Source organism: Oreochromis aureus, linkage group 7, assembly GCF_013358895.1.
Source record: "Oreochromis aureus strain Israel breed Guangdong linkage group 7, ZZ_aureus, whole genome shotgun sequence".
In the NCBI taxonomy this organism is placed as follows: Eukaryota; Metazoa; Chordata; class Actinopteri; order Cichliformes; family Cichlidae; genus Oreochromis; species Oreochromis aureus.
In genome coordinates, this window is record NC_052948.1 from 62,030,040 (window position 1) to 62,102,128 (window position 72,089).

The following is a 72,089-nucleotide window of genomic DNA, read 5'->3' on the forward strand; positions in this document are numbered from 1 at the left end:
CCTGAACTTGGTAATAGTAGTCATGAGTTGGGTCCAGTGTGACATTATCCCGTCACTGATGAGGCAGAAGCCCTTCTCCCAGCACGCATGCGCGCAGGTTGACCGCATCTTTCTGAGAGTGTGGGCACTAAAATCACAGTGATGAGAACAACAATCAAGATTTATCTGATGAAACAGTGAAGAAGCAAAGATGATGGGTGTGGTCTGTGTTATCATAATCTCTCATTGCCCAAAACAAATGTCTATTTGAGACAGACAATAAAGCCTCATCTTATCTTAATTGAACAATAGATTAGAAATTAGAAAAGGTATTTCCTGCATTTTTACTCAGTTCACTGATTCTTATGGAAAGATGTCACACCTATGGCCTTGACTACAACAGAGTCAATACCTTAATCTCGCAGATGCCAGTTCCATGACAGTCACAAGTGACTATCCCATCAGGAGGACCCCATGTATGGCCACTTGGGGTTCAGCCAGAGACCGCTGTCCATACATGAGAAGCCTGCATGCTCCTGGCTCATAAGCTTCTCATATGCTCCTCTGGCTTGTGCTTCATGTTTGCATCCATAACTATAAACAGTACACATGCCAAACATGAAAAGGAAATTATTACTTAGTATTGGATGTGTAAAACAGTAAAGTGATGTATTATACAATATGCCATTACCTAAACTATACTTAGTTCTTACCCTGTATAACCCTAGCCGTATAAGCCTATAACTAACCTCCATCTTCATAACACTTTTTAGTTACAGTTATGGACAGTTTCATACCCCAAATCTTAACTCTGCCTTACCCTACATCAAACCCTAAATACCTTGTAGCAGCTGTGGTGAACCTATATGCCTCTGGATAGCATATGGCCTTGATCAAGCTCTTTGATGGTTGCTGGGGTTGGTCTTAAGAACTTGTTTCAGCTTAGAGGCAGTTACGGCGTCCAGCTCTTTGCCTAAACCAAATACTGCTTGCACTCTGACTTCGAGTCGCCCTCTCTACAGCCTGGACTTGGGACAGGGTGAGCTCTTCAAGCTGGAAGTCCAGGCATAGCTCTTCAAGGTCTTTGGGGGGGAGCTGCAGTGTCTCTGGTGTTCTGTACTCAGGCACAGTTTTAGGAAGCATGCTAGACTGGGGGACAAATTCTTTGTGGTAAGGTTCCCTAGACATCAGTGCTGCACTCCTTGGACAGTTTTTGCTTAAACTCTCAAAAACCTACAGTATGTCTCTGAATCTCTCTGCACTCTTGGGCATGGAAGTGATTTCCCAACCTTTTGTGTACTTGTGCAGCCATCAATGGAACACTCAAGCTTTCGTTTTTTTGACTTTGCTGAAGAGAAGTCAATCAGAGTTACTGGGCAAGCAGGAATCTGGAAAAATTAAGCCAAAGAAGATCATTAAAATTTAAAAAGCTCTTTTCCAAAACGCTATATATTCGTTTCCAAAAATATTCGAAATTGAACAGTGATGGCAGTGGAGTGAGTATGTGTGTTTTAGGCTGGGTATAGTGGTTGGTTGGCAGTGAAGTGTGTGTGTGTATGTTGGGTGGGGATGGAGGTGCCATGTGCTGGGTATAAAAGGAGTGGAAAGTAAGCAGTTCCATGTTGATGAAAATGTGGTGTGAGGAGTTGTGAGTATTGAGGAATGCATGAGAAATGTGAATATATAAAGTGCTGCAGTCAGGTGTGTGTGTGCGCAGAAAACAAGTGCTAGGGTGTTGAGGCATGCATGAGAAGGGTGTGATATACAGTATACGGTTCTGCAGTCATGGTTATGTTAGTCATGAAAAAGGAAATGGCTTTTAAATGCTGTTATAGCGTTTTGGAATAGAACTCTTCATTTATTAAAGTACTGCCTTTTGTCTGACCCTCACCTGCAACCTGCCCGGCTTGATTAGATCTACCAGGAGCTTGAAGCCCCCGCCGGTATAGCCTACAGGGTCATTGAGGCACTCAAGCTTCCCCACCACGACAAGGTAGCAGTATAGGGGAAGATATTTTATCCTACTGTCACATGAAGTCCCAATATAACATTCTTTATCCTTCATTTTGCTTTTTGGCTTACCTTTTTAACATGAGATGGCATCAGCCACTTGCACTGCTCTGATGTGCATGTCGCTCTCATTTTCACCCCAGCTTCAACTGCAAAAAGAACAGCTCCAACGTGCGAGCATGATTCTGATAGTCTGGAAATAGAGCACATAATCTTTTTAACATGAAATGCAATATTTACAGTACATTTTGATGATGCATAGCTTACTAATACTAATGTGCAATGGCACTTTATTTGAAGTAACATGTTTATTCATTAACTCTTTCTCAACAGCCTATAGAGAAATCATTATCTAGGTGATGACATGACTGAATAGTTCTACCCTCTATCTGAAAAATGCATCTGAGTGTCATGAGGGATCTAAGGCAATCACACAAATTCTTAGCTGATGAATTCTTAGCTAAAAGAAAACACTCTCTCCCCACTACTACTGAAGTACACCTGCAAAATGCTAGCAGTGCCCTATGCGTATATATGTGTGTGTGTGTGTGTGTATGTGTGTGTTCTCATTGCAATAACATCCTACTTAATTAGGCTACTAACCCTGCCATACAATTGCAATGAGCTGCAATCACTTCTCCATCCTCCTTTGCAATTACCCAAGTCTTCAGAGGTGTCTCGTTAGACCTCTGGGAATGGTTTACCTTGAAACAAACAACTGTCACTCTAACGAAGTCCTAAGGATGTGGCATGTTTGTTGACGTTAAAGCCGCTACCGCTAACTGTTAGCGTGTTTAAGATAAAGCAATATAAGAACAAACACTCACCCTTGCAAACACCAAACTGTATCCATCACGGAGACGTTTTGTTCCAAGGTTGTGGACCCACCCGCTGACAAAAAAAATTGTACGCCTCCAGACTCTTGAAAGCTTTCATTTGCTGCCTAGTGTAGTAAGAAGTCTGGAGGACCAAGTAGTTGGTGATATCCACAGCCTCGATAGTAGGCAAATCCTTTACTTCTGTGGTGTATTCGGACATTTTCAAAGAATACGGATCACGTCCGATATATTTTTTAACTATCTGTTTATATCTCTCCCGAGAAACGGGGTCTAAAGTTGCACAATAGCTGCTCTCCTGACTCTCCACAGTGTCCTCCATGTTTACTTCCGCCCTCCACTCAAAAATCGCGCTGCCTCCGCACGTCATCAGAACCACGTGACCGCAACCCAACTATTCATCTCATGTAAACAATAACGTGGCGCACAGCGTGACGTGAAAAGAGGCACATACCTTTGACGTTGCGTGACGAACTCTGTAATCCTCGTCCACACGTAAACGCAAAAAAGGAGTTTTAAATAATCTCCGTTTTCGGTGAATTGCAACGCCGTTTACGTGTTGACGAAAAGCCCAAACGCATAGAAACAGCTGAGTTTTCAAAAATACCCGTGTAGGTGTGGACCATTGACTGTAGAAAACATGGACGACGCGACTCCACCTCCTACCATTGTGCAAAAATGAAGCCAAAATATCCCGCTTGTGGAGGCTGCCATCTTGCAAATTTGGAGCCAGAGTCTGCGCAGTAGTGACTTGAGGTGGAGCGACTGTGTAACTCTCCCGCCCACACACCCGCTGGACGTGACCGCAAACACGCCCCCCTACACTTTTTACGTAGCCCGGCTGCTCGAGTTTTTTTGCTGGTTTACCGCGACTGACGACTCTTTAATTAAGGTAAATACAACCATGTCACTGTTATAAAAAAAAGACGCACAGCTTATCATCTTATAGTTCTAAAATCACTTTGTTGTTAATTCGTTTGCTAGATTAGCCGCTAGCATACGCACTGTGTTGGAGGCTTGTTGTTAGCTAGTTAGCGATGCTACACACCTAATACTCTAATAGTCTGTGTTATTGAAGGATTCAGCACTTCTTATGTTTGTTATCCATTTTTAGACAGCGATGAGATCAGCTGCACACTCTACAGAAGCCCAGAGTTACTGTTAATATCAAAAATATAATGCTGTCCTTTGAGATTTTAACATAAGACTGTGAGTGTAATGGATCTAAAACGGTTTAAATCTTCAGAGCCCTCTACATCCTGGTAACATGGAAACATCAGCAGAACGTTTCAGTAGTGTAGTCTAATTTGTTCTTTTCATTTAATAATAGAGTCCATATTATATCAACAGCTACATTCACCCTGGAGAGAAACTAGTGAGGGAGACCATCAGGACCAAGCTGGGTTTCCTGGGTCCAGAGGTTTGGAGAAACTTCTTCCTTTTCTTTCATCACAGCTGTCCTGTGCCAAAGGTGCTGTTGACCTACTGAAAGAGGCTTCATTTAAGAAACACCAGGAAGACTGAAGCTCATCGCATTGATCAAGCAGGACTCATGATCTTCACCAGCAGCTCCCTCACAGGGAAATCTTCAGCACTCCTCCGTAGGCCCGATCCAGGAGATGGATAAACCCAGCATTTCATGAACACTGTGATGGAGACCTTTTGGTTTGTATAATGTTATAAATACTCGGATACTCCCCAGAGGCTCCAGACTTTTACATAAAGATATTATATTCAGTCCTGTAGAATGTTATATATTTAAAAATATATGATCCTCTCTGGTTACTCTGCTATGAATAACTCTGAATCACTTTATGGTAAATAACACACTATCTGCAAAAAACTGTGAAAGAATTCCAGATGACAAGTTTGTAGTTCAACATACAAGTGACGACCTTTGACCTTCATCAGGTTTTATTTAATTGTGCCAGAGAAAATCTCATATGCTCTTCATACAGCTGAGTACATCAAGTGTTTAAAACGGAAGCTGTGCAGGTCTGAGATACAAACTGAGGTCCTGTTAATGCTGATATATAGTGACACAGTTACATGAGTGATTAATCCTTTTGTTTTTTTGTCTTTAACTTTATCAATAAAGCTGCAGCTTTCACTACAACACGTGTGGTACTTTAACCTTTGTACTGTTTTCATCAGTTCATTTTGCAGTTAACATGTTGGATGATCTGTCTGCTGTCACTGGGTGGTGCTGAGGTCTGAATCTGAGGGCAGCTCCTGTAATCACAAAGAGAACAGAACCATCAAACTCAAATATAAATTTTATCCCTCAAAATTGAAATAAAGCTGATTCTTCTGTCCTCACACACTCAGGATCCGAAGTTCTTCTCTTACATTTTTTCAGTATTACAGTACACTACAGTACTTTAATCCATAGTTCCTGATTAATGAGGAGTTACTGAAGTACAAGCTTTTAAAAAAGATGTTACTATCTTTACAGATGTGGCAAGAGACTGAAAACATGCTGTTGTTTGCACATATTTAATATTCAGTTCTGCACAGGAGCTGCAGCAGAGTGCAGCCTGTTGCTTTTACAGTATAATACTTGTAATAAAAGTACAGTAATTAGTGACTGATTAGCCCGGAACGTTTCTCTTGATGACTTTAGTAAATTCATTCACCTGCACAGATTAGCTAAACGAACCCTGACAGCCGAGTGCTCATTTTAGCTAGCTAGGTCTCGGGACATAGCTAAGGACGGTAGTTACGGATTAGCTTACAAACACGATTAACTTACCGAAAAAGTGCAGCCGGGCCTCGGGTCCTTCTGTCGGGTAGTCCAGTTTACTGAAGAACACCTCAGGCTGTCAGGTTAAAACACTCGGTCGCGTGTTTTCAGTAGCGTAAACGCTGGCCCTCCTCTCAGAGCCTACGCTCTATCTGCTATTCCCGAACAGAGATACGCAAGTTTCTCCGTGACTGCAGCTGTCAGTCAAAGCTGCTATGATGACGTTTCACCCCAATTTAACATCACCACGGTAGGAATTAGAATCAAACTTATGGGAAAGGAGACCCCTTGGACATCAGTGAGCATGATGAGAACTATTGATAACAAAAGAAAGAATCTTTGGAAAAAAATTATCTAAGGAGAATAAATTTATTTTAGTCTGACCCCAGTCCCATCCGCTAACATGGAGGAGGCGGGGTTTATGAGCTATACTGCAGCCAGACACCAGGGGGCGATAGAGACGTTTTGGCTTCATTTTTGGGGAGCTGTGGCGTCGTCCATGTTTTCTACAGTCAATGGTGTGGACGTAGCAGAGGTGTGGACTCGAGTCACATGACTTGGACTCGAGTCAGACTCGAGTCATTAATTTTATGACTTTAGACTTGACTTGAAAAAAGGTTGTAAGACTTGTGACTTGACTTGGACTTTTACACCAGTGACCTGGGACTTGAATTGGACTTGAACCTGTTTACTTGAAAAGACTTGATATTTTACCCAAATCTAAAATTTAACATACATATTATATAAAAAGTGCGGACCATTAATTCACTTTATTCGTTCATTCATTCTTACCACACTCCGTATGTATGTGAGCGTGGGCTGTAGCACAGCCAATCAAATTAACCAGATTTGAAAAAAACAAGAACAAAAACGCTCGAGCCAAAAATGCTTCCAAGAGTAATTTCTTTTCGGGTACATAAACTACTTAAGTAGTCAACAAAAACGAAATGCAATATGCAAAACATGCAAGAAGAGAATCACAGACGGAGATGGAACAACTTCCAACTTTGTCCGACATTTGAAGTTGCATAAAGAACGGTAGGTGGTGCTTTTTTTTTTCTTCTTTTTTTTTTTTTGCTACAACGAGACAGCTGACTTAGCTAACTTCATCTTATTAGCAAATGTTCTTCGGGCTACGTTGATGATACTGTTTGGCTTTAACAGGTATGATATGTTTGTCATGCTATTTTAAATCCGGTCCTACAAGCGCATCCAAGAATAACATGCAACTTGTTAGCTCAGAATTGTCGGTGAATGGTGAGCAGGGTCCGTTTCAGAAAGTGGGTTCTGTAGCTGTACTCAGTCTCTCTCCGTCTTCTCCCCATCATTAACCCGTAGATTTAACCCAGTTTAGACTGACAAATATTTATTTTACCATCACATCACAATTCAAAATCACTGTGTTTAATTTGCAATTAGTGTATGGTCGTGTTTAACTTTTGCATGTCTGAGCCAGGGAAAAAATTTTTTTGGTTAGAAAATCTGGCCCACCTTAGTGTGTAATTGAGTAGTCCTGCTATACATGGCCTTTTTTTCTTCTGTCATTTATGTCAATACATCAAATAAAATACTTTGATCTTATATTATTAGCTGTTGTTTATTTGCAAAGGTTATTCTCAACAGGGATGCTAGACAAAAACGGCGTTTTCTACAGACAGCCTAGCATACGCTCTCCACTTGCGAGTGAAAAAAGAAAAAGAAAAAACACCCCTTCCCTATTGGTGTTAGAGTTTACCATGTCAGCCAATCAAAAAAAATGATAAGGCAACATGTGACATTTGGTTGTTTAGGGAGAAGGGGAAGTTTTTAGGAGTGACACCCGCGACGGAAAGCGGGCGAGCGAAAGAAAGAGAGAGAGAGAGAGTTTTCATATGTGAGACATTAGTGACGTTTAGCGTGTTTGGAGGCTATAGTTAGTTTGTTGTGTAGTTATTGTTTTGTATTGTGTGTCGGTTAGACTGCTGAATTTCATATTTGATCTAAAAAAGCTGTCAAAGGCAGATTCCAGTGTAAACGCTGTCTCCACATAGAAAACTGGACTGTTGCACCTCCAGTTGTCAGACCTGCAGGGTTTAGGCCTGTGGTGTTCTCCTCTGTCTTATACTGAACACAAACTACATTTTTTGGACTGGCACAAATAATTTGTGTGCCTTCTTATTTGATGCAGCACACCTGATTGTTCTGTAAATAGATTTAAATGGTTATATAAAAAACGCCTGAGGCCTTGGCTGCATTTTTAGGTAAATAGTACCATATAACTTTGTTGTTTGCAAAACTTGTGCATAATTTTAGAAATGTACAATTTCTATTTGCATTTCAAGTTATGAAAATGATTCGTTAAACATGTAAAAAATATAACTTTTTTCTACTCGGATTCTGAATTTTTGTCTGAATTTAGATCAACTGTGCTAATATAGTATACCAAAATGAAAAAATAACTCAAATTTCAGATATTTGAGGTTGTGCTGTAAATAATGATACCAAACAAGGCAAGAAAAACATATTTTAAAAGTGAAATATAGAGGTAAAATCAAAAGTAGTCAAGAACGGCCAATTATACCCGGGACCCCAGAGGGTTAAAAAAAAGACTTGAAAGGACTTGAAATTCAAAGTTTCGGACTTGGGACTTGACTTGAAAGTTGTCTGTCTTGACTTGCGACTTGACTCTGACTTGCTTGACTTAACTTGAGACTTGACTTGTGACTTGAGGATAAAGACTTGGGACTTACTTGAGACTTGCAAAACAATGACTTGGTCCCACCTCTGGGACGTAGCGTAAAAGAGTTAGTAGTATATTTTATTACTACCTGTAATTTATTGCCGTTTACTTGTATTTGCTTAATTGTTTACTAAATGTTTGAGGTGTGAAATAAACCGCAATGGAGTTTGTAAACAAAATATGGGTGTGTGTGTTTGGAGGATGTGTTTGTGCGGGGGTAGGTGGTGGGGGAGCGCGAACATTTTTCTTGTAAAAAAGGGGGGCCTGGCAAAAAAAAGTTTGGGAACCACTGCCTTAGGGGAAGTGAGGTAAGTGGGAGGTGACACAATTTTGCTGAAGTCATGAATGAAGTGATGATAGAAATTTGCAAACCCCAAAAAACGTTGAAGCTGCGGTTTGGGGGTGTGGGCCATTACAAAGCCGCTTTGACCTTCTCAGGATCCGGCCTCAAGTTCCCCTGCTCAATTATGAAACCAAGGAAGGAAACAGTGTTTACATGAAACTCACACTTCTCTGCTTTGACAAAAAGGTGGTTTTCCAACAATCTTCGTAATACCAGTTTGACATGTCTTTCATGTTCTGCCACTGACCTGGAGAAGATGAGTATATTGTCTAGGTAGATGAAAACGAAGTGGTTGATGAAGTCTCTGAAGATGTCATTCACGAGAGCTTGGAAGACTGCCGGGCAGAGAGGAAAGAGCCAGAAGTACAAAACCATTTTGCAGGTTCACAGTTTGGGCAGCCGTTGATCCCTCTGGCTTCTCTGCTGTAATTTTCCACTGTTATCTCTTTAAAACCAATCTTCTGAACTGCTCATCTGATTATATTTCCTTTTTATTAGAAAGAGGCACAATACATATCAATTAGCATTTTAACACATGTAAATATGACACATTATAGCCTTGGGCTAATTTCCATCTGTAGACCCTCTGGCAAGCTGGGGTTAAAAACAAGTTAATAACAACATACAGAGACACTATTTATAGACCATGTATATAGAGACAAGCACAAAAAACAGTGATCACATCATATTAGGACAAACAATGAAAACAAGAATGGACAACAGAGGACATTACACTAATAGTTGTTTTCCCTTTTTGTAATACACTAACTCTGTTTCATGTCCAATAGATAATCATGATTAATTAATTATGATCACATTGTGTGTCTCTCAGCCACCCTTTTAAGTGACTCCTAAAAATAGGGAGACTTGTACTTTCCTCACTGACAGTGGAAGACTATTGCAGAAGCTCACTCCCTGATATGACAGAGCATTCTGTGAAAAGGTTGTCCGTCAAAATGCCAATTCACAATCACCTCTCACAGTGGCTCGAGTCAATCGAGCCCCGGCAACACTGCTAGACTTTTGTTTAACAAGCTCACTCACTGGTGAAGGCGCCAGACCATGCATAACTTTGTAGATTAGACAGGCAGATTCAAATAATTTGAAATTAGTAAAATTTAAAAACTTGCATTTATATAAAATATGACAATGGTGATTTCTCAAAGAAGACAAAAGGAAAGAACCCCATATCACTTTTCAGCTCACTTTTATACCTGTTCACTCTTTCTTATCCCCTCTCTCACTGGACGTCATATCTTCTAAAAAAGGTCTGGATCATGTACACACACAAAATTCAGACATCAGAATATTCATTTTCACTATTCAAAGTACATTTCTCATTTATATATTGATGAAACTAATATTTTTAATTTATCTTTGATAGAAAATAAAGATGATTTATAAAAGTAAAACTTTCAGATTTAAATTTGACTCCAAGAAAAGAAACTGAACACATATAATCCCTTTTTTGGCTCACACAGTCACCTCAGGCATTTTATTTTCTAAAGGTAAAGAACATCTAAAACCCTTTGTTCTGTGCATCAGCTTCATGACAGCAAAGAGAAAATGTGAGAAATGTTGTAAGACTAGGGTGGGCACCTGCTACAACCAGTTTCACGTACATACCAGAGGAAATGATGTAAAAACATTGAGGTGTCATTGTGAGGATCTGGGGCTGGAGAGCTTTCAGTGTGTGTCATTGAACGTGTTTTGATAATACTTGCAACATGATAGTTTGTACTATGACTACTGCAGTTTGGCCTCTGTACACCACCACGGTTAATTTTAATCAAACTATTGGGATGTGAGATGACATCTAACCGCACTCCTGGGAACATCCACTCACATTATTAACATCTAATCACCTGATCTCCATCGACACCTTATCATGCTCTCTCTATCTGCCTGACTTACAGGATTTAACTGAAGGTTTAAACCTTAAAATCACTTCATTACATTTTCTTTGTTATTCTTAACATAGAAAGTTCCATCACATTTAAATATTCAATCACACATGGATATAGTCCCTTTGTCTTTCATTCAGTTTATTAATTCTGCTTTAGTTTGATTTGTCTTTAGCAAGTTCTCACAAAATCTTAATTTTGACATAATTTCTTTTTATTAAATCATACATTTTATAAGTCAGACAGATTAGTGGCTGCTCAGTGACTGTCACTCCATCCTGTAGCGCGTACATCAAGTTCAAACTGTCAGTGTGAGACCTGTCTTTATAATCCTTTCATGCCATTTCATAATGGATTGGTGACAGAGTTCTTATCTTTTTGCATTCCTGCAGTCAAACGGATGAGCGCCAAGGTCAAAGCTGGATCATGTACACACACAAAATCAGAACATCAGAAAATTCATTTTCACTACTCAAATTACATTTCTTTTTTATATATTGATCAAAGTACTATTGTGATTTGTATTTGACCAAAAATAAGGATGATTTACTACAAGCAGATAGGGAAAAACTCCATGGACTTTGCAGTTCTTAAAAAAAAAAACACATGATGGGTGCCAAGAGTGGAACTGTGGTGCTCTATGAGAAAGTCGGGAGTGGCAGAGAAGTGAGTGAAACTCCAGCAGCTGGGTGGCAACGCAGGTCCATCTGTTTGAGCCAGTTTGGCTAGCTACAGCACGTCAGTGAAAGACACAAAAGTCTTTTCTAAAAGGAGGCACTGAGCTAGATATTTATACTCTTCACACACAGTTAACCCTCATATGTTTATTTTGTCTATTTTTTATTTTACCCCCCCATATGCACTCTTCTCCCTCCTTCCATCTGGCAGATTGTTTCGCAGCATCAAAACCATAACGACCAGACACTACAAGAACTTTCCCCCCCAAGCAATCAGAGCCCTCAACTCACTACCACCAAAGTACTGATATACACATACACCTTTACGAACACATCACAATACAATACAATACAAATTTATTTATGTAGCACGTTTAAAACCAGGGGTCCACAAAGTGCTTCACAAAGCAATAGACGATAAATGAAAAATTAAAATACAATATTCACCAAAAGACTCAAAACAACACAAACCTCCACAAATCCACTGCAAACTGGACCTGGGAACAGTATGCTTATTTGCACACCTCAGTCACATGGTTACTGAACACACATCTAAATGATACTATATTTGCACATTTTGCATATGTCTTCGTCCTGTCTTGTCTACAATATCCTGACCCAGAACTTGAACCTGGTACTCAATATCTACTGCACAGTCATCTCACTTTACTGCAATTGCACATGACCACTTTGTATCGTCTCTGTCCGGTGTTTATTGTACGTAAATATAATTAGTAATAGTACATTTTTAGCTTATAATTTGACCCAACTTTAGCGAGTTATTATTTATTTGTAATTTCTAGTTTTATGTCTCTTGGAGATATATTTTTTTATTCTCTTATAAATGCACCATGGGGGTTTCGGGTGAGACGGCATTTCGGTACGCTGTATAATGTGTGTATTGTTGTACTGATAATAAAGAATCTTGAATCTTGAATAAAAGTATCCATAAAAACATTTTATTCTGCATATGCATACAAATCATTTATACCAGCCACAAGTAAAATTAATATTTATGTACAATTCAAAGAATCCAGTATTAATTGAGCTACATATTTCTCATACAGTCAAGTGGCATATAACCTGATGACGACGATAGGTCGACATTTTTGAAAAAAACCAACAACAAAAAAACACATCGGGTTGAGTGCAAGATTCTCCAGAGGAAAAAAAGTAATGCTTTCTGTACTAATGTCTGAGAGCCAACGGACCTCGACTGGGTTGCCAAAACTCATTGCTGCCCCGACATCATGCCAGCGCAAGCACTGATCGGTTTTCTATCGCCCATTTGCTGGGAGTAACGGCGCCCTACTTTTGCGAGGTGCGCCTGCTGCTTGCTGCACAGGGCTGGAGCGGCAGCTACTAACAAAATATAATAAAATAAAAAACAAATTCTAAATTCTATCACACACAAATAAGCGAAAAGTGAGCGCGAGGCCCCTTGGTGCGGCTTGCCGCTGCTGCTCACACACAACCATTTATGTTGTAAATCCAAGCCCATTATGTATTAATTATTTTTCTCTACTGGGTTGTGCGAAATCCCAGAATCTACAAACCGAATCTGTGCACTAAGGTGTAGGTGTGCTAGGTTAAGGTGTGGGGGATGGGTGTTGATACTGAGTGCAAAATTAACACCAACGGAAGATGAACAAGAAAACGTCAAAGCCATCAGGTGCTCAGTTTAGAAAAAGAAAAAAGAGGAGAAACGAGCAAAAGATAAATGTAAACAGATGAGTCACTGGATAACAGCAGGTGTCATGTATGGCATGTATCCCGAAACAAGATAACATTCATCAGTAGGGATAGTGAAAATTTCTGTTTACCTTTGTTAGCCACTTGGCTATGATAGTTAACAGTAGACACTGATGTGGTTTATTGTGTCCAGCACAATATTAATTAGACATTAATGTGAAAAGCTGACACATTTGTTGAGATTTGGGACAAATGGAAACATTACATTTTGTCAAGGCCTCCCAAATTTGTTTGAACCTCTGTAATCCAGCATCGTGTACTTTGTTAACTAGTAGGTACACCACTTGCCTTTTTTTTCTTATTCTTGTTTATACATGTTGTGTTTTATTTTATGTTCCCTTGTTTTTTAAAACTATGTATATTTTCGTTTTGGGTAAATTCTAAATGATAAAAAAAAGAAAAGAAAAATATGGAAGAGCTGTATTGTTGATTTGTCTCCTATTCTCATCTATGAACTATTAGAAGGGCTCATTTTCTGTCTCTCTCTCTCTCTATGTCTGACAACAATTTTTACAATAGAGGATGTTAATGTACAATCCTTAATATGTTTTGTCTCTGTGTGTGTGTGTGTGTGTGTGTGTGTGTGTCTGAGGGGGTTGCCGAGGGAGTGTTTGTGTTTGTTTGAGGGAGCAGCGGAAGCATAGAAGCTGTAGGACTGGTCACAGGTGTGGAGGTGTGGGAGGAAGTTCAGGATGTAGGGGGAGTGCTGCTGTAGCAGGAGGAAGCATAGGGGGTGTGAGACTAGTATTAGCCATCATACTGGAAACCTCTTCCTCAGTATTATGTCTTGAAACAGCTGCATACACCTGTTGCAGCATGTTGGTCTGCTCAATCTGCAGAGCACTAGAAAGGACCTGCATGTTCTCTGTGAGCGTTTGATTTACCCTGTTTAACTTTCTTTCAATGCTGCCAGAACTAAAGAAGCGCTTAATAGCCTTAATTCTAGATTTAGATTTAAAGATTTTTTCTATCAGATCATTGGCAGAAATCAAGCTGGTGTAGAGTTCCTCCACAGTTTCAGTTACAGCATCAGAGATTTGGCTTGGATCACTCTGTCTGATGGTTAAAACAAGTCTTTCCACAGCTTTGACTCTGTCTGCAATCCGTCTGCAGCTGTCCTTATTGGACTTCACAGTGTCAACCATCTTTTTGATGGTTGAGGTAAGGGTCAAGATACGTCCAATGTGGTCCATGATCAGCTACAGGGAAAGAGAAACAGTTAACGTGATTGTAAACTTTAACACACTGAACTAAACTCATTTAAACCTGAAATTTCCCAAAAGAATAATGTTTCTATGTGTACACAACAAAACTCAGCTCTCACGATAAGATGGATTGTGCCTATGTTAAGCCAGTTTATCAAATTAAAGTCAGAAATCTTCCAGTCGGACGTATGAAGGTGTGTTCAGACTGAATGTGACAGCTTATATGCAAAGTAACTGGAAGGATATGCGACGTTTTCCACTTTTGTCTGAGAAATCCCCCAAATTTCTTAGAAAAATACAATGTGTGGTATCATGAAGTAAGAAACTGCCTATAAAAACAAAAAATCCTACCTTTTTAAAATTTGATTTATCTTCAAGGTCGTCTCCTTCTGCACTTCTGCACTCCTTCTAGTCTGCTATTTTTAGATCACTCCGTTGAAGTCCCGGAAGAGAAATCTGGTGGATCATAAGAGGATAACAGTTATTTATTTTGTCACCACCCAGAGCTTGTGAGTAAGGGTTAGCTAAAGCTAAAACTGTAAATAATAGTGTTAAAAAATGTGGCACAATGTAACAAGTGAGAGGATTTTCCTACTACACACTTATAAGGAAATACTTTTTCCCCAGCTTCAAGCACTACATGCTTTCATTTATTTATTTGTATATGTCTGATACAGACCGCATCCATGTCGACATTCCACTCAGCGCCTGGCCAAAATCACATTTCAAGCCCACCTGTATCCTTTGAAAAATATTAGTTGTTTGGGACAAACTTTACACAAAGTTTCAGGCATTTAAATTTTCACTGCTTGTTAAATTGTCTCATTTGTTGTGTTTTCTTTTCTTTACCATTTACTTAAAACTATTTATATGGAACATTTTCTTTCTCTTTTGCTTTAAAACCATCAGTTGTCACTTCATTGTTCTACTTGAGCTTTTCTTTAAACATTATGAGGAACTTGTAAGTTATCTAAGGTATTCAAAACTGAACCCTGAGGCTGTTTTTCGAGACATCCTGGCATCTTGTTAATTCTCTTTTGGGTGTTCATATTTCATCACATTTCACATGTTTTCTTGTCTTTGTTCTCCCGGTTTTTCCTGTTTGTCAGATTGATTTTCTGTCCTTGTTTTCTGGCATCGACTCTTTTTGTACATCTCTGGTGTTTTTTCTTCCTTTTTTTGTCCTTTATGATCGTCTTCAATGCTGTATACACTCCTAACTCTTCACTTGTCGGCTGTCAGTTCATCAGTTTGCTATTTGTCCTGTTTTGTTTTTAGTCTTTTATACTTCTGCATCTCAGGTGTTTTTATATTAGCCATTAAAATTTAACATTTTGTTCTTTAAGCACTTCTGTGTGCTGCATTTGTGCTGTCTTTTCTGCAAATACTTGATTGCTTTTCGAATACTTTTTAGAATTTTTGGCTGCCAAATATGTGTTGAATAGTTTTTGCTCTCTTGACAGAGCTTTTTACCTCAGTGCGGTTGCTTGATCAAAGTCATATTTATATTATCTTTTCATGTTTTGGATATAATTAAATTCAACAGCTGCTGGGATTTTTCCCATCTTGTGAACAATCAATATCACAAGCTTTGATCTCAGACACATCATTTAATCAAAGCATTCGCTAGAATCGGCTCTTCGGTCTGTCTGTGAGGACTGCCTTTAAGATAAGGTGGTTTTTTTGCATGAAAACCGCAAACTCTCACCTGTCAACAGCTGCACATTTTTTATTTTTCATACTTTTTAAAGCTTCAACAATAACCCACAGTGTAAGACATCTTACTCCCAAAACAACAGTGTGAGATGTCAAAGGAAAAATGGGTGCAGCTTCAGTCATAAATTATATTTTTCTTTTATTACAGCAGATCACAGAATCACTGAACATTCACTTGCACATCCTTTTATAACTGACTAGCACAACTGTTCTTTGTCTTTAGAATTCAAACAGCACATCTAGAGCCAGAGAGAAATTTCCATCCTGTGCAACAGCATCCTGTATTCAAAAAAAGACTTCAAGGCTTGGTTCAAATAAAACGTGAAACTATGTTGTGAAAGTTGTGTTTGCGATGGACACCAAAAACTCCTTTTGCAATAAAAGACATGATCTGCAGGCCTTGTACTATCAACAAGTGATCTATTTTCCCTCTTCATGTGTGGAGATAAAAAGAGAATTTGGTGGTAAAAAGACAAACTTCATAAGACACCTTCTTGATTTGTTTTTGTCTCTGATTGTTAAAATGACAGCTACTTAATTATGCTGTCAGGGCCAAGACTGGTGTAAGAGTAAAAGGAATACATTATTATTAAGGCATTAAAGATTCAAATCTGTGGAGGGAGATGACACAGTAAATAAAAATGTGAAGAATTTAATGGCAAGTTTTAGAAAATAATATCTAGAATTTAACTGTAAAGCTGTATCAAGGCAAATGCATACACGTGTTTCTCTTTGCCCATTATAGTCTCATCTCTCAGTCTGCTTAGTGCACTGCCTCAGTACACCCAGCTAGAACCTGGCAGGCCAAAACTGACTAAAAATGGACAAAATTAAAGTTAATGAAGGGCAGGATTTAGCTTCTTTAACAAAAATAAATACAATATAAAATCTAATGACATACAGGAGAAGATTAATACCATGCAGAAGATTAAAGATTGAGTTTGGTTCTTTACCGGTCAGTGGATGTCGTCAGCCTTCCTGCTCAGGTGTTGAGGAAAGTGCCAGTCACTTTCATTCTTGCAGGTTTTGAAGTGATGCCTCTGAAACATTTCTGGCATCTGTGTTATGTCCGTCTACAGTGACAGACTTGACTGTAATAAACCTGTTTATCCTGTAAAAACCAATATTTGTAAACTTGTGTTCAGCATTCACAGGTAACGTGAGCAACAGCACTACTGCAAATAAACACAACTTACCAAAGGAGTATGCAGTAAATAGGTTTTGCACTGACTATGAGGTTGAATCATCTGCACTGAAATAATCTCTGCTGGGAGGACGCATTTTATGTGTGCAAGCTGTTAAGTTTGGGAACAGCTGCCACAAACTGTATATAAGAGACAGACAACCATCAACTGGTTTTAGACACTGTATTAGCAGCCACCTTGTTGGTTTTTTGAATTTTGATGGGACCATATTTACTTGAAAGGAGATCAAAAAGGTGCTCCATAAAGAAAGGAACAGAAAAAGATCTTGCAAGAAGCTAACATACAGTGTGTGAATGTGTGTGTGAATGGGTGGATGACTGAATGTGTAAAGCGCTTTTGGGTCCTTAGGGACTAGTAAAGCACTATACAAATACAGGCCATTTACCATTTAGCATACTTCAGATATCCAAAATACCAAAGTGCATTACTGTATCACTCATCATGTTTTATGATGTTAGATTGATATACACAGTAGGAAACACAGGGAGACTTCAAAACACGAGGAACAATGTAACACAGGACAAAGACACACACACACACAAACACACACACTGGTCGAAAATTGTTTCAATTTCGTCACATACAATTGGCTTGACTGTAATAAACCTGTTTATCTTGTGGAAACCAACATGGTTTTCAGCATTCACTGGTAACGTGAGCAATGGTACTGAAAATAAACACAACCTACCAAAGCAGTATGCACTACATTTACTATGAACAGTGTTAAGAGAAGAAAGGTTTTGCACTGACTATAAGGTTCCAGCTGCATTTTATGTAGCTGGAAACTCAAAGTTGTGAGTCAAATATTGTGCTTTCATCAGAATATGATATTATTCTATATTAAAACTCACTAAACTTTGTCTAACAACAACTTTGACCTCAAATAATGCCTGATCCCATAAACTCATCTGAGAGTGTTTGTAGAGGTCAAGTCTGAGGTCCGTTTCATCGGTCTATTCACCGATATCCTACTGTTACTGTTGGTCCATGATCAAAATAACAATGGTGGTGCAGGAACAATATTGCATCTGACCAATCACATTGTTATGATGTCATAGCTTTGAGACTTAGAAAAAAACCTGCCAAAGTCCACACAACATTGATCACTTGCTATATTGAACCAATCTTAGTTTTTTGTTGAACCAGAAATCAGACAGAAGTGTTTTTCCAACATGCTCTCTGCTGGCCATTATTAGAAATGCAGTATAGGATTAGAAGTATTTGCTTTACTTTTGAGACCTGAGGGGTGGACTGTGCTAAGGGTTCTCGTGTCAAAAAATGACTCCACTTCTACCTGGCTAAATCACCATGGTAACTCAGGCTGAACACATCACCTGGTAAGGAGTAGGTTATGTTTACAGTTCTGGTATGAAACCAACTGTAATCACCACATTTTCACAGATTCTTTCATTAGCATGTTTTAAGTAGAGATGGACCGATCCGATATTACGTATCGGTATCGGTCCGATACTGACGTAAATTACTGGATCGGATATCGGAGAGAAATAAAAAATGTAATCCGATCCATTAAATATCAAAAAAGCACCTCACAAAACTTGTGACACGGCGTAACGCGGCTCATAACCGTAGCACGTCGGAGCAGTGTGCTCACGTTATAGAGCGGCTGCGTGTATTTGTAGCCTCACTACCAAACCAGCATTTCATCTCCGAGGAAGTTATCCCAGAGAGAAGTAAAGCAAGTGTGTAAGTTCATCTCTGAATGTTTGTAAAGCGTTCCCACGTTAAGCTTAACAACCGAGCGACTGCCTCTCTCTCCCTCCCTCTCCTGCGGCTACATCAATCGTGAAACTTATTAATGATCAGCTGATCGGCTTTTCTGTTGAGTGTGTCTCTCTTCTTTGTTTTTGGCCCACTTTGCACCAGAAAGAGGAAACCAGCGGCTGAACAACAGCAGCACGTTTAACCTTGATAAGCTGTTGTTAGAATTTATTTAATATTACTTCTACACCAGGATCCTTTTCTACGTAGCTGACGGCTGGTAACTGTGCAGGGGCGGATCTAGCAAAGTTTAGCCAGGGGGGCCGATAGGGCATGAACAGGGAAAAGGGAGCACAAAGACATACTTTTCTTTCTTATTCTCATTTAAAATATGTAGCTTTTAATAAATAATTATCTGAATCTTACACCCGAAGTTTTAATCTTATGTAAAATGTATAGAAGTCCATTACTATATATAGTAACTCTTAAGTCTATATACCCTAGTAAGCTATAGTACTTTTTCCTTTGGGAAAGTACCATCTGTGAATTCTGCAATTCTGTTGAAGAAAGATGTTGAATCTATTTAATTATTCTTGAAAAATAATTTATTTCTGTGCATTTTTTTTCACCCTGCATCAAATTAAAGTTGATTACGTCGATTAAGCATCATGAGGTGGAGGGTGGGTGGTGGTGGTTCCCTATTTTTTTTTTTTTTTTTGCTGGGAGTTTGCAACCCTATTAGTTAGGTTGCTTAATATTTCTGCTAAGTACTCTTTCAAATACCAGAATAGGGAGGATGGAGTAGGTTTAAGTTTATTAGATTGATCAGTGTTGCTGAACTATGAAATATTTTGGGTGCAGTGTATTTTTTACATACAGGTATAACAGAATAGCTTTAGTGTTGTTGTTTATTTAAACTTAAGTATGAACTTATACAAAATGCAGCAAGATATTTTAAAAAAAAAAACAGTTTTATTGATTAAAAAACACTATATCAGATTCATATCGGTATCGGCAGATATCCAAATTTATGATATCGGTATCAGTATTGGACATAAAAAAGAGGTATTGTGCCATCTCTAGTTTTAAGTGCAGTAAATAATCTCTGCTGGGAGGATGCATTGTCACACCGGGGCAGCAGTCGTGTGGTGTATTGAGAAAAGGATCCAAAATGCAGGCTAGATGCAGGTGAGCATTTATTTACAAAGGGTGAAAATAACAAAGGTGAGGGCAGAACTGAACATGAACCTAAACTGGGAAAAACTAATAAACCTGGAACACGTAACATAACTACACAAGGAAATCTGACAACCAATAGCTAAACGTAGCAACCTAGGAACAAAATGCTAAACTAACAAGGTGGACCACCGTTACCTTCACCCTCCACATCCTCTCGAGCTCTTCTCTGAGCCCTTGGTATTTCTCCAGCTTCTCGTGTTCCTTCTTTCTAATGTTACTGTCATTTGGAACCGCTAAAAAAACCTGTCATTGCTGTATATCCTGGTAGTGTGGATCAGTCTTGTTCACTCTTGGCATACAGCTTGATGTCGTGTGTGTGTGTGTGTGTGTGTGTGTGTGTGTGTGTGTGTGTCTGTCTGTCTGTCTTCCTGCAGGGGTTGGTGGTAGACTATAGACTGAGACTGGTCCCTCAGCTGCAGATCCAGTGTGCAGCAGACACTTGAAGCTCTCCACTTTCACTCTGACACACATACACACACACACAGTTTCATGCACATCACTGATTAGTTGGTTTGTTCTTCCAGTCTCAACATCCTAATTCAGGTTTTCTCTTTCTATCACAGCAAATTAGTTTCTGTTCTGTATCTGCTGATTTTTAAATTCTCCAAATCAGCTGACATTCACTGTGATGTGGTCTTGTGTCCAGCAGGAGGCGCCAGCTGCTTTTTAATAAATTGCTGTACAGCTAGCGGTGGTAGTTTAGCTTCTACCTGATAATGGATTTTCCTAAGACCTTTAGTAGTATTGTGAAATTTAACTACATACCATTTGGAAGTATTTTTATTATTGTGTACTCAAAAATGGAAGTTTGCAGGAGTGCTGGACTTTTTTTCATGATTTATCCAGCCAATTATCACAACTTACAAACTGTTTAATATATCTGTTACAAACAGTTTTTCTTTACAAGAATTTTGGGGCACAACGGGCTGCGAGAAACAGGTTTGAGCTGTGAAACATGGAAAGTGGAATGAATCCTCATGGAAGCGGGCAGTTATATTCTGACACATAGAGGATTAATGATGCGTTGAATAGTGAAAGGACCCAGAAAACGGGGTGCCAGCTTCCTAGACATACACTTCAAAGGAACAGTTGCAGATGACGGCCACACCTTCTGTCCCATGGAGTATAGAGGAGCAGGAGACCTTCTCCGATCCGCCGTACAGCGAGCTCATGTCACAGCCCGAAGCAACGCTGCCCTGGTCTGACGCCAAATCCTTCTACTGCGGCGCAGGTGGTCCTGCACCGCTGGGACCGCAACCACCTCCTCCTGAGAGGGAAACAGTGGGGGCTGATAACCCAAACAAACCTCAACCGGGAAGAAACCGGTGGCAGAAGAGGTGAGAGAGTTATGTGCATATTCCACCCAGGAGAGATGAGAGCTCCAGGAAGCAGGATTAGCCGAAACCACACAGCGGAGTCCATTAGACTGCAGGTGATAGCCCAAGGAAAGGCTCGCCCCCACCCCCAAGGCTGCACAAAACCCCTTCCAAACACGTGACATGAACTGAGGTCCCCTGTCAGACACAATGTCCTGGGGAATCCCATGCAGCCGAAAAACATGAACAACAACAAGGGCGGAAGGGAGTTTAGGCAAGGGAACAAAATGGGCAGCCTTGGAGAATCTATCCACAATGGTAAGGATGACCGAGTGACCAGAGGAACGTGGCAGCCCCGTGACAAAGTCCACAGCGACGTGTGACCACGGCCGACTGGGGACGGGCAGGGGATGCAAAAGCCCAGAAGGCGCCTGGTGACGGCTTTTAGAACGCGCACAAACTTTGCAAGCCGCAACATACTCACGAGCATCCATCTCCAATGGAGGCCACCAAAAGGGCCGTTTCAACAAAGACACCATACTACGAATGCCGGGATGACAGGCGAAGCGCGCAGTGTGCAGCCAATGCAGGACGCGTGCGCGCAGGGTGGACGGAACAAAGAGCTTATCCGGAGGTCCCGATCCCGGATCAGGCTCATGCTGCTGAGCCCGGCACACCACAGCCTCGATCTCCCATACCAAAGCCTCCACCACACAGGAGGGGGGAACGATTGTACTCATGTCCGAAGCCTCAACTTCCGAGGAAAATTGGCGCGACAATGTTACAGGAGCCCGGACGGAAGGAAGTCATGAAGTTAAAGCGGCTAAAAAACAACTGCCACCTGGCCTGCCTAGAATTAAGCCGTTTCGCGTAAACGAGATTTCTATGCAAATCACAAACGGATGCACCGCACCCTCCAGCCAGTGGCGCCACTCCTGTAATGCCAACTTAACGGCCAGGAGATCCCGGTTTCCCACATCATAATTTCTCTCGGCGGAACAAAACCGTTGAGAAAATAAAGCGCACGGGTGGAGATGGCCATCCTCCAGCAAAATCCGCGCCCGTATCAGAAGCATCAGTCTCAACAAGAAACTCTCTGGACACGTCGGGGTGGGTGAGGACGGGAGCGGAGCAAATAGCTCCTTAAGCCGCGAAAACGCCCGTTCGGCATTCAGCGTCCACTGAAAACACGAGCAGGGGATGTTAAATTAGTAAGCCGAAGCACAACTTGACTGAAATTCTTAATGAACTGCCGATAAAAATTAGCAAATCCCAGAAACCTCTCCAACTGCTTGCGTGTTGAAGGGGTCGGCCAACTCACAATGGCTTCAAGCTTACAGGGGTCCTCTCTTAGCTGTCCCTTTTCGAGTACATAACCGAAAAAGGACACAGACCCCGCATGGAAGACACATTTCTCAGCTTTCACGAAAAGTTTATTTTCCAGAGCCGCTGTAACACACAGCGCACCTGCTATACATGGTCATCCAGTGAACAGGAAAAAATGAGAATGCCGTCCAGATACACAAAGACAAAACGGTTCAAAAAATCCCGCAACACATCATTGATCAGAGCCTGAAACACCGCTGGCGCATTGGTCAGTCCAAATGGCATTACCATATACTCATAATGTCCCAGCGGAGTGCTGAATGCCGTCTTCCACTCATCCCCCTTACGTATGCGTACCAAGTGATATGCATTACGAAGGTCCAACTTAGTGAAAACAATCGCTTCCTGTAACGGAACAAAGGCGGAAGAAAGCAGTGGAAGGGGATATTTAGTCCTCACAGTGATGGCATTAAATCCACGATAGTCATCACAGGGTCTGAGAGAGCCGTCCTTTTTCATCACGAAAAAGAACCCTGCAGCCACGAGCGAAGAAGATGGCCGAATCAAGCCTGCCTCCAGGGACTCCGTAACATAGACTTCCATGGCAGCCCTCTCTGGCCCAGATAGGTTGCACAGCCGACTAGTAGGCAGCGAAGCTCCAGGCAACAAGTCAATAGAACAGTCATACGGCCGGTGAGGAGGCAGAGACAGAGCGCGACGTTTGCTGAAAACTGACCTCAGATCATGACAGTTCTCCGACACAGACAACAAGTCCAAATCTTCTTCTGTCGATTCAGGAGCACTGGTCGCAGGAGGAGGTAAAGAAGACTGCAGACAGTGTGACAAACAGTGGCTACTCCAACTCTCTACGTGACGGGTGGCCCCGTTGACATGGTTGATATGGTTGATATGATTGTGGTGCTCAAACCAAGGATAACCCAAGACTATGTGGGAATCAGGGGACGCAAAACAAAAAAATGGAGAAATCCGCGATGATTGCTCGAGAGAATTAATGAGACAGGTTCTGTTTCATGGGTGACCGAGGGCAAGGGCTGACCATTAAGGGGAAACAACCGAAACAGGGACCTCTAGAAGCCGTGTTTTAATACCGAGGAGACGTACCAGACCCCCCTGTCAATCAAATTCTGTTCAGCTCCGGAATCTAAAAGAGCTTGAGTAGAGTAGGTCTTGGTGTTATTAGATAAGACAGCGGAGAGCTGCATGCGGGGAACCTGAGACCGAGAAAAGGTGCCACCCACCAGTACCCCCGCAGTTACTGGTGGGCCCTGCTTTTTAACCGAAGCTGGCAAGTAGCTATGTTTGTGTTGTGGCCTGACTGACCACAACACAAACATAGCCGCCCCTTAAAATGCCTCTGACGCTCCTCGGGGTTAAGTCTCATGCGACCCAGCTGCATCAGTTCCTCAGTATTATTCCCAGGAGGTGACCACGCTTGGGAAGAAGTGAAGGTTGAGCGACCGTGCGCATCGTGGCACCTTCTGCCGAGGTCGTGCGACCCTTGCCTCCCCGCTCTTTCTCCATCTCTTTCTCACGCAGTCAGTTATCGATGCGAATGGCTAGCTTCACCAATTCCTCAAAACTCTCCGAGCTTGTCCTACAAACGTTAGCCCACAGACGAACGCCCCGCACAGCGTGGCATCCCCCCCACCCGGTCTCAGCCGCCTTAACGCAGAAGTTGATGGAGAACTCCGCTACGGAGGAGTCGCCCTGTTGGAGCGCCGACAACCGTTGTGCGGCATCGTCCACGCGCAAAGGGTGGTGAAAAACGGACTTAAAATCTTGGACAAATTGAACATATGTGAAGGACTCAAGAGGATGGAGAGCCAAATATGATTCGGCCCAACTCACTAACACACAAACCAAAAGGAGGAGTCAGCAAGACAGAGAGGAAAGATTAATTTTTCTGTTCCAAGCTACAAGATATTGTTACAGGTTATAACTCCACCACCAGTCTCAGCTCTAGATTCAGCCACACATCCACGTGAGCCCCTCGGCAGAGTTCAGCTCCCCTGGATTACTGACTGCCTGACAGGCAGCAAACTGCAGTCTACGGCTGTTACTCTGTAAGTAAATAAATATGTCTTAAATTATATATCTTATGATATATATAATTTAATATATCAATTTAAATTGTTTTCATTTATTTTTAATAAACGAATATAAGTGTATCTATTATAGATACCAATTATAAAATTATAGAGATGTAATTTCCCACAACTACTGCAACATTAAAATTCAGGGTTATTTTTTGTCTCATGTTTGACATGGTACTGTCGTTCACCAGTGCTAACCAGTCCCTTGAAAGACTGTCTCTACATGCATCTTGGATCATTGGGGGAAATACAAAAGAATAAATTGTGTTTTCACCACGTTGTAAATGTGTTTCACGTGAACAAAAAGAATTTTTTGCCAGTGTTTTCAACACAGACACATAAGATTCGATATTCTTACGGCAGCTGTGTTTTTCTTCTTTTCTGATATTTTGGAAGATTTTACGTGTGAGTTTGAAAGACTTCAGTTTGAAGTGATCACGCTTACATCTTTGACTGTCTTCATAAAACACACCGCATGGACCTAACATGTTGGTAGATGAGTAGGTGAGAGTTTGGAAACAATTTTGTCCATTTAATCTGTAAAATTGTGTGAATGCTACAGTTGTGGAAAATCCATATTGACGGCGCCAGAGATAAGCTTTTTCGAGAAGTAGAGACGTGTAAATCAGACGTGTGTAAATCAGAATAGTCTCCACTAAATTTCCATTCTGTTGCAAAAAAGGTTCAAAAGCTTCACATAAACGAGGCTCGCTGTGCTTTATTTTTCCAGGATTTTCCTTGTTTTTATAATCTAGCTCAAATGCTGGAGAAACAATGATATTTTTACTATGTTTCATGACAACAATAACAATTGCATACTGCTTATGTTCACGAATCTGAAGGTATTCTTTAAAGAATGGAAAAAATCTGTTTGCATCAACACTTTTTTCTGGAATTTTTTTCTGCGTGTCTTTGATTGAATGATAAAATTTCTCTTCATTTTTATTCAGTCGACAAATCGATTCACTTTCATCCTTAAACAGCTTCATTTTTTGCTGCTCCTTCGTACTACAAGTATTACGTTTGTTGTGGTGTAAATTTGGTAAAGTATTACTTCGATGTTTTGCTTCGGCTGCTGTCAACATCTCGGGAAAAAACATGTTTATTGAATGTTTGTACGTTTCTCAACGGATATGTTGAGAATCTTTGAATGGAAAGGAATGATAGAGTTTGGATAGGCAGGATTTCTTTTTGGTTTCTTAATAACAGCAACCACTTTCGTTTGAGGAAGTGACTATTTTTGATTTTGGATACAAGAAGATTATTATGGTCATTTTCGGGGTAGATTTTTTTTTAGCTTTTTGATTTTTTAATTTAAATTTACCATTTGCAAAAGTTTTTTGTAAAATGTTTCCAAAATATAATTGCTCTGCTTTGCTGATAGGAAATGTGCTGATCTGGGTTGATTTTTTAATTTATATAACTTGTATTTGAAACTGAATTTGAACTTATCTTCTATTTTCTGGCGCCAGGGTGCAGATCTCTTCAGTAAAGAAAGAGGACAGGCGTCAGGGGCGATTCTAGGATCAGAGCTTTGAGGGTGCTGAGCACCCAGAAAGCTGCCCAGCCAGGCAAGATAAACTTTACGCGTCACTATGACAGTTCTTCCGTGTCTCTGTCAGTCCCTGCATTCCTAAATGTCACCAGTTTCCCCGAGTTCTCTATGACTGTCTCCTTGATGCATTTAAACCCCTGTTCCTCCCTGTCCTCATTATCTGTTGTCTTCATCTCTGCTATCAGTCATCATATTTTTACCATCTCTTTGCAAGTCTGCAAATTTCTTGATTAAATTATAAGATTTTTAAATTCATCAAGTCTCTCTGTGCCTGGGTCCATTGCCAAGAGTGCATTTTTTGGACAGAGATTCACCTTCACTTGTACATTACAAGTCACAGTGTAATGTATCTGTATAATATAATACAGATACATAAAAAATACAATACACTCCAAAAATAGAAGAGTCATTGAAATGTACCAAATATTAATAAAACAAATTATAAAAATGGATACAACTTTGCCTATGCTACAATGTATACAATGTATGAAAAACTCTTTACTGCAGATACTAATTTTATTAATACTAATTTTGTGTTGTAAGATTTATGAGTTTCAGTTGGAGAAACACTGATAAGGTAAGTGTATGTGTGCTTTTGGAAAACATTTAAAGCTGCAGTACAGAATCTTTGAAACAAGCTATCTTAAAACATTTTTAGAATATAAACAGAGCACTCTGCTTCTCTTTACAGATCCTCACTCCACCAGGGCTCTGTTTGGCACTTTCCGCAAATGTGGTGCACGTAATGCCGCAGACATACAGACAACTAGATGGTCCAAAAGTTGGCCTACCTATTACTGGCTGAGGTTTTAGTAGAGTTGTGGCTAAACCACATAAAAATATATCATTAATTTTAATCTCCCCAATCGATAATGTTATGTTGGAATGTTGTTAAAGAGGGTCAAAAATGTTTCAACCCAGTTTGTTTTGCAGATTCTGAATAGCAGCTTTAATATAGGGAGAACACAACTTGAGTAAAATTAGTTTAATTTCCTTGTCCTGACCTTCTACTTTCTCCTCACATTCCCCTCTTTGGACTGACAATCACACACAAATAGATTGTAGTCAATTATACATCCATCTTCATCCGCTTTATCTGGAGCCGGGTCACGGGGGCAGCAGCCTAAGCAGAGAAGCCCAGACCTCCCTCTCCCCAGCCACCTCCTCCAGCTTATCCGGGGAAACACCAAGGAGTTTCCAGGCCAGCCGAGAGATATAATCTCTCCAGCGTGTCCTGGGTCTGCCCCGGGGCCTCCTCCCGGTGGGACATGCCCGGAACACCAGGAAGCCCAGGAGGCATCCTTGTCAGATGCCCGAACCACCTCAGCTGGCTCCTTTCGATGTGGAGGAGCAGCGGCTCTACTCTGAGCCCCTCCCAGATGGCCGAACTTCTCACCCTATCTCTAAGGGAGAGGCCAGCCACCCTTCGGAGGAAGCTCATTTCCGCCGCTTGTGCAGCGTCCGCATCACTGCAGCCGCCGCACCAATCCATCTGTCAATCTCTGGCTCCCTTCTCCCATCACTCGCGAACAAGACCCCGAGGTACTTGAACCCCTCCACTTGGGGCAGGAACTCATCCCCGACCCAGAGTGAGCTCTCCACCCTTTTCCGGCTGAGAACCATGGCCTCAGATTTGGAGGTGCTGATCTTCATTCTCATTAATTGTAGTCAATTAGATAAAAAAAAATTACATTAACATGAAAAAATACTATTAAGATCACTAATGAAAAGGTCCTCTCTCAGTGTACTTTCATCCAAAAGGCAAATAACCAAACCACATGTACATCTAATAAAAGATATAAATATTGAAATACTGATCCTAAATTATCCTTGATTGACGAATCATTTGATCTTCCACTTTTTACCTGAATGTGGTTCCTTTTTTTGAAAAAAAAAAAAAACTTCCTTATATCCATTATATCCACAAAAAATCACAACACAGGAGTTACAAGGTTATTGGGCATCTAGTCAGTTAGCTAGTTAGCACCTTGGGCACATGCTCATATGACAAAAAAAACCGAGCTTCTCTCATTCCATTTGAAACAGGACAGTGGTAACAACAGTAGACTACGGACAATTTTAAGTTTTAGATTTTAAATAGGCTGTATAAATTTCAGTGGGAGCAACAGGACGGTCAAATGTCGCTGATTTTACTACAGAGGCGGATTGTAGGGTAGCAAACATCGTCGGAAAACACGCTTTTAACACTGCAGGTTACCTGGGTGTAATGTTTTTCAGCCAAAATGAAACATGTTCTGACTCCTACCTAACTACAGTTAAGCCCAAAATTATTCATACCCCTGGCAAATTTTGACTTAAAGTTACTTTTATTCAATATGCAAGTTATTTTTTGACTGGAAATGACACAGGCGTCTCACAAAAGATAATAAGATGATGTACAAGACGCATCATTGTGGAAAAAAAATATTTCTCAGCTTTTATTTACATTTGAGCAAAAAGTATCATGTCCAGAATTATTCATACCCTTTACAAACTGTCACAGTCTCTGGGAAAATCCAAAGTTCCATCCATTCCAAATAGTCAAAGCTGTTCTAAAGCATCCCAATTACCCTGATTAATTGGAAATAGCTGTTTTGATCAACTCAACAGGTGAAAAACAGCAGCTCTCTGCAGGTGGTTTGTGGACAGTCATGGCTAAGACAAAGGAACTCAGTGAGGACCTGCAGCTGTGCATTGTGGCTGCTCACAAGTGAGGAATGGGCTACAAGGCCATATCCAAATGTTTTCAAGTTCCAGTGGCCACAGTGCAAAGTATTATTAAAAAATACAAGATGTTCCGCACTGTGGAAAATCTCAGAGGACGTTGTCGGAAGCCAAAAGTGACACCTGTGCTGGCCAGGAGAATAGTGAGAGAGGTGAAAAAAGAATCCAAGGATCACCACCAAGGCCATTCTGGTGAATCTGGGCTCTGCTGGTGGCAATGTCTCAAGCCAGACAGTCCAACGGACACTGTTGGGTTCCACGGATGCAGACCAAGGAAAACGCCACTTCTCCAGGCACTTCTAAGGCATGCCAAAGCTCATTTGGCCTTTGCAAATGCTCATCTGGACAAAGAAGAAGGTTTCTGGTCTTCAGTGTTATGGTCAGATGAAACAAAAATTGAATTATTTGGTCACGATGATGTTGCCTTCATTTGGCATAAAAAAGGAGAAGCCTTCAACCCAAAGAACACCATCCCCACTGTCAAACATGGTGGTGGGAACCTAATGCTTTGGGGGTGTTTTTCAGCCAATGGACCAGGGAACCTAATCACAGTAAACAGCACCATGAAAAAGAGCAATACATGAAGATTCTCAACAACAACATCAGGCAGTCTGCAGAAAAACTTGGCCTTGGGAACCAGTGGACATTTTAGCACGACAATAACCCAAAACATACAGCAAACGTGGTGAAGAAATGGTTAGCAGACAACACCAGTAACGTTTTGCAGTGGCCTAGCCAGAGTCCTGACTTGAATCCAATTGAGAATCTGTGGAGGGAGCTAAAGATCAGGGTGATGGCAAGAAGACCCTCCAACCTGAAAGATTTGGAGCTCATTGCTAAAGATGAATGGGCAAAAATGCCTGTGGAGACATGCAAAAGCTGGTCTGCAATTATAGGAAGCGTTTGATTGCTGTAATAGCCAATAAAGGCTTTTTTCTATTGATTATTGAGAAGGGTATGAATAATTCTGGACATGATACTTTTGCTAAAATATAAATAAAACCTGAGAAATATTTTTTCCACAATGATGCCTCTTGTACATCGTCTTATTATCTTTGGGGAGACACCTGTGTCATTTCTGCTCAAAAAAGAACTTGCATATTGAACAAAAGTAACTTTAAGTCAAAATTTGTCAGGGGTATGAATAATTATGGGCTTAACTGTATATAAAGAGCAAATTAAGGTTAAATGCAGCTAATATGTCCTGTTCTAAGCCAGGCAGTCAACACTTCCTGTCCCCTGTGTCTCAGCCACCATCGCTCTGGCAGAAAGGCCGCTAGAGCCACAGTAGGGGAGAGGCAAGCTGGAACAAACCATTTTGGGGGCGGGGGCGGATACGTTTGTGGTTAGAATATCACGTGTCAACAAAGTACTGTATGGTTTTTATATTTTTATTAGTGTGTCACACAAACAGCAAAAATTGTCAAAAAAGTAAGAAATCTTTGGGGGTGCTTTGATTCATTTTGGGGATGCTTCAGCAATATGGGCTAAAAACGCCCCGTCAGGCATTATTGAAGGACAAGATCAGAGAGCCAATGGACAATTACAGGAGAAAGTTGGAGTGGGGGCAGCGAGGAAAGAGCTAACGAGATTTAGCCAGGTAGAAATGGAGCCATTTTTGGCCAAGTCATTAATTTCATTTCACAATACATCCCTCAGGTCTCAAACATAAATACTGCTAATCTTATACTGCATTTTTATTAATGGCCAGCAGAGGGCAATACGTGTTGGGAAAAACTGTGCTGGTGTTGTTCCTGGATCAACAAAACTAAGATTGGTCACTTGCTATATTAAACCTGGACCGATGTTGTACTGACGTCATAATTTTGCGATGAGAAAACACCATCAAACCACAAACCAAAGCTCTGTAACCCTGATACTAACCACCTCCGTTTTTATTCTATCCTGAGAGGATATTGGCAGGTTTTTTTCCAAGTCAAAGGTATGATATCATAACAATGTGATTAGCCAGATGCAATATTGATCCTGGACCTGTACGTGTTACGCCTGTTGATTCTGGCGTATAAGTAAGAGGCAGGAGACAGCACTGGATCTCTGGGCTCTTTTCTGTAAACCACTGCAACACATAGAAATATGTAACACACCCAAAAAAAAAAAAAAAGATTCTAGGTCTGACCAACCGTGTCAGCCATGGGCAAAAAGATGACAGTCAATAAAATTCTAAAAGATAATTTATTGACAAATAATCAAAAGATAAAACAGTCCAGTGTCCCATTTATGAATCAAGTAAAACACACAGTCCCAAGGCCAGAGCCAGCTATGCCACACTGCCAGTTGCACTCCACGTGTTGACCTCAACAGGGTTAGAAGTTGTCCTCTGAGACCCACCACCCTGCAAGTAGATAGCCAGTGGTCACTCCAGCCTCTGCAACTCTGCTGCCTTTAGGCTGTGGCATATAATAGGCCCTGGCCTGCACAGAGAGACAAAATGACACATTCACTATAGAACTCATAGCGGAAAACCCATCCAGCCCAAACATATCAGATTTCATCACATTACATACCTGCACAGAGAGACAAAATGACACAGCAGTGTTTGTAGCGTGGGCTATAAGTAGACCAGTGTATCAGTGCAATCAAGTACACCTGCCTCTAATTAGTCCAACCCCATTCCAGCCATTGGCTCACCAAAAATGTGACACACACACACACACACACACACACACACACACACACACACACACACACCACTCCCAACCCAGTGCAACTTCACACAATAATATGGAGCTGAATTAACACAGGCACATTAGTCTACCATATTGCAAATACAAAGAACCATGAGCTGTGTTGTGTGACTGCTAGGCCAGCTCTCTTCCGGCCATGCTGGAAGGAGCTGTGCATTTTATAGCTTTACAGACTCTACAATAATGTCATAAATGAAATGCAGTGAATTGATTGCTTTAAAATGTCAACTTAAGCTCTCAAAAGTCAACAAATAGATATAAATCTAATCAACAAACATGAATTACTATTTATTTATTATTTCTTAATATTTCAACTACTAATTGTTTCAACATTAAATCCACTAAAATGAACTTAAATGCGAGAGTTGCCTATGACGGCAGCTACAACAACTAATGGCCATAGGAAACTTTCATTAGCTGTGGAAAAAAGGAAATTAAATAAATTATTCAGGGTTTATTTTAAGCTTTTCAAAGTTTCAGTTTTAGTTCAGATTTTTTTTGTTTTGTTGGAATGTGTTGTTAGTCAAAACTTCGAGACAATTTAAACTTGATGAAAACACAACATTTGACTCCCAGCTTCTAGTTTCCAGCCCCGTGTTATTTACAGTAGTACCATCTCTAACATGAATGCGTTAGATGCTGAACACAAGTTTGCGCACGTAGGTTTTTACAGGATAGACAGGTTTAATTATGTCTGTGATTGTACACTGACATAACACAGATACCACAGATGTTTCAGAGACATCACTTTAAAACCTGTGAGAATGAAAATGACTTTCATTTTCCTCAACACCTGAGCAGGGAGGCTGATGACATCCACTGACCGGTAAATAACCAAACTCAATCTTTAATTCTGTGTTCCTGTATGACATTACATTTTGTATTGTATTTACTTTTGTTAAAGACTGTCAACAGTTGTTGACTGTTTAAGGGAATTACATGGGAGCAACTGCGAGAGGAAAAAGCTGTGCGAGATGCACATTTGACATTAAATCAGAACATGTCGGTAAAGCATAAATGCCTGGCCTTCAATTAGAATCTCATTTCCCAGTGAAACTGAATGTGAAAATCTGAATGTGTAAACAATGTCAGGTTTTACTGTTCTGGTCATGGCTGTTATTTATTAAAATTTGTCAATGAGTTCATCAGATTTCTGTTTACTGTGCCGTCTACGTCCACAGAGTGAAGCGCTAATGTCTCCAAAGTCTAAAATGTACTGTAGTAACTGCAATAAGAAAGAAAATGAGTTTTTTTTTTCAATATCACTTTATTTTTACACCAGTTTTGGTTCTGAAAAGGCAAACAGCATAATTAAGAATGTGTCATTGGCATGAAAGCTCACGTTTATGAGAAACAAGTGGAGTGTCTACGCCCAAAAGCAAATACAATTTCCTACAAGGCATTCTTCTTTTAGACAAAGAAACTCACAGTGAACCACTGTGTCTCATCATAATTAGTTTCATACTATCTGAACATTAAAATGATCGATTCAAAGTTTTTCCAGGTCATCTATATCCAAACAGCCCCTCCTAATAATTCTGCTCCTAAAGCACAAACGCTTGAACAACCAAAACAAATCAAGATGGTGTCTTCTGAAGTTTGTCTTTTTACCACCAACTCCTCTCTTAATGTCGGCACATGAAGTAGGAAAGTAGATCATGAAATAGCAGTGTGAGGCCGGCAGATCACATCCTCCAGTGCAAGGGGAGTTTTTGATGTCCATCACAAACATTAATGAAGAAAAATAGTTTCACTTTTCATTTAAACTAAGTGTTGAAGACTTGTTTTTAACACAGGATTATAAATGTGCATCCTGTGAGCCAGAACCACCAGTTTAGCCTGCAGGATGCCTTAGCAAAGGATGGAGACGTATTTATAGCTCTTGATACATTGTTTGAATCCTAAAGACATACAATAGTGGTGCTGGTTAGTCATAAAAGACTGCACAAGTAAACCACTGTGATCTGCAAACTGTAATGAAAGCAGTGGAAATTTACTTTATTTCAAATGTTCTTCTGACGTCACAGATGAGACATTTTATACTGTGGATAATTGTTTTAGCTTTTTTAGCTTGGGTCTGTTTTGACTCTTAACGAAAGATAAAAATATTGTGTTTTATCTACAACTTGAAAACTGAAAACTGTTCAGCTGTTCATAGGAGAGATTTCTTTGTTGGCATGATACAAAAACAGCCTCAAAGGTAATCTTCACAGACACAGAGATGACAGGCTCTGACGAATGCTTGAGTTAAAGAATATGTCTGAGATCAATACTTATGAAATTGATTGTTACAAGATGGGAAAAAGCCCATCCAAACCCCTGAGCATGATGAAATGCAGCACGCAGAGGCAGGTGAAAGAACAAAAGGTGAGCACAAGAAACAAACAGATGAACTGACAGCTGAAAAGGAAGACGCAGGACTCTATACACATGTGTGGAACAGATGAAGCAGACAATCACGGAGGGCCTGAGTGGAAGCTCCGCTATATTTTACTGTAGGGTCAGGGGTATGGAACTCCAGGCCTTGAGAGCCGGTGTCCTGCAGGTTTTAGCTGTGTCCTTGATCCAACACAGCTGATTTAAATGTTAAACTACCTCCTCAACATGTCTTGAAGTTCTCTAGAGGCCTAGTAATGAACTAATCATTTGATTCAGGTGTGGTGACCCAGGGTGAGATCTAAAACCTGCAGGACACCGGCTCTCAAGGACCAACATTCCCTACCCCTGCTGTAGGGTCTTTACCTTACAATATAAAGTACATTGAATTGAATTCAAATGAACTCCCTCATCAGTGTAGTATATATCATGCATATCCAAAAAATACATAAAAGTATGCAGTACTTGGTTACTTATAGCATTGTATTGCTATTATTGTCGAGACCCCTTTATCTATAGCTGACCTTTGCCTTTGCTCGTGAGCTCTGGGTGGTAATAAAGGAAATAACTGTGATGCTCTTGTACTCCACCAGGCTACTGCACCTGGACTTCCACAGAACGATCTAAAAGAGGCAGACTGGAAGCAGTGCAGAGGTGCACAAAGAGACGACCTTGAAGGGAAATCAAGTCTAAAGAAGAGGTATGATTTTTTTTATTTGTGCGAGCAGTTTTCCACTTTGTAACCACACATTCTTGTTTTTTCTAAGAATGTCTTGGGCACGAGAAGTTGGAAAAGGTTACCAAAGATACTGTAAAACATATCCTTCAGTCACTTTGCATTATATCTCTCACATTTAGTCTGAAAACACATTCATACGTCTGACTGGAAGATTTATGACTTTAGTTTGCCTAACTAGCTTGACACAGCCATGCCTCAGCTAGTAGTGTCATGAGAGCTGACATGAGATTTTGACCCTTTTTGTTGTGTGCACATGTGAGGGCACATACATATAACTTGTGGAAAACTGCCATGTAGGGCCTTTAGCGGGCTGTATGAATAAGCGAAGAGGAAGTGACATATTGAGGCGAGCTGGGGTGCGCGCGCGAACGGAGAGGTGCGCTGTTGGGGGCGAGCAATGTATGCGTTATCTATCTTGCGCGTGCCATCATGGCCCGAGACACCAGGGAAGCCCCGCGGTCAGGACGAACCCGAAAAGGAGTAACCGGGAGGTTAGCAGGCAACGGACGGGATCGCAGTGAGTCTAGGCGGAGTTTCACTCCGTGTGCGGAATCCGACTCCGGTTACTCGGACCTCCGGGCGCGGCGCTGTGGTGTGGGGTCGACAGAGATAGCGTGGGCAGAGGAGCTAAGTGAGAGCTAAGGCTCGCTGCCCTTCCCTTTTAACTCACCTCCGTTTCCCATTGGTCGAGGCAGAGTTTGACTGTAGAGCACACATAGAGAGTGAGGCAGCACAGCCGGCTGCCTGGCAAAGAGCTAGCATGTTTCCGGGAGGAGAGTTGGGAAGCTGCGCTTCGCATTTCCCGTGGACTGGCCGAGCTTCGATACATTCCGCGTACCCGACGTTTAGGAGTCGGTGGTGTTTGGATTACCCTGCCACTCAGATGACGTTCTAGCCGTTCACCCTGCTCCAGCTGGCCGTATGTGAGAGCATCGCTCTTTTCTAACCCGTTGGTACTCATGGCCATTGATCAGTGTTCTTTGATCAGTGGGTTTTGGTCAGTGATTGTTGATCAATGGTCATGGGAATTTGCATAATTATGATTAAGGAACTGACCTCACAGCCCATTGTTCCTTCAGTGGGCTGGTTTCAGTCATTATGCAAATGTACTGTTTATAAGGTTTAGGGAAACCTGCAGTCAGCTGAGACTGAAGAAGTCACTTGGATGAGTGACGAAACGTTTCTCCCACAAAACGCTACGTCCAGATGAACAGATTCAACTTTTGGAGATAACCCGTTGGTTCTTCAAGCCCCGTTTCTCGGGAGGCAAAGGTACAGTTTCTGTGTTGTTTGTTTTTTTGTGAACCTGAGACTGGATGATCTGCTCCGGCTGTGGAATTTTTGGGCAGCCTAACAGACTGGAACTCTGGTTCATGACAGCTACACCTAAAACTGTTTATTGGTTCCACATACCAGGGACAATTCACTGGATCGGACTTTACTGTAAAGACTGGAACTATTTTTTTGTTTGGACATTGCAAATAATGTAATGAAGCTGTGTTAACTATTCTAGATAAGAGAATTTCTGTGTTAAACTTAATTGCTTTGCTGTATTGTGATCTTTGCGCCCTTTTCCTGTGGCTAGTGTGGTTTGGGTGGGGGTGAGAGCTCACAACATTGGGTCATAACAGCCTGTTTGATTTATTTGTTTGGTGTTGGGGGGTTTCCTAACTGTCACCCTTTGTTCTCTAGGGCCCTGTTAACATTGATAAACAGTCTTGGTTCATGAGGGCCATCTGAACAAATAAAAGGGGCTACGTTGTTTAAAAAGTCATTGTTGTATGCTCAGGTCCAACCCTGGTTGCTTCGGAGTAGGGGCACCCGAGTTGTCTGGTTGGGTACAGAAAACAGAGGTAGGCGAGGCTGTGTTAATATTCAACAGTACAGTGCGCTCCAGGCAGTCGTTGTTTCACAGGTTTGGGCCTTGGAGCCCTTCTTCTGTGCCTGTAGCAGCCAGACAGCTAAAACCATTCTTATAGAAGTAAGTATCAGGGTCAACTGTACTAGGGGGGTCATGGACTCAGATCCCACCACCCTTTATTTGTTCAGGGCAGCCTGTGCACTTCTTCACCCCTACATAGCGGGGCTAATAGCCCCTTACACACATACTTTCCAAAAGGATAAAGTTTGTATCAGGTTCAGCTCAGTTTAGTTCATTCTGTTTGAGTGTACTTCACCGTAGCATCATTACAGTCACGATAACTGTTTTACTTTCTCTGCAGCTGATCATGGACTACGCTGAACGTATCTTGTCGCTTACCACAACCATCAAAAAGATGGCTGACACTATGAAGTCCAATAAGGAGCGCTGCAGAAGGATTGCAGAAAGAGTCCAAGCTGTGGAAAGGCTGGTTTTAACCATCACACAGAGTGATCCAAGCCAAATCTCTGATACTGTTGATGGAGCTCTGAGGGAACTCTACGTCATCTTGAACTCTGCCAAGGATCTGATAGCAAAATTCTCTCAAACCAAGTCTGTTAAGACCTTCTTCAAGGCTGGAAACATTGAAGAAAAGTTCAGCGAGGTGAACCAAAGGCTCACAGAGAACTTCCAGGTCCTTTCTGGTGCTCTGCAGATTGAGCACACCAACATGCTGCAAAAGGTGTATGAAGCTGTTTCAAGACAAAGTACTGAGGAAGAGGTTTGCAGTATGATGGCTAATACTAGTCTCACACCCCTGATGCTTCCCTCTTCTTCAGTGTCAAGTCCCACAGATTCTATATTTCCCCCTTGTCCAGTGTCACGCCCCGTATATCCTGAGTTTCCTCCCACACCTGTGTCCAGTCCTACAGCTTCTGTGCTTCCGCCTCTTCCAGTGTCCAGTCCTATAGGTTTTATACTTCCACCTGCCCCATTGTCCAGTCCTACAGCTTCTATGAGTCTGCCTGCTCCATTGTCAGGGTCTCTATATGGGTGGCTGTAGCTCAGAAGGTAGAGCAGGTCACCTACTGATCTGAAGGTCGGTGGTTCGATCCCTGGCTCCAGTCTGTATGTCAAGTATCTTTGGGTATGATACTAACCCCAACTTGCTCTCCGATGCATCCATCGGAGTACGAATGTCGTTAGAAAGCACTAAGTGTAGATAAAGTGCACTTAGTGCATGGGTGTGATTGGGTGAATGAGGCATGTTGTATAGCTTTGAGTACTCTGTGAGAGTAGAAAAGCGCTATATAAGAATCAGTCCATTTACCATTTATATCCTCAGCTTCCTCCCACACCAGTGTCTAGCCCTACAAATCTTATACTTCCCTCCATACCAGTGTCTGCAACTTTTGCAGCCAAGCCTCTCTACAATACTACAACATCTCACTTTATATTATTATAGCTAAGATATTATAGCATTCTTAGCTATAATTATAGCTATTAAAGCTAAGAATGAAACTAAACATAAGACTGCAGTCAAGGTCAGTTTGGGACCATCTTGCAATGGGTTCACATCAACCACACCATGAGTGAGGCCTTCATTTTGATGTTAGCTACACAGTTATGCTGAGTTTTGTGACTGTTTGGTCATTTTAATCTTTAAAGCGGACCCATTATCACTCATTTGTATTTGTCTGTGTTTCTCCTGATTGGCTGCCCTTGTGAACAAAGTTGGTGCAGCTGGTGGGTGGGACTTCAATTCAATTCAATTTTATTCATATAGCGCCAAATCACAACAAAAGTCACCTCAAGGCGCTTTATATTGTACAGTAGATACAGAGAAAAACCCAACAATCATATGACCCACTATGAGCAAGCACTTTTGCAACAGTGGGAAGGAAAAACTCCCTTTTAACAGGAAGAAACCTCCGGCAGAACCAGGCTCAGGGAGGGGCGACCATCTGCTGTGACCAGTTGGGATGAGAGAAGGAAGGCAGGATAAAGACTTCTGCCTGATATAACCTTATTAGGGTTATACCCTCTCACTGGTGTCACATGTAGCAAAGAATAGAAAAAACACCATGTGAAGCATCCTGAAGGCTGAGCTTTGTGCTCACAGAGATTACTTGTACTTACCCAGATCATCATTTGAAACTTCCGTAAAGTTTAAAATGAGCATCGACCATCGAAACGCGATATATAAGTGGTCACATCTGACTGCAAAAAAACAAATATACAAGCAGCTAAAATGCAAATATTGAGGCTCTAAGTGACATCATGGTGTGTCTTTACATCTTTTATATACAGTCTGTGGTTACGACTTAATAAGGCACTTTTATGATTTAAAAAAATCCAGAAAGTCTAGCAGCTGATAGATAATAATAAAAAGAGTTGTGAGTACTTTGTTTTGGGAAAATATCTTCTTAGATTTGGGGGGGGATCACTTCTGTATTCTCTCCTGGAAGGTCTTTAGCCTGTAGCATAGTTATGCTTGGTGACTGGGAAATGAATGTATTTTACAGTCTTGGAAAATTGTTTCGTGTAAGAAACTAGTGGAAGTAGCTTCTGTTGCTTTCTGTTGCATTTCTTTTCAGTTTGATATATTTTGCTTTATTATTCTTAAGTAATTTACAACTTGTTTTGCTGGTGAACCTATAATAAATCATTTGTCCGTTCATCCAATCAAATTCAAGCTGTCTGAGCGTTTTATCTGAAGACTTTATGGATCAGCTGGCCATCCTCTCACCTCTCATCCAGTTACGGTTCTACTGCTTCTGCTGCCAAAATAACAGCAACATTCCAGTTTGCTAAAACACTAACACTGAGGCTTCAGAATGAATCATAAACCTACATTCAATCATTCATTCAAGTTTATAGCGACAGAAAGTTTGCACTAAATAAAAATACTGACTAAATACGTTAAGCTCTCTGTTCTACATGGAGTGATTTTACAGTTATCCTTAAGTGCATCTCTTTTACTCCATTCAGTGTACCTGCATGATGGTTATGCACACCACTTACAGCTGTGAGATTTCCTTTGCAATGTTTTGCAAACATCACAGGTATTACTACTTTAGAAAAATCACTGCATGGCGGATAACACATATTTTGGTGACCATTTTCCTGAAACATTTGTTACTCTGTGTTTAACAGACACATCTTGGCCAAATAGAATGTGACTTGTTGGTATTTCAGTGTGTTTTTGCTCTCACCTGGCTGGCTGTCAAAAAGTTGATGAGATGTTCTGATCAGTGTTAAACATAATTTACTATCAGCAAAATCACATATGAATAACTCACACATGAATTATGGTTCTGTGTTCAACCATCAATATCCCTTCCTTCATTTAAAATCATGCATCATGATGGTTTGGTGGCAGAGTTCTTATCTTCTCACATTCACGCTGTCACCCACTAATCTACCAAGGTTGAAGTTGGATCATGCACACACACAAAATTCAGACGTGAACATTCGGTTTTTCTAGTGAAACTAGATTTCTCATTTATATACTGATCAAAGAATAAATAATAAAAATGCTTTATTATTTTGAAATAAGGAAAAGCTCTGTTTTCTTAATCACATAAGGCTGGATGAGAGGAATTTCTTTTTCTTTTGCATAAGAACTTCAGAGAAATAGAAAGTTGAGTCAGGAAACGTCTGTAAGACGAGGGCAGTATCCTGTTTGCACATGCAGAGAGTGAATGATGCAAAAACAGTGAGGTGCGTCAGTGATGATATGAGGCTATGAGCTTTCAGTGTCATTCAAAGCTGTCAAAAACGTCAGTGTACACCCACACCAAGTATTTGAAACTCCGATGTTGCCTGACCGAAAAGTCACAGCAAATCAACATATACTTTCTGTAATTTTTTAAAAAGCACACATCTTATAACATTTCAGTTTGGATATTAACTGTAATTGTTTCTAAATAGTATGGAGTTAGGTTCATAAGTATTTGGACAGCTTTGTAGTTTTGCTTCTGTATACCACCACAGTGGATTCTAAACTAAGCCATCAAGATGTGTTTTTTTATATATATACTGTATATATGATGTATAGAAGGGCTATTGAAATCTGAGACAATATTTTAAGACAGGAATGAAGGTTACATCTACGTTTCTCCTCTCTAAATGATCCGTAATGTAACAATAAGGACTACTTGTTTTAGCAAAATCGAGTGGTAGTTAAAACCTAGACACTAATGTTCACAAGTCTGAATATTGTGTGTGTGCATGATCCAACTTCAACCTTGGTAGATTAGTGGGTGAGAAGATAAGATCAGTTCTGGCCTCCTGCTGGACAGAAGAACAAATCAAAATCAGCTGATTCCAGTTTCCAAATAAACTGCTGACAGAACAGAAACACATTTGCTCTGACAGAAAGAGAAAACCTGAGTGAGGATGTTGTGACTGGACGAACAAACCAGCTAAATAAATCATTGATGTACTCAAAACTGTGTGTGTGTTTGTGTCACAGTGAAAGTGGAGAGCTTCTGTACATTGGATGTGCAGCTGAAGTCAAAAGGTCAAATTTCATGTCAAAAAACTCTCATTGTCTCAGTCTTTTGCCTTCTCTGGGATCTTAATGATGTCACAGAGAAACGGTATCGGTGATATCCACAATGCCACAGACACAGAAGCCCCCCAACTAGTTATTTAACCCTCTGTTTATAATAGGCAACCAATGAGAAGAATGTTGCTTTAAGGAGGGGAGGAGCTAAAACATGTCAGCTCAGCTAGGTGATGGACTGAGCAGCAATAGAAATACAGACCTGGAAATGAGCAGAATAACCCCAACTCCAATATTTTTAGCTGTAAACGTATAACCTACACCTGACAGATGAAACATACCAAGAAATGCTCTGTAAAACAGGTCCTGATTACCAAGTGAAGAACTTGGACGTGAGGTGGGACTCTGGAAAAGCAAAGTCAGCAGTGGCTCGTATTGAAGTTTGCGGCAGGAGATGAGCTGACCCTCCAGCTCACTTTCAAGTGTCGCCTTGTTAAGGATGGACTGACAGAACTCTGGCATGTTGACTTTGCAGGCCTTTGTCAGCACGAGGTTCAAGTCTAGAAAGTAACAAACACATATAAAAGTGTATTTTTTTTGTGTGTGTGTGTACCCCTGCCATCTGTCCATGCTGTTTATTTGTGCCCTTGGTCTCTCCCTATTCTTTTCATTGTCTAGTTTTTTTTTAGTGGGTTTGTCATTCCTTTTGTTTATGAGGATCATTTGTGTTTAAGCTTCGTTTCGTTTGTAATGTAGGTCGTATTGTTTCTATTTATCCTGATGTCATTTGTTATGTCCTCCACCACTCTCTGTTTGTCTTTTGCCTTCCAAGTCCTGCTTCTTAGGTTATGTTTGGCTATGGCCTCTGTGTGTCTTGTGACACTAAATACTACATAGACAAGAGTCTATGTAGTATTTAGTTAATCTCTTTTTATATTCCTATTCTGTTCCTCCAGTCTTGTCATTATCTGTTTGTCTCGCTTGTTACTGTGTTTAGTTGTATCATGTTAATGTTTCCCCGTGCAGTTATGTCTGTCTTCATGTTTTATTTTGGTAATTGCTTTCTTTTCATCATATGTTAAGTTTTAATTCCTCCCAACTGTCCTCAGTTGTTCCCACATTACCTCTCCCCTTGCTATCCTGTGTGTGTGTGTGTGTGTGTGTGTCTTTGTCCTTTTTGTTACATTGTTCCTGTCACGGACCCGGTTCCTGGGACTCGGGGTCCGTGAGCAGTGTGGACCGTTGTTGTTGTTATTATTATTATTATTGTATTGGATGTATGTTTTCTGCACTGTGCTCTTGTGTTCCATGCTGGTGGGTGTATATGTGTGCGGGTGTGTCTGCGGGTGTGGCTGGAGGATGAAGGACAGCCATCTGCAGGCCTTATGGGTGTGGCCCCGCCAGCTCCCGGTCACGCCCAGGTTCTCACACACCTGCTTCTGATCAGGCTCGTCAGGGGAGCTACATAACAGAGCGATGGGGCTTCCTCTGGCGTAGGATCGTTGAGTTAGACTCCATGTCAGTGTTTAAAGTGCTGTTTAGTGTATGCCTGCTGGAGTTGGTGCCATAACGGCTGCATCTGTTGTTTTTCCTCAGGAGGAGAGCGGAACACAGGACTGCAGGACGCACAGGGGTGTGCGTAGGCACAGGGGCAGAGAGCACAGGATACCAGCACTTAGGGGAAGACACGTCACGGGAGTCAAGGGAGCGCTCTGGAGATCTATGGTGTGGTGTACATTTACCTCACTGTAAATAAATGCACTGCTCATTCCACTAAGTCCAGCGTTTGGGTCCTATCTCCAACATTCCCCACGGTCTGCCTGCCAGACCGTGACAGTTCCTCATGTTTTGAACTCTCTCTGTGTTTCCTACTGTGTATATCAGTCTCACATCATAAAACATGATGAGTGATACAGTAATGCACTTTAGTATTTTGGATATCTGAAGTATGTTAGCGTCATACTAGATCTTTTTCTGTTCCTTTCTTTATGGAGCACCTTTTTGATCTCCTTTCAAATAAATATGGTCCCATCCAAATTCAAAAAGCCAACAAGGTGGCTGCTAATACAGTATCTAAAACCACTAGATGATGATCTGTCTTTTATATACAGTTTGTGGCAGCTGTTCCCAAACTTAACAGCTTGCACACATAAAATGCGTCCTCCCAGCAGAGATTATTTCAATGCAGATGATTCAACCTCATAGTCAGTGCAAAACCTATTTACTGCATACTCCTTTGGTAAGTTGTGTTTATTTGCAGTAGTGCTGTTGCTCACGTTACCTGTGAATGCTGAACACAAGTTTACGCATGTAGGTTTTTACAGGATAAACAGGTTTATTACAGTCAAGTCTGTCGCTGTAGACGGACATAACACAGATGCCAGAAATGTTTTAGAGACATCACTTCAAAACCTGCAAGAATGAAAGTGACTGGCACTTTCCTCAACACCTGAGTAGGAAGGCTGATGACACGCACTGACCGGTAAAGAACCAAACTCAATCTTTAATCTTCTGCATGGTATTAATCTTTCTCCTGTATGTCATTAGATTTTATATTGTATTTATTTTTGTTAAAGAAGCTAAATCCTGCCCTTCATTAACTTTAATTTTGTCCATTTTTAGTCAGTTTTGGCCTGCCAGGTTCAAGCTGGGTGTACTGAGGCAGTGCACTAAGCAGACTGAGAGATGAGACTATAATGGGCAAAGAGAAACACGTGTATGCATTTGCCTTGAGACAATTTTTGTTTTCAGGGAACATATTTTTGTCTTTATTTTGTTTCTGTTTTAATACACCCAGCAGCAAAAAGCAGAGTTTTGCAGAGATCAGAGGCTGTAGAGACTCACTCAAGTGATCAGAGGTGTTTAGCTGCACCACAAAGAGCTGTTGAGCTAAATCTCCTGTTTGTTGACTGCTTCAGGGAATTACACGGGAAATACTGTGAGAGGAAAAAGCTGCGTGAGACACATTTTGCATTAAATCGGAGCATTTCAATAAAGCATACATCCCTGGACCTCGATGAGAATCTCATTTCCCAGTGAAACTGAAGGTGACACCCCTGTTTTAAACTATCTGACTGTGGATACAGCTTTACAGTTCCAATTCGAGATGTTATTTTCTAAAACTTGCCATTAAATTCTTCACATTTTTATTTACTGTGTCATCTCCCTCCACAGATTTGAAGCTTTAATGCCTCAATAATCGCTAATGTATTCCTTTTACTCTTACACCAGTCTTGGCCCTGACAAGGCAAATAGCATAATCAAGTAGCTGTCATTAAAAAAGAAAAAAATCAGTCTTGTAATTTAAAACTCTTCATCATGTCCTGCCATGAATGCTTTCTTAATGCTTGCATTTTTTAAAGAAATGGGTAGAGTTTCTACACTGTTAAAGGACTGATTCAGTTTTTCCATCTACATCCAAAAGGCCCCTCCTAATCCCGCTTAAACAATCAGAGACAGAAACAAATCGAGAAGGTGTCTTCTGAAGTTTGTCTTTTTACCACCTTTTTCTCTCTTTATGTCCACTCATGAAGTGGGGAAAATGGATCACGTATTGACAGTATGAGGCCAGCAAACTTTTCACAACATAGTTTCACTTTTCATTTGAACTAAGCCTTGAAGTCTTTTTTTGAATACAGAATGCTGTTGCACAGGATGGAAATTTCTCTCTAGCTCTAGATACACTGTTTGAATTCTAAAGACAAAGAACAGTTGTGCTGGTCAATTATGAAAGGATGTGCAAGTAAACATTTCGTACTTCTGTAATCTGCTGAAATGAAAGCAAAAAATATAATTTATGACTGAAACTGCACCCAATTTTCCTGTGACGTCTCACACTGTTATTGTGGGAATAAGATGTCTTACACTGTGGTTTATTGCTTTAGCTTTTTTCAAAATTTGGGGTGTGGTTTGGGTCTGTTTTAACAAAACTGAAAAATATTATGTTTTATCCCCAGTATGAAAAACAAGCTGTTGACAGGAGAGAATTTGTGGTTTTCATGCTAAAAAAACCGCCTTATCTTAAAGGCAGTCCTCACAGACAGACCGAAGAGCCGATTCTGGTGAAGACTACCGAAATGATGTGTCTGAGATCAAAGCTTGTGATGCTGATTGTTCATAAGATGGGAAAAATCCCATCAGTTGTTGAATTCAATTCGCTCCAAAGAATGACAAAAATATATATATTCTGACTTTGATGAAGCAACCGCAGGAAGGTAAAAATCTCTTTAAAGAGAGATCTGAGAACAAAAAACATTCGACACACATTTGCCAGAGAAGAACTTTAAAAAGTATTCGAAAGGCAGTCAAGTATTTGCAGAAAGTTTGCGTAAATGCAGCACACAGAAAAGAACAAAAAAGTGAACTTTCAATGGCTAATATGAAAACACCTGAGTTGCACAAAGTATAAAGGACTAAAACAAAACAGGTAAAAAAGCAAACTGATGAACTGAGAGCCGACAAGGGAAGAGTTAAGACTGTATACAGCATTGCAGACAATCATAAAGGACAGTGACGAAGGAAGCAAAAACATCTGAGGCGTACAATCGAAGTTGTTATCAAAAAACAAGGACAGATGATTAAACTGATGAGCAGGAAAAACCGTGAGAACAAATACAAGAAAACATGTGAAACAAAATATGAACACCCAAAAGAGAATTAATAAGATGCCAGGAATATCTCCAAAATCAGACTCAGGGTTGAGCTTTGAATACCTTAAATAACTTACCAGTTCCTCATGATAATTAAAGCGAGAATATAGTAGAAGGATGGAGTGACAACTGTTGGTTTTAAAGGAAAAGAGAAAGAGAATGCTTGAATGGTAAATGGACTGATTCTTATATAGCGCTTTTCTACTCACCCAGAGTGCTCAAAGCACTCTATACAACATGCCTCATTCACCCATTCAAGCACTTCTAAACACAAGTGCAAACTAATCTACATTCACACACATTCACACTCCGATGAACACATCGATCGAAGGGCAATTTGGGGTTAGTATCTTGCCCAAGGATACTTGACATGCAGACTGGGAAGACAAAGATCGAACCACCAACCTTCCGATCAGTAGCTGATCTGCTCTACCACCTGAGCCAAAACCACCCCATAACTTGACACTTTGTGTATACTTTGTCCTGAAGAACTAATTTTTTTTCAAACGGTACAGGCGGGCTCAAAATGTGATTTTGGCCCACAAGTCCAGCGGATGAGTGGCATCTGTCAGACTCGGCCCCCACCTGTCCAGCACCATCACACTCAGCACCGGGTCTCCACAAGGATGTGTTCTGAGTCCCCTCCTGTTTACGCTCTACACATCCGACTGCTCCCCTACCCATCTCTCAAACACCATCATAAAGTTTGCGGACGACACCACAGTGGTTGGACTCATCTCAAGGGGGGATGAGTCGGACTACAGAGATGAGGTCAACAGACTGACTGAGTGGTGTTCAGTTAACAACCTCCAACTGAACACCACGAAAACTAAAGAACTTATCTTGGACTTCAGGAAGGGCAGAGCAGACCCGGCCCCACTTTACATTCACGGGAACTGTGTGGAGAGGGTACACTCCATGAGGTTTCTGGGCGTGCAGATCTCTGATGATCTCTCCTAGACTGCAAATACCACGGCGGTGGTAAAAAAGGCCCAGCAGCGTCTCCACTTTCTGAGAGTGCTCAGGAGGAACAACCTGGAGGAGAGGCTGCTGGTGACATTCTACAGAACCACCATAGAGAGCATCCTAACGTACGGCATAACAACATGGTATGCAGGGTGCTCAGCTGCAGACAGGAAAGTACTGCAGAGGGTCATCAACACAGCCCAGAAGATCACTGGCTGCTCTCTGCCCAGCCTGGAGGTCATTGCAAACTCTCGGTACCTCAGCAGAGCTGGCAATATCATCAAGGACTACTCTCACCCCAGCAATCAACTGTTTGAACTATTACCGTCAGGCCGACGATACAGGTCACATAAAACCAGGACAAACAGATTCAGGGATAGCTTCTTTCCCAGAGCTATCACCGTAGTAAATAAGCACAAAAACAATTGAACCTGCTTAGCTATACCATACTGTCACTGTCATTATATTATGCTGCTATTCATACTGTCATTATATTAATGCTGCTATCCTGTATATATCGTACTTACTATTGTTTGTTTTATTGTACCTTTTATATTTTACATTTATATTTATTATTGTATTTTGCACCAAGGGAGTGGCACTCCAATTTCGTTGTACCCTGTACAATGACAATAAAGGCTATTCTATTCTATTCTATTCTATTCTATTCTATCTCCACATAGATGTGGCCTATATCACACATATAAAATAAATAAATGAAAGACTGCTGTGGTTGAAACTGGAAAAAAAGTATTTCCATCTCTGACCAACTCTGACCTTTGCCTTTGCTCATGAGCTCTGGGCAGTTAGGAAATAAATAACTTTTAGCCTCTTATGATCCACCAGGTTTCTGGGCTTGGACTTCTACAGGGGGATCTAAAAATAGCAGACTAGAAGGAGTGCAGAAGTGCAGAAGGAGACGACCTTGAAGATAAATCAAATTTTAAAAAGGTAGGATTTTTTGTTTTTATAGGCAGTTTCCCACTTCATGACCACACATTGTATTTTTCTAAGAAATTTGGGGGATTTCCCAGGCAAAAGTGGAAAATGTCGCATATCCTTCCAGTTACTTTGCATATAAGCTGTCACATTCAGTCTGAACACACCTTCATACATCCAACTGAAAGATTTCTGACTTTAAGGAGGTGCACAAGGAGACAACTGAAGAGAAATCAAATCTTTAAAAAAAAAAAAAAAAAAGGTTTTTATTTGTATTGGTAGATTCCCATTTTGTATTCGCACATTGTATTTTTCCAAGAAGGGGAAAGGGGAAAGGGTTGCAGTGGCAAAAATAAAACATATCCTTCCAGTCACTTTCAGTCTGAACACACCGTAATACGTCTGACTGGAAGGTTTATGGCGTTAATTGGCTTAACATAGGCACATCCCAGCTTATCATGAGAGCTGACATGAGATTTTAACCCTTTTTGTTGTGTGCACATACAAACTTTATCCTTTTGGAAAATTTCAGGTTCAGCTCAGTTTAGCTCCGTCTGTTTGAGTTTACTTCACCGTAGCACCATTACAATCACGTTAACTGTTTTACTTTCTGTGCAGCTGATCATGGACTACGCTGAACGTATCTTGACGCTTACCACAACCATCAAAAAGATGGTTGACACTGTGAAGTCCAATAAGGAGTACTGCAGTCGGATTGCAGACAGAGTCAAAGCTGTTGAAGGACTGGTTTTAAACATCAGACAGAGGGATCCAAGCCAAATCTCTGATACTGTCGATGGAGCTCTGAGGGAACTCTACGTCATCTTGAACTCTGCCAAGACTCTGATGGCAAAATTCTCTCAAACCAAGGCTGTTAAGGGTTTCTTTAAGTCTGGCAGCATTGAAGAAAAGTTCAACGAGGTGAACCAAAGGCTCACAGAGAACTTCCAGGTCCTTTCTGGTGCTCTGCAGATTGAGCACACCAACATGCTGCAAAAGGTGTATGAAGTTGTTTCAAGACAAAGTACTGAGGAAGAGGTTTGCAGTATGATGGCTAATACTACTCTCACACCCCCTATGTTTCCCCCTGCCCCGGTGTCAAGTCCTACAGTTCCTATGCCTCAGCCTGCACAAGTGTCAAGTCCTACAGTTCCTATGCCTCAGCCTGCACAAGTGCCACGTCCTTCAGCTCCTATGCCTCAGCCTGCACAAATGTCAAGTCCTACAGTTCCTATGCTTCCCTTTGCCCCGATGCCAAGTCCTACAGTTCCTATGCCTCAGCCTGCACAAGTGTCAAGTCCTTCAGTTCCTATGTTTCAGCCTGCTCCAGTGTCACACCCCCAACATCCTCAGCTTCCTCCTACACCTATTTCTAGCCCTACAAGTCCTATATTTTCATCCATACCAATGTCTAACCCTACAGCTGCCATGCCTGTCACCTATGTTATGTCCCCTATGTCGGTGTCTACACCTTATGTTAGACAGCCTGTCTACAATACTACAACATCCCGCTTTATCATCACCAACAACATAGCCTCCAGACCTGTCATGCAAGCCATTTCTCAGGGGTCGGTCACTGGCATCAGAACTGTTGCTCCAATCACTCTTCCAGCTCAAAACAGGCCCATTGTGTCAGCTTATGTGGTCAAGAATGCTTTTTTACGTTAAAACAAGACAAAAGTTTTGCTAATGGAATTTGCTTACATTGAATACAGTTAAGATACTGCTTTCAAGAGTGCAGTCAGACTCAACTTAGGACCATCTTGCTCATCTTCACATCAACCACATGTCTCCTGGTTGGTTGCCCTTGTGAACACAAAGTTTGTGTAGCTGGCAGTCGGGGCTTCTGTGCCTGACATGACCATATTATGGTTATTCTCTCTCACTGGTATCCTATGCAGCAAAGAATAGAAAAAAACTGTGTGAAACTGAGTGTTTAATTGAGCTTTGGACTTACAGGGATTACTTGTACATACCCAGATCAACTTTTGAATATTTGGTCATGTTTGAAATGAATATCCACCATTGGAAAAGGATATATGACAGAAAACCTCCAGGCTCTTTGGACACAGCTTGCTAATTAAGCTAGCTAGCATGAGGTGATTATTGTGCCCTCCACCCTCTCATTCACTGGATCATCCAGTGGTCACATCTGACTGCAAAAAACAAATATACAAGCAGCCCAAGTACAATCACTGAGGCTCTAGCTGACATCATGGTGTCCACATCCATCATTTATATACATTCTACGGTTACAACTTAATAAGATTATTTTATATGACCTTGTGTATATTTATGATGTATTTTGAGATATCCAGGAAGACTAGTAGCAACTACATAATAAACAAAGATTACTGACTTTTTGGGGAAAATATCTTCTCAGATTTTGGAAAGAAAATGACTTCTGTAGTCTCTCCTGGAAGGTCTTCAGCGTGTAGCACAGTCATGCTTGGTGACTGGGAAACAGTGAATGTAACTTACAGTCTTGGAAAATTCCTTCACCAACTGGTGACATCCTACCCTCTTTGTTTTAAATGTTTCACTATTAACAATAGTTTCTTTTTGATAATAATGGATGTTACATTTGCAGTGTTTGAGCATTTTTTTTGTTGCATTTATTCTGGTGGCTCCATAGGATAGTTTGCTGGTTTGCCAGACAAGCAAAGGACTCGTTATTAAAGATTGGGAGGATTATAAACCCCTTTGTCACATACGGCATCTGCTGCCAAAAATCTGCCAAATCAAATATGTGGAGCTACCCGCTGTAAATAAGTGAGTGGGTGGAAGTAGCCTCTCTTCTTTTCTGTTGCATTTGTTTTGCCATTAGATATATTTTGCTTTATTATTCTTGTGTAATTTACAACTTGTTTTGCTGTGGGTCTAATAAATCAAGAAATCTCCATGTCTGCCTGTTCATTTTTTATCGTTCTCAAAAGCTTCAAGCTGTCTGTTTTATCTGAACACTTCAGCTGAACATCCTCTCACCTCTCATCCAATTATGGTCACTTCTGAAAATAACAGCAGCATAACAGTGGTTAAAATGCTAACATTGAGTCTTCAGAATGAATCCAGAAACCTTCACTCATTTATTCAATTTTAGGGTGACAGAAAGACAGCAGCAGAAATACAGAGTAAGAAGCGGAGAATGGAGGCTACAGGGAGTCACGGAACTGAAAACAGCTACAGCTCAAAACGCTGTTTCTTTATGTGCAGCCAGTTTCATGGTAGAAGAATGAAATTCATGACAGAGGTAATGACATGACCAAACCAGTTTTTTAAAATGAAACTTCCTGCACAGTAAGTCGACCTGTTTTATTGAAATTCCTCACCTGCAGTAGCGAGTTACAGGCTGTTGTGAACTGGATGCTAGAATACATTATTTTTGCTTCAACATTTGTTATTAAAGTTAATAATCTTTTTGATTATCTGTTGAGAACTTTATGTGAATCAAACTGTCAGTGAAATGCCTGATGTGTCCGGTGTAATATATCCTGAATGAAGAAAACTATGGCTGTTTTTGTCTTTACACCACATTTGGCTCTGGCAAGACAGACGGCATAATTACGCATGTACTTGCCATTTTCATAAATCAGTCTTGTCATTTAAAACTCTTTGACATTTCCCAACATGAATGCTTCCTGTATGCTTGCATTTATGAGAAACGGGTGGTATTTCTAGGCTCGAAGGTAAGTATCATTTCCGTAAAGGCATTCTTTTCAAAAAACAAACTCACTGTGAAGAGCTTAAAGGTACAAATGTGCATGCAGCACTGTGACTTCTCCTGCTTAGTTTTATACTAGTCGAACATTTAAATGTTCCAAGTTTATCAATGTAATCTATATCCAAACAGCCCCTCCTGATCACCCCCTTCTAATGCACATATAGCGCTAACAATCAGACACAGTCTCAGTCTCAAATCAGACACCAAGAGGGTATCTCCCAAAAACTGCCCTATGACCAACAAATAACTCTTAATGTCCCTGCATGAAATGGGCCTGTGAGGCCTGCAGATCATGTCTTCAAGGGAGCTCTTACTGTCCATCACAAACACAGGTGAAGAAAACTAGTTTCACTTTCCATATCAGCAAAGCAAATTTTGCTGATATCACTTGAGCAAATTAAGTGATAAAATATAGTTTTCTTTTGCTTTAATTGATTGATGGATTGAATCTTTATTGCAGTTGCCTGCCAGCGAAATTAGACCTCTTTATACATATAATACACAAACATCACAATGGGGAAACAGGTCAGAACAGTTAGCACAAAGAAAATAATGAAATGTATAAGACAGAAGGGCAGTTGAGGAGGAAAAAGGAAACTCTGCTTATCGGGGATCAGAATGAGAACAGAAATAAAAACTCCTTCAGCACATAAAAAGCACATGTATCTTCACAACACCATAAAACACAAGACAAGCAGACAGGGTATATGCCAATGTACACAGCAGCATCAAGGTTAGCTGCAAAACTCTGCGCATCCTAAAGTGATGCTGAACCTCAGTCTATATCGGATGGGAGGCAAGCATGGGAGGCACTGGATTCGGGGAAGCTGGGGGGTGAGTGCGTATCAGTGTCAGTGTACGTGTGTGCGTGTGAGGATGTGTGTCCTTTCACCCAGTTAAGCAAAGATCAACAGTCTGCAGCCTACGCAGGTGGCCTTGAGGGATTCAATTCAATTTCAATTCAATTTTATTTATATAGCGCCAAATCACAACAAAAGTCGCCTCAAGACACTTTATATTGTACAGTAGATCGCACAATAATAAATACAGAGAAAAACCCAACAATCATATGACCGCCTATGAGCAAGCACTTTGGCGACAGTGGGAAGGAAAAACTCCCTTTTAACAGGAAGAAACCTCCGGCAGAACCAGGCTCAGGGAGGGGCGGGGCCATCTGCTGCGACCGGTTGGGGTGAAAGAAGGAAAACAGGATGAAAGACATGCTGTGGAAGAGAGACAGAGATTAATAACAGATATGATTCGATGCAGAGAGGTCTATTAACACATAGTGAGTGAGAAAGGTGACTGGAAAGGAAAACTCAGTGCATCATGGGAATCCCGGCAGCCTCACGTCTATTGCAGCATAACTAAGGGAGGATTCGGGGTCACCTGGTCCAGCCCTAACTATATGCTTTAGCAAAAAGGAAAGTTTTAAGCCTAATCTTAAAAGTAGAGATAGTGTCTGTGTTAAGGGAAAATCCCAAATGGCAAACTGCAAATATAAACAGAACACAATGAGACAGCGTAATGAATCTCATGTACATGGGTGAGCGTCTCAGAAGAGAGTCACACAGTGTACCTTTTTATTCGTGCATTTATAGTCACTGGCGCCCACACAACAGGGCGGCGTATTTTCGCTCTTCTCAGAAAAATGACTATACAACAGTATGTGGCTATCTTACTGGAACATTCCGTTCCGGAATGTTAGTGCGTAGGGAGTGAAGATAAGAGTGGTTGAGGTGTATGTGTGTGTGTTGTGAGATTCAGAAGGACGCAGCCCTTCTTCTTGTTAGAGAGCGCAGATAAAAGTGTCCAGCTCTCCTCTTCCTGCTTGTTCAGCTATTATCGCTGTGAGAAAGAATTTATAAAACAGTCTTGTAGTGGACAACAGTCTAAGTCATCAAAAGGTCAACATACAGTATTCTATCATATGCAAACTTATATCATTAAAAGCTTATACTGACTACTAAGTACAATTTTCCATTGACAGTCTGTCTCCTGAATCCAAACTGGAAGCTGGTTCCACAGAAGAGGAGCCTGAAAACTGAAGGCTCTGCCTCCCATTCTACTTTTAAATACTCTAGGAACAACAAGTAGGCCTGCAGAGCGAGAGTTTAAGTGCTCTAATAGGGTGATATGGTACTACAAGGTCATTAAGATAAGATGGGGCCTGATTATTTAAGACCTTGTATGTGAGGAGCAGGATTTTGAATTCAATTCTGGATTTAACAGGAAGCCAATGAAGGGAAGCCAAAACAGGAGAAATCTGCTCTCTCTTACTAGTCCCTGTCAGGACTCTTGCTGCAGCATTTTGGATTAGCTGAAGGCTTTTCAGCGAGTTTTTAGGACATCCTGATAATAAAGAATTCCAGTAGTCCAGCCTGGAAGTAATAAATGCATGAACTAGTTTTTCAGCGTCACTCTGAGACAGGATATTTCTAATTTTAGAGATGTTGCGCAAATGGAAGAAAGCAGTCTTACATATCTGTTTAATATGTGCGTTAAAGGACATGTCCTGGTCAAAAATGACTCCAAGGTTCCTCACAGTGTTACTGGAGGCCAAGGTAATGCCATCCAGAGTAAGAATCTGGTTAGATACCATATTTCTAAGATTTTCAGGGCCAAGTACAATAACCTCAGTTTTATCTGAATTAAGAAGCAGAAAGTTAGCGGCCATCCAGGTCTTTATGTCTTTAAGACATTCCTGCAGTTTAACTAATTGGTGTGTGTTACTTGGCTTCATGGATAGATAGAGCTGCGTGTCATCTGCATAGCAGTGAAAATTTATGCTATGTCTTCTAATGATGCTGCCTAAGGGAAGCATGTATAATGTAAATAGAATTGGTCCTAGCACTGAACCCTGTGGAACACCATAATTGACCTTAGTGTGTGAAGAGGACTCTCCATTTACATGCACAAATTGGAGTCTATTAGATAGATATGATACAAACCACTGCAGTACAGTACCTGTAACACCTACAGCATGTTCTAATCGCTCTAATAGGATATTATGGTCAACAGTATCGAACGCAGCACTGAGGTCTAGCAGGACAAGCACAGAGATGAGTCCACTGTCAGAGGCCATAAGAAGATCATTTGTAACCTTCACTAAAGCTGTTTCTGTGCTGTGATGAGCTCTGAAACCTGACTGAAACGCTTCAAATAAGCCATTCCTCTGCAGATGATCTGTTAGCTGTTTGACAACTACTCTTTCAAGGATTTTTGATATGAAAGGAAGGTTGGAGATTGGCCTATAATTAGCTAAGACAGCTGGGTCTAGGGATGGCTTTTTGAGTAAAGGTTTAACTACAGCCTGTCACGGTTTGACATGGCAGACCGTGGGGATATGGGGAATGGAGGACCCAGGCGCGGTGCTCTTAGTACAAGCAGTGCGTTTATTTACATTGATGGAAAAACATGACCATAAATCCCGTGCTCTCCCGACTCCCGTGACGTGTCCTCTTCCCAGTGTTAGTGCTCCTGTCTCCGCCCTCTCGTCTCTCGCTACTCCTGGGGACATAAGAGAGAGGCAGCTGTCAGACACACAATAATGCAGGAGACTCAAACTAAGAACTGGTTGAGAGACTAATGTGAAGCCACGCAATGATCCAGCGTCAGAGAGAGCTCCGCCACACTCTCAAGTAGCTCCTCCGACAAGGCCTGATCAGCTGCAGGTGTGTCAAGGTCTTCAGGTGTGGCCAATCACCTGCCAGGGCCACACACACACACACACACACACACCTACGTACACATATCTACAAGCAGGGAGAACGAGGGACAGCAATACAAAATACATACATTATAATATTAGTCCATAACTACTCAGGGTCCCTGGGTCGCTCAGACCCAGGACCCTGACACAGCCACCTTGAAGGCCTGTGGTACATAGCCGATTATTAGAGATAGGTTGATCATATTTAAGATTGAAGAATTAATTAATGGCAGGACTTCTTTGAGCAGTTTTATAGAAATGGGGTCTAAAAGACACGTTGATGGTTTGGAGGAAGTAATTATTGAAGTTAACTCAGAAAGATCAATTGGAGAAAGAGTCTAACTTAACATCAATGGTACTGAAAGTAGCTGTAGATAATATTACATCTGTGGGATGATTATTGGTAATTTTTTCTCTAATAATAAAAATTTTATTTGTGAAGTTCATGAAGTCATTACTAGTTAACGTTAAAGGGATTGTTGGCTCAGTAGAGCTCTGACTTTTTGTCAGCCTGGCTACAGTGCTGAAGAGAAACCTGGGGTTGTTCTTATTTTCTTCAATCAGTGACGAATAGTAAGATGTTCTGGCTTTGCGGAGGGCTTTCTTATAAAGTAGCAAACTATTTCTCCAGGCTAAATGATGATCCTCTAAATTTGTGACACGCCATTTCCTCTCCAGCTTACGAGTTATCTGCTTTAGGCTACGTGTTTGAGAATTATACCACGGAGTCAGGTACTTCTGATTTGAGACCTTAGTTTTCACAGGAGCTACAGTATCCAGAGTCGTACGTAGTGAGGAGGTAAAATTATTAACAAGATAATCGACCTCTGTTGGAGTAGCGTTCAGGTAGCTGCTCTGCTCTATGAGCATTGAAGATGATAACAGTGGGTGGATTATATTCTTAAACTTAGTTACAGCACTTTCAGAAAGACATCTACTGTGATAAAGTCTACTCCCCACTGCTGTGTAATCAATTATTGTAAATGTAAATGTTATCAGGAAATGATCAGACAGCAGAGGGTTTTCAGGAAACACTGTTAAATGTTCAGTTTCTATGTCATATGTTAAAACAAGATCTAGAGTGTGATTAAAGTGGTGGGTGGGTTCTTTTACATTTTGAGAGAAGCCAATGGAGTCTAATAACAGATTAAATGCCATGTTGAGGCTGTCATTTTTAGCATCTACATGGATGTTAAAATCACCCACAATAATTAATTTCTTTTATGAGCTGATGCTGGAGGCTATGTTGTTTAGGAGGAACAGACTGCATCTGAATTTTACAGTTGTTCTTAATGTCCATCACTGGTCACCAGGTGCATCAATTTCCCGTTGAAGAGCCTTGAGCTTCTCCAAGATCTTTCCCATATTGCGTTCCATAAGAACAGTCTGAGTACTCACAGCTCTTCCCAGCACTTTAATCACCGCGGCTAGCCTTGTGGGGTTTTGGACAGCTGTAACCGCTTCCTTCAATTTCTGATAACCCAGGGCCAAGCCAGCACGATCAGCAGGAACCCGTTATCATGGTTCTGAATAGGTAGATGTCTTCAATGTCCTCAATAGACAGTCCCGCCAGGCACAGGACGCGCCACTTGTGCCACCCACCCATCGTGTATCCAGCAGGGAACGTCCCTCCAGGACACTTGGGCTCTCCCAAACCCAGGCTCCTCATAGAGAAGAGAGTGTCAATTGCATTACGGGTCCAGTTGATCAAATCCATAATTCGTCTTTAGGTTTTACAGAACAAGAATGAGAATGAGAGGCTCTCTCAGGGTAATATGTTGGATGGGGCAAAACCAGCATTGTCATTGGATCCACTTTGGCCCAGTGGATTCTTTGCAAAGTGTGAAAATGTCTTTCTAACACAAACTAAGTTTTCTTTCACTTCTAGAAATGTAAAACATACTTGCTGTTAAGTTATCAAAACTGTTGTTTTTTTTCAAAGGATGTGACGTGAGTCTTGCGCAGTGAATTATAAACTGAGCCATACGAACTGAAACTTGTTTTAAAACATTTTCACACTTCAAAGTTTCACTACACAAACTAGCTCCATTATCTGGAGTTCTACAATTGTTACTTAAGTATATTGTGTTTTATGAAAAATTAAAATTGTTGAGCTGCTGACAGGAGAACTTCTTTGCTTCCATAATGCTAAAACAGCTTTACCTTTCTGGCAGTCTTACAGACACAATGAAGACTGATTCTAAGGAATGCGTGACTTAAAGATCATGTCAGAGATCGACGTTTGTGTGCAATCGCAAGGTAGAAAATCAACATATTTCAGATTGTGAACACCAGCAGTCTTCTCCTGCTTCTTCCTCCTGCTTCTTTCAGGGGTCTCCACAGCAGATAATCTGGCTCTGTGTCCCCCCATCCCCAGCATCTTCCTCTCTCAAATCAAACCTCTGCATGTCTCTACATCCATGAATCTCCTCCGAGGTTTCCCTCCTTTCCTCCTGCCTGGCAGCTCTGTATTCATCACCCTGCATTCAATAAATTCAATGTCGCTCATTCCCAATTTACTTATCTCTTCTCACTTCCTGCTTTATTTTGATAGTTGGACACAGTATTTCATTTTTCCCTCTTGGACTTTATTTTGTTTTGGGAACTTTTTCCAAGTGTTTCAATAAACAGCTCACCTGTTTTCTGTGTCACACCTACAGACCGTGACACTTGAGTACATTTCAGAGTCTGTTAAGAAGTTTAATTAGGACTTTGACTTCTACCAGGTTCTGATTTTTGAGTCTCCAGCCTCAGTTACACATATCAGTACATAAAACCCTGGTCAGACCTCATGGTCAAAGCCAATGCAGACAATGTAAGAACTGATGCAGTGCAGGCACAAGAACAAAATCACCTGGACAATATTGTTGAAAATGATGTACTTCAACCTTACCTAATACATGTGTATTTGCATTGGTATGTCTTCTGTTTGCTCATGTTAGCCGAGGATAATAAATGCCATGATACACATTGCTGGTTTTAACTGGATAAACAGGTTTAACATAGAGAGTTAGTTATTTCTCTTACTGTACACTGGAGCTGATGTCAGATGATGTCAGTTTCAGAAAAATCACCTGAAAACATTCAAGTATCCTTTGCCCAATATTTGAATTAAGAAAATGAGACCTTGTGTAGATATCCACTTGTTTTAAAGGAACATGAATACCTGTTAAACCTATGGCTAACCTTTATCTTCACCTTTGCTCATGAGCAACAACACAAACACCTGTCATCCTGCTAAGATCCAACAGGTTACTGGACTTCTTAGCTTTTTTCAACAACTGTTCATCTGATCTGTTTCAAACAGTCTGTGTTAGCAGCTTGGCAACCAGTTATCTCTAGCTCATAACTTAACACTCCATCTCATTTAATTGCACTTGGATTAGCTCATGATGTGGATTTAGAGAGTTTCTATCAATCTGATTTTCACCGAAGGACACTCCTCTTCACACAGCAGTGTCATGCCTGTTGTTGAAAACTGGAATGAAATGAAAACTCACTTTTGTTAAACATTTATATGACCTGCACGACGTCGTCACAGGACAAAGAGGTGCCACAGTGACCGCCCCCTGCTGGTCATTCCGCGTTTTTATACTCTCTGTATAATTCATCCTCTGCCTCAAACAAGCCGTCTTAACTCCTTCAGCTTTAAGTAGAGCTGGGCGATATAAGATTTTTTCATATCACGATATGTTTTTTTCATTTCAGGCGATAACAATATATATCACGATATAAGCCAAATAACTATATTTGTAAGATTTAAATGTGCCGTTGCTCACAAGTAAAATGTGAAATAATCAGCAGCTTGTTTTGATTTAAATATTTATTTCCCATAATAAGTTCAACAGGGCAGATGTACTTAAGGAACATGAGACTTCAGTGTCAGATAAATAAAGGCAAATATCGCAAACTACACAAAAGGCAGCGGCTAAAGCGTTTAAGTTTCAAAATAGAACAAACAGAACAGACTACTAAATTGTCAATTCCACTTAGAAACAAAATATTAATTCTAAAAATAAATTTTAGTTTGTTTTACAGAAGAACAGACAAAATTGACTAACTTTTGTCAATATCAAATAAACTGAGAACTAAAAGGAAATTCTCAATCTCTCCTTGTTGTATAGCTTAGCTATTACCTCAGTTAGCTGCTTGAATCCTTCATTTTCGAACGTGTTTATTGGTAGCATGTCTTTAGCATGACGGTAGGCTATGGCATTCGTTATGTCGCTATGTCTCTTAGCTTTTTTGTCATATGGTAAGACGCTGGAGAAAGCCGACTCAATTGACTGTTGTTGCTTCGCAGGGATTCTCCTGGTTGTTTTCGATGACGAATTAGCGCTTTTAGTCTACGGAACTTCTCTGGCCCTTCCTTTCGACAATCTCTCCGGCATTGGAACCGTCATCTGTGTTCTCTTCGGTAGCCTGATCACCCAAGCTCTCGGTTGATTTTTCTCTAGTGGGCACACTCACTTTCTCCATTACCCGGCCGGCACGGGGGCTGGCTGCTTCCCAAACAAATACACATGTGCGGCTTGGCACTTGTGCTGTACGTAACAAGTCACGTGATGTGACGCTGCGGCTGTGATTGGTTCGGCTCTGCGCTACTTAATTTGGATTGGCTGTGCTTTCTCTTTTTTTAAGACAGGAAGAGAGAGAGATGAGGTCTATCGCAATAGTTTCATTTTTCTATCGAGAAAAAGTTATTTTGCAATACATATCGTTATCGTTCTATCGCCCAGCTCTAGCTTTAAGCCACTTTTCTTATGACTGGCTGCCCTTCAGAAACTCAAGGTTTAAACAGGAAGTGGGTGTGGCTTGTGTGCCTGAAATTACCATTCTCCCTCATTAGAACATCATAGAGATCCAAGAGTAGAATAAATGTGTTCAAGGAAATGGCTCTTTTTAATTTTCATTAAATAAACAAAATCTAGACTAAAAATAACACAGCTTACATTTCTATGATAAACATATCTGATCAACATATTTGGAGGACACACTGCAGCCACATGGTCCCTCACCTCCAGCTCCACCTCAAAGCTCTTCAGAGGAACTGACAGAGATACAGAATTACCATGAATACATAAACCATACGTGTTTTACAACCAGCTGGCTCACAGATTATTTTATCTGTTTATTTTGTCACACTTCAATGATCCTACATTTAGCGCTTCTCAGCCTCCTCACATAGCCTAAACTTATTTCTAGCAGCCAATCAGAATGCCCCAAAGGACACAGCTGGTGGTTGGTGGTTAAAAGGAGTGGAAACATATCCAAACCTCTACAGGTATGTCATCTGGACCAACTACCTGTCCACTCTTCATCCTCTCTACTCTTCATGCTCTTCATAGCTGTCCTAACTGCCTTTTTACCGATTCTGCCCATCCTGATTCACTAACTTTCCTCCATTTGTTATCCTCTTTCTATAATTTTCTCGACTCATCAGCTCATCAAAGTACTCTTTCCAACACCATATACTAACTGAACAAATATACTAACTGAACAGTTTAATGACTCTAATCTGCTGCACATCCATTCAGACTCAGGCTTTCTGCATGGCCGGTTGATACGTCCTTCCTTTCCTTCCTTACTGTCCAACCTCACATGAACATCACATTCATTATAAGGATTTTCCTTTGCCATCGCTCTCATTGCCAAGTCTCCCAGTAGTGCTGTCTACTTCCTTCTTTTTCAGCCTCTTCCTTTAAATACTTTACTGTACTTCCACCACCAAGTTTCCTTGCCTTCTCTCCTCTGTCCAGAGAATACGACAAACACCTTCTTGGCAGTTTCCCTCACCACTCCAGCTGTACTTTCCCAGCACACAACAACCTTGTTGTTTATTCCTGCATGACTGCACGTTCTTAATAAGATGACAGGAGAATATAGTTATTTCAGTAAAATTATTAATATGACATTAAGATAATACATTACAAGTAAGAAGCTGACATTTAAAATCCTAATTAAGTAAAAGTTTGCATGTTATCATGAGTATTATATTTATCTTTATTATTTAATGCTTTATAAATATTATCAGCATAATACTCTGGAAAACTTTGAGTAGTTTAGCAGCCTAGCAGAATTGTGACAGTGAGTAGAACTGAATATGAAGTAAAAATATGAGCCTTTTTATTGTAAATATTAACATAATATTTAATTATCCTGTTCCCGCTGCTCCTCCACATCGAAAGGAGCCAGTTGAGGTGGTTCGGGCATCTGATAAGGATGCCTCCTGGGCGCCTCCTGGGTGAGGTGTTCCGGGCATGTCCCACCGGGAGGAGGCCCCGGGGCAGACCCAGGACACGCTGGAGAGATTATATCTTTCGGCTGGCCTGGGAACGCCTCGGTGTTCCCCCGGATAAGCTGGAGGAGGTGGCTGGGGAGAGGGAGGTCTGGGTTCTCTGCTTAGGCTGCTGCCCCCGCGACCCGGCTTCAGATAAAGCAGATGAAGATGGATGGATGGATGGATGTTAAACCAACCATATTTAATGAGCAACACATTCACAAAAAGATGAGCAGCCCAAGATGTCTTAAGAAAAATAATAGGAAAGGTTTTCCACATTTATTACATCTACTGACTTTTACATCACAATCAATTTACTAACAGTGCTTAGGCTTATCTGAAATTCAAGGTAGGGCTTGAATCAGTTCTTCTGGCAATTCCCATAATCCGATCGCATGGCTGGTCACACCATTTCACCATCATCCAGGATCTCTTTTGGACTGGGCTCGCCATCAGTGGTTCTCCAGAATCCTTCCTAGCAGTTCAAAAAACAATCAACACAAACAGTGCACACCAATGAATTTCCATTGCATTTTGTGCTCATTAACCTCTTTTCCTCTAAAAGGATATTATCAAATATTATCCAAATACTTAAGAATCTACTTGGATTCCAAATGTATTATTAACAAATGGTATTTATTTTAGCTTTACCAAGTAACCACAGTTACAGTAACAAATTATTTTATCACAATTATGTCAGAGTAAAGAACATAAGCAGCTTAAACAGTAATAACCACTGTTTACAATGAAAGTGAGACTTATTATTCTTACATCTTAACAAGCAAATGCAACTTAATTTACAGTTCAAATACTTTTAAAACCTGAAATGTGCTGTTTCTATTAAAACTGAACCATTTTAATACAGACAGAGCAAGTACTTATATTTGAATACCTCCCTGATTGTGATGTGGCTTGGGGGGCACATAGCAGCTAGCATCACACCTAGCATCGGCAGTAACATCTGTAGCTTAAAACGTTCAACACTTACACCACACTGTATGAATAACGAGATAAATAAAACGACACATAGCTCCCGACTGTTTGTTTTTCAAAGGTTTCTCAGCTTAATCGGCTAGTAAAATAAGCTTAACAGGAAGCTAACGGAAGGATTTGACTCACCGGGAATTTCCAACACAAAATAACTCGACTGACGTTATTCCCTTATTGGTCAGAGTTCGGGGCCTAATAAAAGAGTAGTTTAGTAGCATTGATATGTAAAAATAATTTGGTCTCATTAACTGGTTTGCAGCACCGCACACCGAGATATTTTCTGCCCGTGCTCACACACACACTTGGAGGTCATTTGAGGGAAGCTCTCACAGGAAGAGACAGACAATGCTTCCTGCGCACGAGACGCAAGGTCGTCGTACCGCAAGACTGCATTAAAGCGCCCCCTTGTGACAATAGTAGGCTATAGCTTTAGATGACAAAACGGGGTTTGTAGCCCTGAATGTCGCACAGGTTACACTGTGCTATCAAGTTGCTTGACCATTACACAACTTAAATTTAGTCCCAACTTATCACATATGATTAGGTGGTGTATTTGTGAATCAATACAAGTTTGTGACATGTTCTTTTAAACGACTCAAGCTAATAAATAAACAAGACACTGTGCTACATCGAGAAATATAGAAACCAGGTTCATTATTGCTACTCAACAGTAGCCGGGGGTGGAGCTTAGCAAATGCGTCAGACGCATTTAGAATGCTTTTTGTTCAAATGAATGTTGTCATAGCATTTATGGGAAAAACACATTTTGAAGAATGCTGGCAGAGCTGGTACATGCACTTTGGATTACAGAGGAGGAAAAGAGAGGAGAGGAAAGAAAGAAAAGATTATTTTCAGAGGTAAGGACCGCTTGGCAAGTGACAATTGCTAAAGTGGAATTATTAAGGGGACATGCAGTGTCCACGTTAATGTTAAACTTTTCTAAACACAGTGTGGAGGGACCTGTACACTGTTTTTCTTCTAAGGTACCTTCTTCCTGCATAGTGTGAAATGCTTTAAAGAGTAGAATTTGATATTCGCTGCATGCATGTACATGTACATGGGTGCTCACATTTATAATCCATTTAGTGTGATATAACCGAGCAAGTACTATCTTACAGCCTGTTCTTACTCAAACCACGTTTGTGTTTATTTTCCTGCCTACTGCTAGACTCTGAGTAACTGCTAAAATCTAACAAAGAGGAATGAAAATGTTTGTTTCTTAGGATCTGTTATCTTTTGTTGTTTGGCTACAGAAACTATGCGTGTGTGTGTGTGTGTGTGTGTGTGTGTGTGTGTGTGTGTGTGTGTGTGTGTGTGCTTGTGTGTTTTCATTTTATTTCATAATTAAAAGCACACTTGAATTTGTGTCATCCATCAGTGAAAACCCACACTGACAGTTTAATGCTTCTCTTTGCTAAAAAAAAAAGAAAGAAAAAAAAGTGAGATTTGTGCCATCTCAGAGGCTCCTGGAAACTTGGGAACATTTGTTATTTTACAAAAACATTAAATTTTAAAATATAGAAAACAGGACGATTATTTTTATTAGAATGTGTTTTGTTCAAATGAATGTTGTCATATTATTAATAGATTGAAACCTTTTGAAGAGTGCAGTAAGGACCGCTCAGCAAGTGACATTTGCTAAAGTGGAAATGTTAAGGGGACATGCAGTGTCCACGTTAATGTTAAACTTTTCTAAACTCAGTGTGGAGGGGACCGGATTATTTTTGTGGCGTGGGAGTGGTGTAATCCTGTGCGCGTGCAGGAGCAGCTCGGAGTGGTGTAATCTGATGCGCTGCGCGAGAGGTGGCCCGGATTGAGTGGTGGGCTGGGTGTGGCCCCTCTCGGCGCGTGTAGGAGGGGCTCGGAGTGGCGTAATCTTGTTGCGTGTGCGAGAGATGGGCCATTGTGGCACTCTCTCTTGCGCGTGCAGGAGGCTTTTGAGTGTGAGGTTCAACGCTGGAACGTTGAACCTCCCCCCCTCCCGGACCAGGTTATGGATCGTTCCTCAGTGGGTTTGTGAGAGGTGGCCCGGATTGAGGAGTGGGCTGGGTGTGGCCCCTCTCGCCCATTTGCAGGGACGAGCTCCGAGTGGCGTAATCTTGAGCGCGTGCAAGAGGTGGCCCGGACTGAGTGGTGGGCTGGGTGTGGCACCCTCTTGCGCGCGTGCAGGAGTAGCTCAGAGTGTGAGGTTCAACGTTCCAGCGTTGAACCTCCTGAATCCCCCCTCCCGGACCAGGTTATGGACCTTTCCTCAGTGCGCGTGCGAGAAGTGGCCCGGATTGAGTGGTGGCTGGTTGTGGCGCACTCTCGCGCGCGTGCAGGAGGAGCTCGGAGTGGTGTAATCTGGTTCGTGTTTAAGAGGTGGACTGGATTGAGTGGTGGCTGGGTGTGGCCCGCTCTTGCGCGCGTGCAGGAAGGGCTCGGAGTGGGTAATCTTGTGCGCCTGGATTTTATGTGATGGCGTGGGAGCAGCGCCTTTTTCAAGCGCATATGCGAGAGGGCGCTGCTCCCACGCTGCTTTTTCCTGTTCCTGCAGGAACAACAGGAACTGAAGGAGGAGCAGGAGCGGCTGGAGAAGCGACCGGAGAAGCAGGACCTGCCGGAGGAGCATGAGCAGCATTCTTCACCTGATGGAAGAGACAGGAGCAGCAGCCATCATTAATAAATGCAACATCATATCAAAATAATAAAATCAATCAGTGTCATTCATAAAGTTGAAGTTGTGTCACTTCAGTCTTCAGCACTTCCTCAAAACATGAAAAAATCCTTTCTCCTTACGAATATCTCTGGCTCAAGGTTTTATGACAACATGATTCTTTGATTAAAACTCATTGTTTAAGTTTATTGGTAAATATTGACCCTTGAACCACATCTTCACACTACAACAACACTGATACACACTGTGAATGTGTATGCCAGTGTTGGTGGTCATCCCAAGTTCACTGTACGTACAGATAAATCCTGTGAGTCTTTGGGACACCTTTGCGTTCATTGAACATCCTCTTCTTTTTGATCAACTGATGGTCAAGTGTGTGGAGTTCCTGTGGATAACCAATCCTCCTGACATCACCACCGCATTCCTTTTATAGGAAAATATGTGAAAGGAAAAATGACACAACAGCAACAAAGACAAAACAATGTTTGCAATTAAATACATGAAATACTTTTAGGTTCATGGTCATTCAGTTGGCTGAAGAACCCATCTACTTATACAAAAATCCAAGAGTAACACAATGTTAGGAGTATACATTCTCTCTTGCTCTTGATGAAGGCGGTCGCACTTTTCTCCTCCTCTCCTCTCCCTTAGCTTCCCTGCTTAGCCTCTTGTGTCCTTGTCTAGTCTCGTGTTTTTTGTATTACTTTTCCCTGGAACACTCTCTCACAGTCTGTTCTCTAAAACCTAAAAGAGGAATTATGGATTTGATCAACTGGTCTCTGAATGCAATTGACACCGTTTTCTCAATGAGAAGTCTGGGCTCGGGTGAGCCTGAGTGCTGAAGATATCTACCTATGCGGAACCATGATAACAGGGTTCTGGCTGATCGGAGCTGGCTTGGCCCTGGCTTATCAAAGATTAAAGAAAGCGGAATCGGCTGATCAAACCCCCACAAGGCTGCCCGCTGGGATTGAAACGATGGGACGAGGCGTGAGTTTCTCAAAATGGGCTCATTGAGTGCAGCACGGATAAGATCTTGGAGAAGCTTACGGCTGCTGTGAATACTCAGAACAAGACCTCTGAGTGCAAACTGGATTACATCTGGAGGGGCTCGCTCGGAATAACACCTCTGAGCGCAAATTGGATCACATCTTGGAGAAGCTCACTGCGGTCGTGAGTTCTCAGAATCGGCTCTTTGAGCACAAGAATGACAACATCATGGAGCGTAAGTTTGATAACATCATGGAGAAGCTCACGGCTCTCCAACGGGAGATTGAGAGACCAGTGTTGGACTGTTAGAACAGCTTTGAAATTCATATGAGTTGTTCGCACTAAAGTAAAAAACACCAAAATCTGTATTCACTTCATGCGGATACCCCTTCGGCGCCAGCTACGGTCTCAAGGCTGGAGCTGAACAACAACACCCTGATAACGACTGTGTTTAGACTGTTCTTCCCTTTCTATGCAAGGCCACCTGGGTTGGCTGGAAGACTGTTTACTTAGCCTGGCAGGGCGAAGGACACTGTCTCAGCTGAACTCTGGACACACACACACACACACACACACACACACACACGCACACAGACATATATACACATGCAGATATACACTCATCCCCCCTCCCCCCTCCAAACGCCTTCGACGCTTATTCCCTTCCGATGCTGACGGTGGATCGAGGAGACCAGCGCATAGGCTGCAGGCCCGGATGTACTGTCTACATTGGCTGTCTCTCACCCTTTACCCACCCCTGTTGCTTGTCATGTGTTTCTTTGGTGTATTAAGAGTTTTTTTCATGTGCTATGTGCAGAGGTGTTTTTTTCTGTTCTCAAACTGATCTCCCTGTTGGAGCTCAGTCTGGGGGGAGTTATTTTTTTTCTCCTTATCTTTCCTCATGTTGTGCTTTTTCCATTGTTATACCCCTCTGACCTGTCTTCCCCATGTGATGTTTGTGTAATGTATGTATGGTCGGAAGGGTAAGACGGCGCTGGCACGGCTGGCAGCCTTAACCCAATTTCCCTCGGGATGAATAAAGTATGATCAATCAATCAATAAAACACTTTTAAGCGGTGGTTAAATATTCAAATAGATTAGTAAATAGTGACATAGTAAATGTATGTTCATGTGCGTGTGTCAGTGTAATTCACATTCATCCAGGGCTGGACTGGGACAAACAATCGGCCCGGGCATTTTGACTAGAGACCGGCCCACCGGGTATTATAGGAAAAGCCATAAAGCCTTTGAATGAAAACAAATGCTGTTGTGACAGTGATGCACGCTGTCTTGTTGGTATATATGTGCGCTTTCTATACATTTTACATCAGATGACCACTTTGGTTGTAAGATTCAGATAATTATTTATTAACCCTTTGAGATCTACCATAGAACCAAGTCCGCCAGAGCTTATCTTTATATTTTTATATGCTGTAGGGCCACTTATGGGAGAATTTCAATTTGTTATACACCAATAAAACCGTTATATTCCAAAAGTTAATAATATGTATGCATTATGTCCATAGTAACTGCATAAATTGCAAAAAGTTTTTTTACACATATTTCTAGTTAGAGGAATTTTAGATGTTTATCCCTCAAAACTATAAATGCAAAAAAGTTCTACAAAATAGTTTCCAACCACAGGAAATTTATTTTTGAGTGTCCTCATAGTTTTATTTTTGAGACACACCAATTTTTATATACTGCAGGTAAAACAAAAACAAATTTCATAATGCAAATTTGCACAGTATGTGCAAAATAAACTATTTTCAACAGAGCATCCCAGAAACTATACAGAAAAGCATAAAGTCAAACAGGACTTTAAAAAACACCAGTGTAGGTTAATAAATGCCCTGAAGGGGGGGGAAAAAAACAAAACATGATGTGTCTGTGAAGGTTCTCAGTCATCCAGGTTATCGTAGTCTAAGGAGCTTGGAATGAAAAGTGTCTGGACTTCTTTAAGTTGCTTGAAGACGTTTCACCTCACATCCAAGAAGCTTCTTCAGTTCTAAGGGTCAAATGGTGGAGAGTCCCAGATTTAAACCCAGTGGGAGTTTCCCCCCAAAGATGGACAAAAGACCCCCGGCCCCCTTTCCCTGTTAATGCCCTACCTGGCCCCCTGGCAAAACCTTGCTAGACCCGCCCCTGCGCAGTTACCAGCTGGCAGCTACAGAAAAGGATCCTGGTGTTATTTGTCTCTCAGAAACAGTTCATAACTTCCCTTCATGTCACCTAAAAGGTAAACCTGTTTCTCCATCACCTGTTCAGCTCTGATGATTCAGTAAGGACATCTCCTGGTTTCATCTTCATGTTTCCCTCTCACCACATATCCAAACCGACATCATGACCAGCAGCTTTACAGCTGTGGCTCCAGCAAACATCAGCTCAAACTAAAAAGTAATATTAAATAAATTCTAACAGCTTATCAAGCTTAAACGTGCTGCTGTTGTTTAGTGCGACATCCGCTGGTTTCCTCTTTCTGACGCAAAGTGGGAGATAAACAAACAAGAGAGAAAAGCCGATCAGCTGATCATTGATCAGTTTCATGGTTGAAGTAGCAACAGGAGAGGGAGGGGAGAGAATGAGAGAAGAAGAGGCAGCTGACAGCGTAAAGACACAGAATAACTCCAGCTTTGTGTCCTTTTTTTCATTCTAGCTGAAGTACGGGACAAATCGCGTTCCTTTCCACCTCAATACGGATACCTCAATTTTCTGCTGTTTGTCTGTGATAAGACTGCTTTAAGATAAGACCTCCTCGGTTGTAATTGGGGTCAGCCCAGAGTCCTCACCATCGGCCCCGGTATGCCCGATGGCCAGTCCAGCTATGGGCGGATACTCGAAGGTTTTCCCTCTGTGTGATTAAAATCCAATAACACTGTACAATCAAGGCAGGGTTCAAGTTTAGCCTTATAACTTTATGATGAATGATGTAATGTTTAATAAAAAAACATTGCATAATCAGTTAAGGAATTACTGTAATATTTATACTTACAAAGTCATCATACAAATAATTACAGACCTGTCTGTATATACTGTGTTTCCTCTGATTAAGTTGAACTCTTAATAATCTCAAGAACAGTTTTCTTCCAAGATTAGCTCTATAAAGCCCCTAGGCTCCTCTTGTTCAGGTGTTTCTTTTATCTGTTTATTTCTTACTTTTCTTCTTGCTATAAATTAAATAAATAATTGATTAATTCATTTAGAAAGCATAATATCGTTGCTTTAACACATAAACTAATGCATTCTGTGTGTGTGTCTGTGTGTGTTTTATTGTGAGATACCCAAGAGAATAAGTAATGAATCACTTTTATAATAACTTGTAGTTTGGAACATTTTAAATAACACATTTTAACAACTGTGGTGAATGATGCCTTTTTCCCTCTCTGTTTTTAGTGAAGAGAACAGCACCCTGACTCCAAAAAAAAAAAAAATATCTAAAATATCTTTGATACCTTTTAGAAATAACATTAAATGTGAATATAACATAAGAACAATCCCCTTCTTTTAAAAAAAATGCTCTAATAAACATATAAATAATAAACAAAAGGATTACATTGACCAGGACAGTAATCAGATATATTTTTTTCTGCAAATCTGAAACTTGTAATGTTCAGAGATACTGTCTGCATTTAAAAGGATATATTTAAATGGTTTAAAAAAAATGTCTGCAGCAATAAACTCAGTACTTGTAATTCTGAAGATGAGCAAAAACTGTACATAAAAAACTGGGAAAAAATGAAACTTGATTTCCAATTTCAAAATCAGAATACTCAGAATACTTTAGTAATCCCTGAGAAAAAGACAGAGGAAGAGGGAAAAAGAGAAAAAGAGAAAGGACTGTTGTGATCGACTCAAAGAAAGGCAGAAAGCGGCAGAAAATATTCCAAGTGGTGAAAATATAGCTCAGGATCTCAAAGATCATCTGGAGAATCACAAACATAACCAGTACTCATTTGCCATTTTTTTCATGAAGTGCAGTAAAACCATCTTTGTTTCTACAGAATTTAAGAGGAATAAAATTAAAAAAAAACACACACTGAGTCACTTGTATGTGACGAAATTGAAACAATTTTGGAAAAGATCGGAATTTTGTGGAGCACATTATGGTTTATACATTCAATAGTCCTTGTCTGGTTTGTACATCTATACTCAATGAAAAACATCATTCCTGGCTTGAGAAATATGGATTTTTAACAATTGTAGGATTTACAAAATATTATAGATATTTTCAAGAGTTTTTCAAAGACATCACCTTCTCAGATCCAAAAAGTGATTTTCATGACTTCTTCCAAAAATACAAGGGTGATCCCTTCAAACTGAACCCTTTCAGAGTCAACAGTCAAATCTGTGAAAATATCAGGAAACTTAGTGAAAAAGAAGAAAAAAACAACTGCCGTAAGGATATTGAAAATTATATAATTGAACTGAAGAAACTGGCATCACAAAATTCCTCTTTTCCACTTGAAACACATTTACAGCGTAGTAACAACAAAATTAATTCCAAATTCAAATTTCCTCCACTAACTGAAGATGAATGCAGACACAGTCTTTTACAGGACTGGAATAAACTAGTGAAGAGGAGTTTCATGGCATACATTAAAGAAAAAATAACCAAGGACGTCAATATTGCAGGAGTTGAAGTTAATAACCAAATACTTAAATCTTCTTGTGGGGAGGACAATCCTTTACAACTCCTTCATATCCCTCTCAATCTGTCAAAGAGTGAGACTACTGAAAAAAAACTATAATTAAAAATTGCATTGTACAATGCATACAACACATACATAAAAATAAATACTTAAAATGTACTTAAATAACTATACTTAATATTTAAAAAATTGGCAAAAAAATGTCAAGGGTGTGTTAGTTGTGGGAACAAGATTCCTTTAAAATATATAAAATCATATCTCTGTAAATCTACAATGGAATTTTTTCAATTAAAAATTAAATTGGAATACAGTATATAATAGATTAAAAACATATATTCATTTATTCAATATAAATGAAAAACTTAAAAATCCTTTTTAAAAAGATTATTTAATTTTATATCATAAGATATATAGTTTAAGACATATTTATATACATCCAGAGTAACAGCCGTAGGCTGCAGTTTTCCGCCTGTCAGGTAGTCAGTAATCCAGGGGAGCTGAACTCTGAGAGCAAACAGCCTGGTGACTGTAGCGTGCCGAGGGGCTCACGTGGATCTGTGGCTGAATCTGGAGCTGAGACTGGAGGTGTTCAACGTTGACTCCTACGAGGCAGCAGAGCTGATGCGCTGATCATTAATGGCCGAGGCTGCTCACACCAAAGGTGGGTCAATGAGTTACAAACTGTAATAATATCTTGTAGCTCGGAACAGAAAAATCTCATCTTTCCTCTCTGTCTTGCTGCCTCCTCCTGTTGGTTTGTGTGTTAGTGAGTGGCAGGATTCTCCAGTCCAGTGAGCACAGCTCCATCAGCTGGTGGAGTTCAGTCAACACACCTGTTCTCACCAACCATCAGTGTGTACAAAGATCAGTTTCTCCTCCATCCTACACGATGTTTTACACTCCAGAAGCAGTAAATCAGCATTACATCACCTCTCTGTAGAAGGAAACTCTCCTAGTGTCCTTAATTGTGGTCTCCTTCTCAGTTCCTTCCTGGTGTGTGTGCTGGACTGGATCCTCTGGCTCTGTGCCATCCTTTACTTACAATAAAAATCATTGAAACTTGTGTCACTCGTCTGAGTTTGCATTTAAATCCATGTGTTCTGGTTCTCTATGTCAAAGATGTGAGCCACAACCACAAACCAAAGTTATCTTAGTCCATAAAGGCAAAAATTTCGAAGGGAACAGAACAAAAAAGAATAAAAAACACAATAAAGCAAAAATCCAAATTCTTGTAAAAAAAAAAAAAAAAAAATCTACAAAGTTC

The 72,089-nt window shown here is 40.8% G+C and overlaps 1 protein-coding gene and 6 long non-coding RNA genes across 10 annotated transcripts; 3 read left to right on the plus strand and 4 right to left on the minus strand.

The window, feature by feature from the left end:
* Window positions 1–454: 454 nt before the first annotated feature.
* LOC120440862 lies at window positions 455–3,326 on the minus strand. Its single transcript, XR_005613579.1, has 4 exons — window positions 2,593–3,326; window positions 2,062–2,182; window positions 1,269–1,367; window positions 455–573 (listed from the first exon to the last, which is right to left on the minus strand). It is a non-coding gene; the product is annotated as an uncharacterized LOC120440862 (long non-coding RNA).
* Window positions 3,327–12,193: 8,867 nt separating this feature from the next.
* On the minus strand, window positions 12,194–16,931 carry LOC120441284. The gene is made up of 3 exons (XR_005613956.1): window positions 16,838–16,931; window positions 14,520–14,624; window positions 12,194–14,162 (listed from the first exon to the last, which is right to left on the minus strand). It is a non-coding gene; the product is annotated as an uncharacterized LOC120441284 (long non-coding RNA).
* A 14,325-nt stretch (window positions 16,932–31,256) lies between these two features.
* Window positions 31,257–31,663, minus strand: LOC120440848. The gene is made up of 2 exons (XR_005613565.1): window positions 31,608–31,663; window positions 31,257–31,514 (listed from the first exon to the last, which is right to left on the minus strand). It is a non-coding gene; the product is annotated as an uncharacterized LOC120440848 (long non-coding RNA).
* Window positions 31,664–32,551: 888 nt separating this feature from the next.
* Window positions 32,552–43,262, plus strand: LOC120440864. The gene is made up of 4 exons (XR_005613581.1): window positions 32,552–32,613; window positions 34,757–34,863; window positions 37,125–42,791; window positions 42,870–43,262. It is a non-coding gene; the product is annotated as an uncharacterized LOC120440864 (long non-coding RNA).
* A 405-nt stretch (window positions 43,263–43,667) lies between these two features.
* On the plus strand, window positions 43,668–50,729 carry LOC120440884 (flocculation protein FLO11-like). Of its 4 annotated transcripts, none has more exons than XM_039614369.1 (3): window positions 43,668–43,755; window positions 47,717–47,839; window positions 48,446–50,729. In XM_039614369.1, exon 3 carries the CDS (start codon window positions 48,452–48,454, stop codon window positions 49,493–49,495), a length of 1,044 nt encoding a protein of 347 aa, XP_039470303.1. In that variant the 5' UTR covers window positions 43,668–43,755; window positions 47,717–47,839; window positions 48,446–48,451; the 3' UTR covers window positions 49,496–50,729. The 4 variants fall into 4 exon arrangements, with proteins under 4 accessions (XP_039470303.1, XP_039470302.1, XP_039470304.1 ...); XM_039614368.1 differs by having other exon boundaries at window positions 43,694–43,755; window positions 47,735–47,839; XM_039614370.1 differs by lacking the exon at window positions 43,668–43,755 and adding an exon at window positions 43,756–43,791 and having other exon boundaries at window positions 47,735–47,839.
* A 10,899-nt stretch (window positions 50,730–61,628) lies between these two features.
* On the minus strand, window positions 61,629–62,917 carry LOC120440968. Its single transcript, XR_005613676.1, has 3 exons — window positions 62,660–62,917; window positions 61,863–62,015; window positions 61,629–61,687 (listed from the first exon to the last, which is right to left on the minus strand). It is a non-coding gene; the product is annotated as an uncharacterized LOC120440968 (long non-coding RNA).
* A 26-nt stretch (window positions 62,918–62,943) lies between these two features.
* Window positions 62,944–65,239, plus strand: LOC120440967. Its single transcript, XR_005613675.1, has 2 exons — window positions 62,944–63,387; window positions 65,067–65,239. It is a non-coding gene; the product is annotated as an uncharacterized LOC120440967 (long non-coding RNA).
* The last annotated feature ends 6,850 nt before the right edge of the window (window positions 65,240–72,089 follow it).

What these genes read in the sequence shown, in the direction of transcription:
- LOC120440884 (XM_039614369.1), top strand. Translation starts at nt 48,452, where the DNA reads ATGGACTACGCTGAACGTATCTTGACGCTTACCACAACCATCAAAAAG.